At 45.1% G+C, this 71,452-nt stretch overlaps 1 long non-coding RNA gene, 1 other non-coding gene and 1 pseudogene across 3 annotated transcripts; 2 read left to right on the top strand and 1 right to left on the bottom strand.

The window, feature by feature from the left end:
• The first annotated feature begins 6,642 nt into the window (after window positions 1-6,642).
• On the top strand, window positions 6,643-7,738 carry LOC128571971 (dnaJ homolog subfamily B member 6-like; annotated as a pseudogene).
• A 25,299-nt stretch (window positions 7,739-33,037) lies between these two features.
• Window positions 33,038-33,145, top strand: LOC128572166 (U6 spliceosomal RNA). Its single transcript, XR_008376078.1, has one exon. It is a non-coding gene; the product is annotated as a U6 spliceosomal RNA (small nuclear RNA).
• A 4,816-nt stretch (window positions 33,146-37,961) lies between these two features.
• LOC128571979 (uncharacterized) lies at window positions 37,962-50,533 on the bottom strand. 2 transcript variants are annotated; one of them, XR_008376008.1, is made up of 4 exons: window positions 50,465-50,526; window positions 50,021-50,172; window positions 38,601-39,334; window positions 37,962-38,346 (listed from the first exon to the last, which is right to left on the bottom strand). It is a non-coding gene; the product is annotated as an uncharacterized LOC128571979 (long non-coding RNA). The 2 variants fall into 2 exon arrangements; XR_008376009.1 differs by lacking the exon at window positions 50,021-50,172 and having other exon boundaries at window positions 50,465-50,533.
• Window positions 50,534-71,452: the final 20,919 nt, after the last annotated feature.

Here is a 71,452-nt window from a genome sequence, read left to right as displayed (position 1 = left end):
GGGGTCTCCTTCCCCATTACATTCTCCACTGGCAAAGCATGACCTTGATTCTTGGAAGACCTTTTGCCTTTCCCAGAATCCCCTATTTAATCACCCGCAACCCTGAGAAGGAGCTGTTGAAGCAGGATGTTGACCTCTGGCAGACAGAAAGCAGGCAGAAGGCAAAGAAAAATCAACCATGTGGTGCAAATAACGTCAGAGCTTTGAGGTCACCGGATCTAACCCTACAGTCCCCCACTGGACCTGAGTGTGATTCAGCACTCCCGTCACTCCAGAAAATGCAACATAAAAATCTTGCACAGTGGTTATGGCACCAGCCACATACACCAAGGGTGGCGGGTTCAAACCCAACTAAACAACTGCAACAAAAAAAATAGCGCGGCGTTGTGACACGCACCTGTAGTCCAGTACTTGGGAGTCTGAGGCAAGAGAATTGCTTAAGCCAATTCTCACCTAAGCCCAAGAACTGGAGGTTGCTGTGAGCTGTGACACCCCGGCAGTCTACTGAGGGTGCCATAGTGAGACTCTGTCTCAAAAAAAGAAAAATCTACCTGGTCTTCCGCTTGACGTGTATCCCTCTAGACATTTTTCTATACATACAAAAAATTTACATTCCATGTTTGAGGATGATACGTTCAAGATTTTCCCCAATTCACATTCTTCGCTTGATACCATGGAAATCTTCCACATCAGAAATACAAACCTACTCTCTTCTTATTTTCTTTTTTTTTTTTTAGAGCCAGAGTCTCACCTTATCACCCTCAGTAGAGTGCTGTGGCATCACAGCTCACAGCAACCTCCAGTTCTTGGGCTTGGGTGATTCTCTTGCCTCAGCCTCCCAAGAAGCTGATACTCTCTTCTTATTAACAGCCACATAGTTTAGTGTGGCATCAATGCCTCTGGTCTTTTAACTATCAGCTCCAATATTTTGGTCTCAAAAACTACATTTCCTGATCCCTTTTTGTATGTATTTAAAAAAAAAAAAACCTTCATTTTGGTCAGATAGGATCGTAGAAGTGGACTGATTTGATCTGATTCTGTACAAGCTGTTAATTAGTACAAAATCGCCCTCTAGAAATGTTTTGCTTTCCTTCTCAATCTGGAACACAAAGACTCCCTGGTACCCAGATGCACCTGCGATCCAGCACAGCTTATTCTGGAAAACAATTGAGCCAGCAAACAATAGTTATATTTTGTTGAGATCATTTGCTTTAAGAAGGTACATCCTGGGGGCAGCGCCTGTGGATGAGTGGGTAGGGCACAGGCCCCATATACCAAGGGTGGTGGGTTCGAACCCAGCCCCGGCCAAACTGCAACAAAAAATAACACCTGTAGTCCCAGCTACTCAGGAAGCTGAGGCAAGAGAATCGCCTAAGCCCAGGAGTTGGAGGTTGCTGTTAGCTGTGACACCACAGCACTCTACCAAGAGTGATAAAAGTAAGACTCTGTCTCAAAAAAAAAAAAAAAGAAGACACATCCTATATATTAGGAAAGACTTTTATAAAAAATGACTCAGCAAACAATTATTGAGCCCCTTCATTTTGCCACCTCGGTAAATTACTGGGATAGAAAAACAGATTAAGACACCATCCCTGTCCTTGCTTGTTCACAGACTAGAGGAAAAGGCACAGGCTGGTGGCCATAGGACGGGCACAGAAGGGCTGGGAGCAGCACAAGGACAGTGAGAGATGTGGAGCAGACCTGTCATGAAGAAACTTAGTGTGTGCGGGAAAGGAAAGAGAGAGAGAAGGTCCAGACCCTCACGGACTCGGAATGTCGTGTACAGGCTTTGTACCTTTCCCATGAACTATGGGAAACTCTTAAAAACTGGAGAAGCCCTTGCAGATTTTCATTTTAGAAAACTCACTCTGGCTACAGGGTGGAGAATGGTTTGAAAGGAGGCTGTGTAGAGATGAGCAAATGGGCTGAGATGTCGCAGAGTTCTGCATGTGGAGACCCAGCAAGAGTCCTTTCAGCCAACTCGGAGAGCTTTCAAAGAAGTACAGGTGGATTGAGGTGGTATCAGTCTACAGTGTTGTCGTCTACATTAGGTAGACACCTGTGCCCTGTTTGACTGGGAAATGGGAGATGAAGGAGATGTAAGTTTCTTGTTTGATTTTTTTTTTTTTGGCCGGGGCTGGGTTTGAACCCGCCACCTTCGGCATATGGGACCGGCGCTCTACCCCTTTGAGCCACAGGCACCGCCCTTCTTGTTTGATTTTTGAGACAGAGTCTCAAGCTGTCACTCTTGGTAGAGTGACATCACAGCTCACAGCAACCTCCAACTCTTGGGCTGAAGCAATTCTCTTGCCTCAGCCTCCCAAGTAGCTGGGACTACAGGCACCTGCCACAACGCCCGGCTATTTTTTGTTGTTGTTGTAGTTGTCATTGTTGCTGGGTTCAAACCACCAGCCTGGTGTATGTGGCTGGCGCCCTACCCACTGAGCTAGGGATGCCACAGAGATAATAGTTTCTTTCTTTCTTTTCTTTTTTTTGAGACAGAGCCTCAAGCTGTCACCCTGGGTAGAGTGCTGTGCATCACAGCTCACAGCAACCTCCAACTCCTGGGCTCAGCCTCCCAAGGAGGCTGGGACTACAGGCACCCGCCACAACACGGGCTATTTTTTGGCTGCAGCCGTCATTGTTGTTCGGCGGCCAGGGCTGGGTTCGAACCCACCAGTTCAGGTGTATGTAGCTGGCACCTTAGTCGCTTGAGCCATAGGCGCCCAGCCAGAGATAATAGTTTCTTAAAGGTCACTGGGGAATAAGCTGATTTTACTAAAGTCGTGGATGGTGAGGCCAGTTAGGGAGGGGTGGCAGTAGATCCCTTAGCCGAAAAGAAAGTCTTGTAAGAATATAGCAGGAAGTACATCTTAGGACCCCGCCTGGGGGGGAGGACGGTCCCTTTGGGAGACACAAGCCTGACTTGGCAATTCGGGCCCTGTAGGGTGGGACCCTATCTCTCCATCTAGCAGATGGCCCTTTCTGCTTCCCTGTGCTCAGTCTGTGAACACTTCAGCGAGACAAAGGGCCTGAAATGCCCACAGTCATTTTAGAAACAAAAGTTACGGTAAAATGACAGCTGAAGTTTTCTAACATAACAGCCCATGACTATGATTTAAGGGATTTGGGTGAAAGATGTGTTTAAGCCCCATAGAGTTCACCACTGCATGTATTTTAAAGGAACCTGTGGATGCCCACTTTTCCAAGGACTCAACTCCAAAACACAGCGTCCTCAATTCATTTCAAGCAGACAATGGGCTTCTCAAAAAACTCAACACCTGAAGTTTTTCCTCCGCCCACAACCTAGTCAGAAACTTGTTGTCTGAGCCCAGGAATGAGCTCACACTCCAGGGGTGTAATTCAGTACCCACCAACCAAGAAGGATCACAGGACACCCTCCAGCGTGGGCCAAGCACTCTAGCACACCCCAGAGACTAACAGAGGCCAGCATTGTCGTTCCCCTCCCCCAGAAGGATCAATATAAGCCCGTTGCTGTAAACAGATCCTCCTCTGCTCCGATGAAGCCACACAGGGACATCTAAAGAAGCGTTAACAAGGCCACTTTGTGTGGCTGCTGGCACGGCGCCATCGTGCTTCTCCCGCCCAGGAGGGTAGGGAACAGTGCCGGCTGCATATTTGTGCATAAGCCTCCCTACACATTTGGGAAACCTCCACGAGCTATTTGAGTAGCTCCTTTGAGGCTGCAGGTTCACCCCAGGCAGAGGCGAGAGCCCCATGTAATGACTGAGGTGTTATCTCTCCTCTCTTCAGGGCCGGGGATGTTTTAACTCTGGCAGACCAGGGTCTGGTCTCCATGGAACAGGGGGGAGCAATGAGGGATGCAGCAGGCGGGCTACGGGGCGGCATCGTGTGTTCTTTCCACCCTGCAAACCTTGAACCTCACACAAAGACCCTCCTTCAGGCAGCCAGACTATGCCAAGGCGGTTCTGTTTTCACACCTCTGTTTCCAGATAAGAGGTAATGCCTGGGAATCACATAACCGAGTTGCGAAATGGACCCAATCAGCTAAAATTGACCATTTTAGGTGCTGAAGTGGGCGCAAGCCTGGTCGATACTCAATGGGGCTTCTGTTTCCTGCATTTCCAGAGCAGCATTTTCATCGGCCTCTGGCTGGCTGAGAGAATCCTGGGACTTGTGCTCAGTCAAGTGCACCGACTTTCACTAAAGTGCTGAGGTTAGTGACACCAGGAAGCCTGTCTCTGACCCTCTCAGTGGCACCTGCAGCTGCTCTGTTGGCCAAGGGGACCTGTCAGGAGCTCGACTTCCCAGACCTTGGGTGCTTTTGGGATGAAGGCTAAAGGGGGCATGTCCTCTGGTCTTCTAAAGATGTGCGGGACACCCACAGCTCAGAAAAACATGTGTTATGATGCTGTGCACTCCCCATCTATACTTAAGCTTCTTCTTGAAATGGGGGCGAGAGGAGTCCCATATCCAGATGTGTAAGCAGAAGCTGTATGGAGGTACACACTTTGAAGAGACCAATGTCTCAAGCTGAGCTCACCCAAACTACTGCTGCTTTAGTCTAGTCCTGGTTACAGCCCTGCTCAAGCTTCATGTCCTCCGGGCACCAGGCTGCCTCCCCAGCTCTACCTGGCTCCTCTCCTGGCCAGCAGGCTCAGGAGGTCTCTAACCACCAGGCCCCAAGCTGGCTAATAACAGTTCATGACTGAAATTGTCATAGTGTCAGCAGCAGCATCACAAGCACTCTCACTGAACTTGGATGGTTATCACCAAATTCACAGACCCTGGGCTCAGAAAGGGGCCCACACAGCCCCTACAATATCTTGCATTTATAAAGAACATCTGTTGAATGAATGAATGGGAAACTGGATGATGAAAGTCTTTCCTGTCACCAGGCATGATGGCTCACGCCTGATATCCCAGCACTGTAGGAGGCTGAGGCGGGAGGATTGCTTTAGCTCGGGAGTTTGAGGCTTGTCTGAGCGAGAGTAAGACCCCCGACTTATGGAAAAAAAACGGAAAAATCCAGTCGGGCACAGCAGCAAGCACCTATAATCCCAGCGGCTTCAGAGGCTAAGGCAGCAGGATGCCCACAGCCCAAGTCTGAGTTTGCAGTGAGCTACGTACGATGCCATTGCACTCTGCTCAGGTCATAGGGTAGACCTCTGTCTCAACAAAAAAAAAAAAAAAAAAAGAAAGAAAGAAAGTCCTTCCTGTCATTAAAGTGTAATGAGGTTAAAGGCTGACTACAGGGCTACCCTGAAGATGGCGTCTCTGAGCTGGGAGGGAGTGTGGGGCAGGGACAGGGAGGTGGGTTTCAAGCTCCCAGCAAGCATGGCAATACTTGTGCATTAACAGCTGGGTACCAACCAATGTCCAATGGAGAGGGGAAGCCTCCTGGAGACTCAGACGTCTTCCTAAGGAGGACTGCATCCAATGCCCGCCGTTCAGGGGCGAGGAGTCTTGCCTCCATTTCTCCCAGGCTCCGTAGTCTTGCCCAGGTTCTCTTGCCTCAGCCTCCCAAGTAGCTGGTAGAAGGCAGCTTTCCCAGGCTCGCCCAACTCTCTCACATCCTGCTCCCTCTTGTTTGTCACAACTTGACTCTCCTCTCCATTATTCCAACAGACATTTAGAACGCAGACTGAACACTATCATTATCTCTTTTTATGGTAGATAAATAAGAGAAAGATTTATTTCCAAATACCATGCACATGGGGGAACCACAAGAATGATTTCCCCCCATCATTATTATTATTCCACACTTCACGTACTGAAAATTCCTATCTATCAAACACGCTGCACTTATTAAGTAATGCATCTTTGCTATCAGAGAGGTATCACTACATTCGGTTGACACATTTGAGCTCAAAGCAAGGGACCTGAGTTTCTTTAACTTGTGCATCTCATTTCAGGTCAAGCATTGATCTTGTTTTGTCATTTGTTTTTCTTTTTCTTTTTTCTTTCTTTTTTTTTTTTTGTAGAGACAGAGTCTCACTTTATGGCCCTCGGTAGAGTGCCGTGGCGTCACACAGCTCACAGCAACCTCCAACTCCTGGGCTTAAGCGATTCTCTTGCCTCAGCCTCCCGAGCAGCTGGGACTACAGGCGCCCGCCACAACGGCCGGCTATTTTTGGTTGCAGTTTGGCCGGGGCCGGGTCCGAACCTGCCACCCTCGGTATATGGGGCCAGCGCCCTACCGACTAAGCCACAGGCGCCGCCCTGTTTTGCTTTTTCTTATTTTATTTTATTTTTATTTTTAATTTCAGTGTGCTTGTTCATTCTTCTTTGTTTGAAGTACTCCTTTTTTGTTGATTTTCTTCTTTCTCCTGCGGTGCTGGCTGGGTTTTTTTGATGTTATTAGTAGAGACGGGGTCTTACTCTGGCTCACTGCTGCTCATACTGGTCTTGAACCTCTGAGCTCAGACAATCCACCTGCCTCGGCCTCCCACAGCTCTGGGACTACAGGCGTGAGCCACCATGCCTGGCCTTGTTTTGTCATTTGTAGTATTAAAATGGCTTAGAGAGAAAGGAAAGCATTAGGACCATCCACCACCACCAGTATAGCTGAGCAGGAGCCGCCAGGACCCCCGGGCCACCGCCCCCGCCCTCCTTCCTGCTGTCTGAGTCCTCGAGCCTGTTCCAACAATCATTTAAAACATGGTGGATTGCTATGAAGTTCTAGCCATGCAGAGACATGCCTCAGCCGAGGATATTAAAAAGGTGTGTCGGGCGGCGCCTGTGGCTCAAAGGAGTAGGGCGCTGGCCCCATATACGGGAGGTGGCGGGTTCAAACCCGGCCCCAGCCAAAAACTGCAAAAAGAAAAAAAGAAAAGTACCCAATGTACTCAGCCCTACTATGAGACTAATTTAGGGTTTTCACATGAAAGCTATAACCCAGTTACAACCTAAGAATAGGGGGAAGGGGGAAAGGGATTGGTGGGATTACATCAGCGGTGCATCTTACAAGGGTATATGTGAAACTTGGTAAATGGTCTGTGAAGCTAGTGAATGATGCCCCATGATCATATCAATGTACACAGCTATGATTTAATAAAAAAAAAAAGAAAGAAAAAAAAAGTGTGCCGAAAACTGGTCTAAAGTGGCACCCAGATAAAAGCCCTGAGAATAAGGAAGCAGCAAAGAGAAAATTCAAACAAGTAGCTGAGGTGTATGAGGTGTTGTCAGACCCTAAAAGGCAGGACATCTGTGACAGATACAGTACAGAAGAAAGTGGTGGAGGAGGTGGGAGTCATTCTGACAATCCATTTGAGTTTGGCTTCACATTCCATAAGCCCAAGGATGTCTTCAGGGAATTGTTTGGTGGAAGGGACCCATTTTTGTTCGACTTCTTTGCAGACCCATTTGAGGACTTTACTGGGAATCAGAGGGGTCTCCGAGGAAGCAGAAACTGAGAAACAGGGTCATTTTTCTCTGCCTTCCATGGATTTCCACCTTTCGGAAGTGGATTTTCTTCTTTTAATACAGGATTTTCTGTGGGATTTCCTGCAAGATTTTCTTCATTCGGGTCACTAGATCACGGGGGACTCACTTCATTCTCTTCCACATCATTTGGTAGTAGTGGGATGGGCAACTTCAAGTCTATATCGACTTCTACAAAATTATTCAATGGCAGAAAGATCACTACCAAGAGAATCGTGGAGAAGGTCAACAAAGAGCAGAAGTTGAGGAGGTCAGCCAGCTCAAGTCCCTGACAATGAATGGTCAGGAGCAGCTGCACTTGAATAACAAGTGACTCAATGCACCTGTTTAACAGAGATGTTAACTATAAAAAACATTGTTGGAGGATTAACAGGAACTTTTTTTGAAGATTTCAAACGAACTGTACCTAATCTGAGTATTTATAAACCATTCATTGGAGCCATATTTGTCATAGACTTTTGAGTTTATTGTTGGGACCACAGTATAGGACCATTTATTTGTCTTTAAAATTGTTATAAATTTCTGGGCGGCGCCTGTGGCTCAGTCAGTAGGGCACCGGCCCCATATACCGAGGGTGGCGGGTTCAAACTCGGCCCCGGCCAAACTGTAACCAAAAAGTAGCCGGGCGTTGTGGCGGGCGCCTGTAGTCCCAGCTACTCGGGAGGCTGAGGCAGGAGAATCGCTTGAGCCCGGGAGTTGGAGGTTGCTGTGAGCTGGGTGGGGCCACGGCACTCTACCGAGAGCCATAAAGTGAGACTCTGTCTCTACAAAAAAAAAAAAAAAATTGTTATAAATTTCTGTATGCACTTTGCTTTTTTATTAAACGTACTCCAGGTGAGCCCTGACTCCTCAGTAGTGATAGAACAAGACCACAAGACTGTACACTAACACCAGCATGGACCTGATTTTCCATTGTGTCTGAAACATGAGCCAAGTAGCGTCATCCTGCTGTGAAGTTAACACTGCAGGATGAATCTTCTACAGAAATAATTTCAGTTTTTTCCAGTATTTAGTAGTGAAAGATATTAACACATTAATGGCAACACATTTCTGGTTTACTATAAATTAAGGATGTTTTCTAGCTGTGCATGAATGCTGGCATCTTAGAAAGTTTTGATCGTCATTTAAATATGTTTCTTTCTTTCTTTCTTTTTTTTTTTGAGACAAAGCCTCAAGCTGTTGCCCTGGGTAGAGTGCTGTGGCATCACAGCTCACAGCAACCTCCAACTCCTGGGCTCAAGCGATTCTCATGACTCTGCCTCCCAAGTAGCTGGGACTATAGGCGCCCGCCACAAAGCCTGCCTATTTTTTTGGTTGCAGCCATCATTGTTGTTTGGCGGACCCAGGCTGGATTTGAACCCGCCAGCTCAGGTGTATGTGGTTGGTGCCCTAGCCACTTCAGCCACAGGCGCTGAGCCTAAATATGTAATGTTAAGCTTAGTTTTAAAAAGAAAAGCTGATATACTGGGTCTTTGTCATTTGCTTTAAAAAAAAAAAATGTGAATGTCTAAGGGTGGAGGAATAATAAAATGGCTTAGAGAACTGCCCTCACCCACAGTATTACCTGGAGATCCCAAGTTAGAACTAAAGACAATGTATTGAGCTCCTCCTAAATGAGGGGGGTTTAGGGAGCTTGCAGAATGGGAAGAGAATCCTTTTCTGTAGTTTTCTGTGATAAGGAAAGCCAGTGGGCTCAGAGACATGGAAAACCCAGCTCTCCAGCCTTCAGGCGAATCAAACCAAGTTTTTTTATTTGTTTGTTTGTTTGTTTGTTTGTTTTTGCAGTTTTTGGCCAGGGCCGGGTTTGAACCCACTACCTCCGGTATATGGGGCCAGAGCTCTACTCCTTTGAGCCACAGGCGCTGCCCCAAACCAAGTTTTTTGTTTTTTTTTTTTTTCTTTTTTGTAGAGACAGAGTCTCACTGCACCGCCCTAGGGTAGAGTGCTGTGGCGTCACACGGCTCACAGCAACCTCTAACTCTTGGGCTTACGCGATTCTCCTGCCTCAGCCTCCTGAGTAGCTGGGACTACAGGCGCCCGCCACAAGGCCCGGCTATTTTTCTGTTGCAGTTTGGCCGGGGCTGGGTTTGAACCCACCACCCTCGGCATATGGGGCCGGCGCCCTACTCACTGAGCCACAGGCGCCGCCCCCCAAAACAAGTTTTTTTATACATCAAGTGACCGTCCCCCAACTCAACAAGAACCAAGCTAAAGAAGGTCCTACAAAGATGTGTTCACTCTAATTCGTGTGCCCTAAACGGCCCCCCTTTGCCCACTTCATGTAAAAAGAATGTGTGCCTCAGGTGGGGGCGGTTACCATAGAAACATTTAAGGCCCTCTGTTATCTGGCCCTAACCTACCTTCCAGAGGAGCTTATCTCCCCCACCCACTGCACTACTTATTTTGCATTGGATGGTTTGGGGAAATCAGGGCCTAAAGCTGGGGGTGGATGGTGGTGGGGAGGGAAGGTCCAGAATTTCCAGGGAGCGGCAGCTGTAGCTTGAAAAACAGAGTATGAGGCTCGGCGCCTGTGGCTCAAGCGGCTAAGGCACCAGCCACATACACCTGAGCCGGCGGGTTCAAATCCAGCCCGGGCCCGCCAAACAACAATGATGGCTGCAACCAAAAAAATAGCCCCCAGGCATTGTGGCAGATGCCTGTAGTCCCAGCTACTTGGGAGGCGGAGGCAGGAAAATCGCTTGAACCCAGGAGTTGGAGGTTGCTGTGGGCTGTGATGCTCTACCCAGGGCGACAGCTTGAGGTTCCGTCTCAAAAAAAAAAAAAAAAAGAAAAACAGAGTATGATCATTTTGTATGTGGGAAATGAAAATAAGTGCCTATTGAGGTCCATATAAATTACAGAAAGAAAAGCTTGGTAACATCTTGGCTAATGGAAATCCACAGAAGATAGCCCAGGGCCAGCCCAGCTGGGGAGTAGATCAGAAGTGTGTAGCGTGAGGGCAGGAGGGCCTCACGTTTATCATTTATCAAAGTGGGCATGGGGTGAGGGGGCTGGTTGCAGCACAGACCTATCTGAGGCTCACTCTGGCCTCCACCCTTTCCACCAGCCCACAGGTTAGCCTTGGGGCCACCTCCATCAGCTCCCCCAAGACCTCTGACCTGAGGCCCTTGGCATCCCTTTGTTACCTGGGGCGTCCTCTCTCTTGCCAGTGCTAAGGGCACCCTGTCACATTAGCATTCAGGATTCGACTCCTTAACTCAAATGTCATTTATTCAGGATCCTAACATGGCAAAAATTCCCCAGAATAAGCACCGAACTTTTTAAAGGTTCTCATAGCACCCTTTCCCCTTTGTAGCACTCATTTCAATAATTACACTTTTGTGAACACATTTGTTTCAAGTTACTCTTCCATCAGAAGGCAGGGAATTTTGTTTGTTTTGATCACTGGTATAGTAGAGATAGAAGTTACTGTTTCCTAAGGGCTTGCTCTGTGTACTATGAGCTTTGCATACTTTATTCACATCAGCCCTAGGAATCAGATGTTATTTTTAGTCTTAGAAAGGATATCCCAGGCCACCCAGCGATGTGTGAAACCGAGGACACGACGCCAGCCTGTCCGATCTAGAGCTTTGTACTTTTCCCAATACGATGATTGGGCCATGTGATACTGTATTTATTAGGTGAACAAGTGAATGAATCACCAAATAACAAAGAATTTAACAATGTACCATCTACATCCCAGTGGAGACTGTGTTGCTTCCAGACTGTTTTTTTGTTGTTTGTTTATTTCTTTTTTTGAGACAGAGTCTCAAGCTGTCACCCTGGGTGGAGTGCCTTGGCGTCATAGCTCACAGCAACCTTAAACTCTTGGGTTTAAGCGATTCACTTGCCTTGTTAAGACTAAATTCCGCCCCTGAGAGATCACCAGACACATGCAAAAAAACAAAAGAGTGACTTTATTCAAGCATGCTTGGGCTGTACCTCGGGCAGGACTCTGCTCAGAGGGGACGAACCCCAGGCAAAATGATGGCAGGTTTTTTTTTTTTTTTTTTTGTAGAGACAGAGTCTCACTGTACCGCCCTCGGGTAGAGTGCTGTGGCGTCACACGGCTCACAGCAACCTCTAACTCTTGGGCTTACGCGATTCTCTTGCCTCAGCCTCCCGAGCAGCTGGGACTACAGGCGCCCGCCACAACGCCCGGCTATTTTTTGGTTGCAGTTTGGCCGGGGCTGGGTTTGAACCCGCCACCCTCGGCATATGGGGCTGGCACCCTACTCACTGAGCCACAGGCGATGGCAGGTTTTATACTCTTTTGCGTGATGTATTTCAGGTTGCAAAAAAATGCGGGGGAAACTTCCTGGGGGAAACCGGGACCAAGCTGGGGGGTTGGTGGGCGCAGGGACTGAGGTGACTTAGGAGGGTTAGGATTGGCTGATTCTACCGGGGACTGGCTCTACCTGGAGGCTGTGAGACCCGGGAGGGCGGGCCTTCCCCGTTGTGGTTAGGGTACAAGGGCCAACTTTCACCTGGGGGGCCAGCAGCTGTGACTCTCTCTGCCCCCTTTGCCTCACTCTGCCAACCAGCCTTTCTCCTTCTCTCCCTTCCCTTCTTCTGTATCCCCTCTGTCTCCCACTGCCCTCAACATCTCTGGGTGGGAGTTAGTCAACATTGTAGTGTAAATAACCCACTTGTAGCAAAATCCTCTTTTTCCAGCAATTAAAGAGTTACTACAAAGTTTGTTAAAAACTGTTGTTTTGCCTGTGAAAAACTGTGGTTGCTATGTTACAACTATCTTGGGATAAGGTGATGGCATTTGGCAGAAGCCTCAAGGTCAATTACTTATTTAGAACTAGAGGGAAAAAAATGGCGCTTTTCTTTTAAAACTGTAACTTGCAGCAGCTTTTCTCTCCCCCTCCCCTCTGCCCCACCACAGAGTTAGAGTTCAGCGCTGGGCCCTTCAGCCTCAGCCTCCCAAGTACCTGGGACTAACTACAGGCACCCACCAGAAGGCCCAGCTATTTTTTGGTTGTAGTTGTCATTGTTGTTTGGCAGCCCCAGGCTGGATTCAAACCCACCAGCTCCGGTGTATGTGGCTGGCGCCCTAGCCGGATGAGCTACAGACACTGAGCCAAGACTAAGTTTTTCTCTTCTCTTATTTTATTAACTTTTTTCCAGATCCCTGTTCTCATTCCTTTTCCCTCAATGGCCTCCACGCCCAAGAATACAAATGCACCTTTGTAAAATACATCACACTGCTTCGCTTACTTTTTTTTTTGGAGACAGAGTCTCACCTTGTCACCCTCGATAGAGTACGGGGGGCGTCACAGCTCACAGCAACCTCAAACTCTTGGGGTTAAGCAATTCTCTTGCCTCAGCCTCCCGAGTAGCTGGGACTACAGGCACCCCCACAACATCCTGCTATTTTTAGAGAGGGGATCTCACTCTTGCTCATGCTGGTCTCAAACCCGGGAGTTTAGGCAATCCACTGGGCTCAGCCTCCCAGAGTGCTGGGATTACAGGCATGAGCCACCATGCCAGCCAGCTTTGCTTACATATTTTTAATCTACCTTAATGAGATGGCAACTAGAGGCCTTGTTTCATTTCTCACTATTTAAACCAATGCTGTGCTTTTTGAATAAATGTTGGTACATCTATATCACATTCTTGGCTTATAAATTCTGGACAGAATTCATAGTTTATACTCAACAGTATTGACTTGTGTCTTCCTCCAATGTTTGACACCTCAGTTGCCTCTGTTCCCCCTGCCACACACACACACACACACACACACACACACACACACACACACACACACACACACCATACCCCAGGGTCCTCTCAGTCCCCCTCAGAGCAGCTGCAGCTGCGAACGTGAGGTTGGGGGAGCAGGCTGCCCTCTTCCCTCCAACATCTTTGACTGCAACAGGCAGAATAAGAACTGGACCATGCTCCCTTTGACCTTATGCTCTCAGCATCTGAGTCTCCAAGTATACTTTTGGAAACAATTTTCCACAACATGGTTTGGTTTTCCCTTTTGTGTGTGTATTAAATATGCCCCTCCAACCTACTGAGAGCCACTACAACTTAGTGGTTATGCAGACAGATTCTGTAGACATAGGACCTGGGTTCAAATCCCAGCTTCACCACGTATTTACCAGCAGTATTCAATTTCTCAGGGTCTCAGTTTTCCCATCTGTAAAATGGGAGTGGCAATTATAATAGCACCCCGCTCGCAAGGTCGTTGCATTTAGAACAAATGTAGTATTTAATAATTATTGGCTCTCACTGTTTAAAATATAAATAGCAGCTGAGTCTGCAAAACCGTCATATGTGATTTCGGATACTGTTCAAATAGAAAAGTTAAGATATTAAAAAGAAAATAAAGAGAAACAGAAGGTGTGTCTGGCTACACCAAAGTAATTCTCTTTGTAATCTCTAATGACAAGGCCGTTACAGGCCTATTTTGGTCTGCTAAGACCAAACACTTAAGTATAAACAACAGAACCCCAAAGAAATCTGCTCCCTTCCATCTGGCTGGCTCTGAGAGTTTTACAACTAACAGTTCTGGCTCCAGGAGGACCCTGCTCCCTCTGGTTTGTAAGGTGGTCGTGGCTGCTGCCACTGGTTTTTTCACATTGTCACGTCCTGACCTGACACTGGAGCCCAGGAGAGTTTAAGCTGGATTCGAGAGAGACAGGACCAGCCCTCAGGAGCTTGTGGGCTGACACTGGCTGTAGAGATCTCCTCCTCTTTCATGTTGTGTGACTCGTGAGTGACTCAGTCCTGACAGCCTTGATTTGCGCTGTGTTTAGGAGGCAGCTCTGGTGCGGCTCAAGCTTGAAATTTATGGCTTGTTTGTCTTGGACCATGCAATATTTTTTCTCGCCTTGAAGATGAAAGGGTTACTATTCCCCACACTTCTCTGGGCCCTGCATTTTGTAACATGCAGGCTTCTGCAGTGTCCCTTTTATTTATCAGGAGAATTAACTTCTAAAGGATATGCTCATCTCCCTAACCAACCATCGTTGAGCGACTTGAAATATAAGACCCTAAAAGGACAATGTGATGGCTTTCTGAAAAGCTTCGTGTTCACTCTGCCGTGATTCTTCCCACACCTACAACTACCGTTTGTACTATAAACTCCACAGAGAGACCTTTAAGTAGACAAAGAAGAGTCGGTCTTGCCCCAAAGCTATAAATCCCTTGAGAGAAGGGTTCACCTCTTGTATTTATTTCATTTGTCTGCAGAGCCTAACACAGCGCCTTGTACATAGTAGATACTCAAATATTTGTTGGTTGATAAGATTCCGAGACTTAGATGGGAGGGAACAGACAACATTTGTCTAAGGAAAAATGAATGGTTTTTTGGTACAAAACCCTTAATTCTCCTTATCAGGAACAGTCAAAATTCTAATTTACACTGAAATACTTCAATTCAAAAATTGCAGTATCTGTAAAATATTTTGTGCCTACTGAGGTGAATTTATTTATTTATTTGTTCATTGACAAACACTAAATGCCCACACGTGTAAGATTCTGAGTGCCAACGCGTGTCAGATACTATTCTGGATATTAGCAAAACAAAGATGAAGACAGTCCCCACCCTCAAGTTCACAAACTTAAAGGGGATGCTGGCAGCCAAGCGGGCATTGAAATATCCTAAGGTAAGCTCTTTAATGAAGGTGTCAGAGGAGCCACAGCAGGGAGTGGAGTGACAGTTTTGAGGCTCAGGACGGATCTCCAGGAGACAAAGCATCATGCGGAAAGAGAACCACTTAGAGTCATCCTGGGAGCCAGGACCAAGTGCTGAGTCCACTGTGGCCCCACTCTGAGCAGCAGGAAACCTCAGGGAAGCCACCAAAACTTCCGATCTCCATGTATTCATTTAAAGTAGTGACGATTGGCCAGACATGGTGGCTCACTCCTGTATTCCCAGCTGTCTGGAAAGCCGAGACAGGAGGATTGCTTGAGCTCAGGAGTTCAAGACCAGCCTGAACAAAAGCAAGACCCATCTCTAAAAATAGCCAGGCATCGTGGTGGGTGCCTGTAATCCCAGCTACTTGGGAGACTGAGGCAAGGAATTGCTAGAGCCCAAGAGTTTGAGGTTGCTGTGAGCTATGAGGCCACGGCACTCTACTGAGGGTAACAAAGTGAGACTCTGTCTCAAAAAAAGAAAAAAAAAGAATACACTTATTTTGTGCATGTGGGGGTGTTCAGACACCATGAGGGTTACACAAGTGTCTGTACCATTGTAAAATTAATGAATTCCCTAACTTCTTGCATTCTGTTAAGTTAAAACAAAGCATTGAAGAGAAAAACCTAGACATTGTTCCCGTTCAAAGGTGCTTTATTTTGTACAGGCCAGATTCTAGGGAGGAGATTTGGATGTGTCTAACATTAATAAATTGACAGCACCACTGTCTAATATATTGAATCTACACAATCCATGAAGACAGAAGTCGTACGAACTGGTCTAATGCTAACCAGATTGAGAGGGATTTCATTCGATCCCTCTTGATTACAGCATCATTACTTGGAAGCCGCAGTCACCCACAGCAAGGAAACAAGGCAGCAAAGCAGAAAATGGGAAACATCAAGCCGAAGAGACATGCGTCCTTTTTCTGGATTGAAATGGAAAGAGGCCACCAAGTTAGGCTTTTCCTGGCGCTGCTCACCTCCCAGCCACTCCCAAAGATTCTTTGTTTCTGTCCCTTCAGTGTCATGACTGAAGAATGAGTTCCTTAAAAGCTGGTTGCTCTACAGCCAGAAAGAGAGAAAATTAAATACAGGCATGAGCGCCCCTGAATTGTGAATTGTTTGTGCTCGCTGCCTGCTTCAGTTAGTTTAAAAAATAGGGAAGGATGACGGGAAATGGGCTTAAATTAAATCAAATAGGTTTGCTAATGTGCCTCTGTTTTCTCCATTTCCTAATCCTTTTATAGATTCCATTGAGAGGGGATTTGCTTTCAGACTGATTACAGTGGCTGAAAATCAGCATAATAACAAGATATTTGTTGAAAGGGAATTTCTTATCTTGGCTCTGTTTGGATTCCTTTCTAGTAGTGAGTAGATGGATGACCCAGCTGGAACCGGTTCCATCTGAGACCTGTGGGTCTTCCCAAGCTTCTCAGAGGTAAAGAGGACCTTTAAGATAACGTCTCTATTTTTAAATGAGGAAACTGGGATCCAAAAAAAAAGGCAGATGATTTTCCCAGTGACTTAGTGGCAAAGTTAAAAATGGGACTCTTGACCAAAGAACATTTCAGATATGGAACACTCTCTTTTGGCCTCAGAATGGATGTTCTGGAATGTTCCAGGCCAGGATTTTTCTTGTTATTTTTTTTGGTCCTCCGAAAAACTTCCAGAAATTCTGACATCAATAACTATTATATTATCAACAACCATCCCTTGCTGATTGTCATAAATGACCGCTGTAGGAACCTGAAAGCCAGATAAAGTCCCCATTTTCATAAAGGCTCAGTCTTCATAATATATATAATCTGGGATTAGGGAAAATTTTTCTAATAATACTAACAGAAATAATAAGTTTTATTGATACAAATGCTAAGTGTTTTGCTTGCTCATCTTTTCTCATTCTCACATTAGACCCCATACCCATTTTACAGATGAGGAAACTGAAACCCACTCAAAGTTCACAGAGCTTTACCTTCTTCCAGAGGCCAGGTGCTTAAACACTAAATCAAGTGTTTAAGAAATGTCCAAGGCAAAATAGTAATGGGTTCTTTCCTCAAGCAGGGTCCTGGCCGGGTGCAGTGGTGCATGCCTGTAATCCTAACACTCTGGGAGGTCGAGGAAGGTGGATTGCTTGAGCTTATGCTTTCAGACCAGCCTGAGCCAGAGTGAGACCCGTTCTCTACTAAAAATAGAAACATCTGAGGCAGGACGATTGCTTGAGCCCAAGAGTTGGAGGTTGCTGTGAGCTATGATGATACCACGGCACTCTACCCATGGCGACAGCTTGAGACTCTGTCTCAAAAAAAAAAAAAAAAAAGGAGGGTCCTAAGATATATATTATATATGATATTATAAGAATTGTGTAGTCCCATCTTAAGCCTCAGAAAACAAAGGAGTTTCTCTCAGCAAGAACACCACTGGGAAACAGAGACCCTCTTCACAATACCCTTTCAAGTTCATGGAATATTTTAATGTGTTAACATTCCTTTTGTATGCACAGATCCACCGAAGAGATTTTTAAAATTTTTCCCATTCTGTCGCTCAGCGCCTGTGGCTTAAGCGGCTAAGGCATCAGCCACATAACACCTGAGCTGGTGGGTTCGAATCCAGCCCAGGCCCACCAAACAACAATGATGGCTGCAACCCAAAAAATAGCTGGGCGTTATGGCGGGCACCTGTAGTCCCAGCTATTTGGGAGGCGGAGGCAGGAGAATCGCTTAAGCCCAAGAGTTTGAGGTTGCTGTGAGCTGTGATGCCACGACACTCTACCCAGGGCGACAGCTTGAGGCTCTGTCTCAAAAAATAATAATAATAATAAAATAAATAAATAAATAAATAAAAATTTTCCCATTCCAGTCAGGTGGTGGCTCATGCCTGTAATCCTAGCATGATAAGAGGCTGAGGCAGGAGGATCCCTTGAGCTCAAAAATTCAAGACCAACCTGAGCAAAAGCAAGACGGAGCTCTACTAAAAACAAATAAAAAATAATAATAATATGAAAATTAGCCAGGTGTTGTAGAGACAACCAGTAGTCCCAGCTATTTGGGAGGCTGACACAGAAGGATCACTTGAACCCAAGAGTTTGACGTTGCTGTGAGCAATAGACTGAGACTCTGCCTCAAAAAAAAAAAAGGAAAAACAAAGAGGAAAAAAATTCCTTGTATTCGTAATTTCTTAAACACATATAACATTTTTGAGTACCAAGCATGCTTCGATCACTGAATCCTCACAACAACCCAAAGAGAGAGGGACTATTATTATTCCACTTTGCAAATGAAGAAACTGAGACACAGGGAAGTTAGGCAACTTGCCTAAAGTCACATAGCTAGGAAGTGAAGTTGCCAGATTCAGACCCAAGCAATGAGGCTCCGGTGAGCGGACTTTCCCTGAAACTGTCTGGATTGCCTCTTACACACCACACTACTGCCTGGGCGTTAGGCAATAAATCAAGGCCTGTTCAGATTACAGTGGCTTTATTTTGTACAGGTGTGAGGCTGCTTGTTAGAAGTGGCACAAGGGCTGTTTCCAGATTGTTCCCATTCCTGTTGCCTCCTCCAGAGCTCCTTTTTGAGTCTGGGTGTCCAGTAGGTTCTTAATTAATAAAAAGAAAAATAAATGAGCTAAAATGTACATGAAGGTCAATGTTGAAAGAGGTGCCCTTCACTGTTTCCTTTTGCTTGTTTCTTCTGGGAGTAAACAGACATTTGGATCTTAAAAAGCAGCTGGGATTGTGGACCAAGGACAGGCAGGGTGCAGAGAAAAACAGCATTATGGAGGCCATTTTGCATGGAAAATATTGGGGGGTTCTTTGTTTTTGTTTAATTTTTTTGGAGAAAAATTGCAAAATAGTTTAATTTATAGTCAAACAAGACAACTTTTGCCTAGTGTCCCTGTAATGCTCCCAATTTCCTAATGATGTCTGATTTCTTCTAAGGTTTAGAATTGTTTAATCTTTATAAGAGAGGATTTTCTTTCTTTTTTTTTTATGTCTCAATACACAAATTTTAATAAGTAAATATATCTTGTAACATTATGGTGGGGAGAATACAAAGGGATGGACGCCTGCCATGTCTTTTTTTTTTGAGACAGAGTCTCAAGCTGTTGCCCAGGGTAGCATACCATGGCATCATACCTCACAGCAACCTCAAATCTTGGGCTCCAGTGATCTTCTTGCCTTGGTTTTTCTATTTTTTAGTGAAGGCAGGGTCTGGCTTTTGCTCAGGCTGGTTTCGAACTCATGAGCTCAAGCTATCCACCCACCTGGGCCTCACAGAATGCTAGAATTACTTACAGGAATAAGCCACAGCGCCCGGAGAGAGAGGATTTTCTTATAAATACAGTATTTTCAATTATCATGATTATTTTTACACTTCAAAAAGCTTCAAAATGTAAACCAGCTATACTAAAAATCACTTGGGGGAACAGCTTTGTAATTATCAGAATACCCATTAAATGTTCAAACAATTCTTTTTTTTTTTTTTTTTTTGAGACAGAGTCTCACCATGTCCCCCTCAGTAGAGTACTGTAGCGTCACAGCTCACAGCAACCTCACACTCCTGGGCTTAAACAATTCTCTTGCCTCAGCCTCCCAAGTAGCTGGAACTGTAGGCGCCCAACACATGCCTGGCTACTTTTGGTGAGCTGGCCCTCAAATCGCCAGCCTCAGTGTATGTGGCCAGTACCATAACCACTATGCTATGGGCACAAAGCCAGCAATTCTTGAATACAACATTTTCTTCATATTGTAGTTCAAATGGGAAACACAATGAGAGTTAAGAACAACTGGGTTTCTGGGCTCGGCGCCCGTAGCTCAGTGGTAGGGCACTGGCCACATACACCGGGGCTGGTGGTTCAAACCAGGACAGGCCTGCTAAACAACAATGACAACAACAATAAAAAACTAGCCGGGCATTGTGGCAGGCGCCTGTAGTCCCAGCTCCTTGGGAGGCTGAAGCAAGAGAATCACTTAAGCTCAAGAGTTTGAAGTTGCTATGAGCTGTGATGCCACAGCACTCTATGAGGGCAACATAGTAAGACTCTGTCTCAAAAAAAAAGGTGACGGGTTCAAACCCGGCCCCGGCCAAACTGCAACCAAAAATTAGCCGGGCTTTGTGGCGGGCACCTATAGTCCCAGCTACTCGGGAGGCTGAGGCAAGAGAATCGCTTAAGCCCAGGAGTTGGAGGTTGCTGTGAGCTGTGTGAGGCCACGGCACTCTACCGAGGGCCATAAAGTGAGACTGTCTCTACAAAAAAAAAAAAAAAGAACAACTCAGTTGCTTTATGACTAACCCACAGACTCCACAGTATGTCAGGGATAATAATTCTTACCCACTCTCCACTTTATTCCCAGGATGCTGGAAATGACTGAGTCATCGGATGGTATAATATCATATCCAAGAGGTTAAACAGTGACTTGTATGTGTGGAATCTTATGAAAAAAGAGCCTGGAGGATTTACCAGGGCAAGGCCTCACCTTTTTATTGGCTTTTCATGAGGAAGATGTGGAATAGGGAGAGACAAAAAAGGGTTTGGGCATTGAGTTGATGCCTGAATGCTTTTTTTTTTTTAAATCATAGCTGTATACATTAATGCAATCATGGGGTACCCTGAATGCTTTTAATCTGGACAACCAATGGTTAACTGAATAAGGAGGGGTGATGGAAGAAGCTCAGGTAATGGGGTGCTAGCCGTTATACCACGGGTGCACCCTGATTACACTGATGGTATATTAACAGGTTAATAAACATGAGGAGATATGATAAACGTTATGTTTGCTTTATCACAATAAAATATTGAAAAAATATAAGGACGAATCATATTTTCTGTGCTACATTTTATTAGAATTGTGTGGCGATAGGGCCCCCACAATTCTAATTATTATGTTCAAGTCTATGATAGTGGTAGACTACTTGTGAAAATGGCTGAGATAATTCCTCCCATCCCTGTCCATATACCCCTTTGTGACATCTATTTCTCTATCCTTGAATCTGGCCTGGCCTTGGGACTTACTTTGATCCACAGAATACATTACAAATTATATTGTCTGGCCGTGCCCTAGCTCAGTGGGTAGGGTGCCAGCCACATACACCGAGGCTGGTGGGTTCAAACCCAGCCTGGGCCGGCTAAAAACAACAATGACAAATGCAACAACAACAACAAAAATAGCCAGGCATTGTGGTGGTCACCTGTAGTCCCAGCTACTTGAGAGGCTGAGACAAGAGAACTGCTTACACCCAAGAGTTTGAGGCTGCTGTGAGCTGTGATGCCCCGGCAGTCTACCCAGGGTGACAGCTTGAGACTGTGTCTCAAAAAAAAAAAAAAAAAAAAATTCATTGTCAGACTCCAGAGCCTGGGCCTCAAGATGCCTTACAGATTCCACTCTTGCCCTTTTGTAATGTTGCCCCTCTACAGGAGCCCAAGATAGCCGCTTTAAGGATGAGAGGCCATGCAAACAGAAGGGTTCAGCCGACAGCCGCTACCTATCCCAGGCACATGAGTGAGGTCATAAGCTCCACCAGTCCCAGTCTACCTGCCACCTGCCTGCCAGTTACATGCATGACCCTAGGTGAGACCAACAGAACTGTCCAAACTGAGACCATCAAGGGATCCTCCTGCCTCAGCCTCCTGAGTAGCCAAGATTATCAGCATATGCCACCAAGCCCACCTAAAGGGTTAAAGTCGCTTCATTTCAGGAAGGTTTGTTATGCAGCAATAAACAACTGAAGTAGAAACTGAAGGGTGTTCCTGTAAATAACTTAAAACAAATGGCAGCTTGGGGACCAGGTGAAGGCCATACCCTGGAAAGATGATGCAAGTAAATTGTTAGTGGAAGCTGAAAATGCAGTGAGGAAACTGCTACCAATTGGCAAAATGTTGCCTGCAGGAACTTAGAAAACTTATCTAACCAGCTGGATCTGAATAAGGAGCTTTCTATTTTGAAAAGAGAGAGATAAACTAAAGAAGGGAATACTCAGTTTGCAAGTCGAATTTAGAGGGACTACAGAAGGCCTGGTATGTGTTTGAAAACCACAACCATTTTTCATAGCCAAGTCTCCCTAGTTGGTAAAATATTCTAGAGAAAGAAACGGCTTCAGGAAAAGATAAAACCAAAGGTGTGGCTTTGGAAACCATCTGTCAATACCGCAGAAAGCCCACGAGAGCCTCGCAGCTGGATGAAAGAGCTCTACACATCTTACAGGCATTTTCCTATAGCTGCAGTCACATGAGTCACCCTCCAGAGGTGAGGAGTCACTGCCCCAAATCAGAAGAGTTCTATCTCCTGGAGTGGAGTATAATTTGATCTGCTGGAAAGCCATACAGTTTTTAAGGAGTTATACTATATTGGACTAAAAGACACAGACTTAGTTCATCATGAAAAGAGGTTTTCCGGGACAGAGAAGCAGGCTGAGAAAGCTAGTCAGCTGAAAACCTGGCCAATTCCTGGACAAAAGGATGTAGCAGTAACATCTCAAACCATGGCGCCAAGAGCCCGGAGGACAGAAGCTAGAGTCACAGAGAACAGTGGTCTATCAACCACTTCCAGGGGCAAAACTGGGCCCTAATCAAGAAAAATTCCCTGGCTCGGCACCTGTACTCAGTGGTTAGGGCGCTGGCTACATACACCAGTGCTGGCAAGTTCGAACCCAGCCAGGACCTCCTAAAACACCAATGACAACTACAACAACAACAAAAAAATTGCCAGACATTGTGGTGAGTGCCTGTAGTCCCAGCTACTTGGGAGGTGGAGGCGAGAGAATCGCCTGAGCCCAAGAGCTTGAGGTTGCTGTGAGCTGTGATGCCACTCACAGCACTCTACTGAGGGCAACATAGTGAAACTCTATCTCAAACAAAGAAAAAAAAGAAAAGAAAAATTCCCTGCCCTTAAAGTAAGGGCCCTGAAAACACATGCTCAGATGGGTTTCAGAATTGTCATGGACCAGGGACTGCTGAGAGTCTCCAGCCCTTCCCCTTTCTGCATGGGAACATCTAAGGGGCCGTGGGGTCCCTCTCTCACATGGTAAGAGGGGTACTTCACCTATAAAGTAAAAATGTAAGTTCTCTGTACCATCTGCCCCTAACCTACTGTGGTTCTTTTTATGAAGAACTTCATCTAGATCGAGATCTAATTTTAAGGAACACATCCTGGACTTCAAGTCTGAGGCCCTAATGAGATGCACTTTGCGGGGAGAAGCCTTTCTTCTGAGGGAAGGATGTGATTCGTTATGGCCGGAGGTGGACTTGCACAGATGATCTGCAAAGATGGACACAATCATTTCTCCCATGTGCATAGCCATTTGCAGGATGACCCTGCGGTGTTTCCCATCAAGAGGTAGAGCCTACTGACCCACACTTGTGGCCGAGGAGGTCTTCTAAGGGTTGAGACAGAAGCAACACTACTGTCTGACAGCTGAGTCTGGGCTTCAAGAGGCTGAGCTTCGGCTCCTGTCTTCCTGGAACGCAGCCACCTTGTGAAAAGCACAAGCCAGCCTCTTGGAGGATCAGAGACCACATGACAAAGGAAGCTATGTGGACAGACCACGCCAGTTACTAGACGTGTGAGTAAAGCCATCCGAGACCCCTTTTCCTAGCTGGTATGTGCTTGATTGGTTGGTCATCCTACCAATTGACCCAGGCAAGACCAGCAGAACTGTTCAGCTGAGCCCAACCCAATATGCTGACCCACAGGGTTATGGATAAATAAAAATGGCTGTTGTTTTTGGCCACTCCATTTGGGGTTGATTTATTACACAGCAGTAGATAACTGATATAAGGGGCTAACATTTATCACAACAGTAAAAGACTTTTTCTCACCTTCCTTTAAAATAGTTTCCTGGGCTCACACCTAGCACTCTGGGAGGCCTAAGCAGCAGGATCATTTGAGGCCAGGAGTTCAAGATAAGTCTTGGCAACATAGTGAGACACCCATCTCTGCATAAAATAAAAATGAAATATAAAAAGTTACCTAGGTGTGGCGGCACGCCATTGTAGTACTATCCTGTTTCCCCGAAAATAAGACATCCTCCGAAAATAAGACCTACTCACAGGAAAGATAAGACGTCCCCTGAAAATAAGACCTAGCACATCTTTGGGAGCACACCTTAATATAGGACACTGTCTTATTTTGGGGGAAACAGGGTAGTAACTCAGGAGGCTGAGGCAGGAGTTAGAGGGTGTCGGGACCTTTGATGACACCACTACTCTCCAGCCTGAGCAGCACAGCAAGACCCCATCTCTCAAAATAAATAAATAAGTTACAATGCAGTTTCTGGCTTACTCTGAAGGGGTAAAGTGAGGTGTGGCGTAGGCCTGGGTGGCAGGGCACCTGCTGTGTGTTGGAATGTGGTTTGAGTTTTTTGACTCTCTCTATGTGCACATGTAGCTCTCTCCCTTAACTCCTTCTGTGACGCTGGACAATTAATGAGTAAGGACAGCGGGAAGGGCGACAGCAGCAACTTCAGCCCTGATTAGTGTCCCAAGAATTTGACTTGGACCATCGAGTTTTATTTATGAATTTAATGTATTTATTTATTTTTTGAGACAGAGCCTCAAGCTGTCACCCTGGGTAGAGTGCTGTGGCATCACAGCTCACAGCAACCTCCAACTCCTGGGCTCAAGCGATTCTCCTGCCTCCACCTCCCAAGTAGCTGGGACTACAGGTGCCCGCACAACGCCCGGCTGTTTTTTGGTTGCAGCCGTCGTTGTTGTTAGGGAGGCCCGGGCAGGATTCAAACCCACCAGCTCAGGTGTATGTGGCTGGCGCCTTAGCCCCTTGAGCCAAGGCTGGCGGCTTCCAACCCAGCCAGGTTACAGGCTGTAACCTGTGTGCTACGGGTGCTGAGCCCTGGCAAGCTTTATTTTTTAAAAATGCAATACAGAGCGGGCGGCACCTGTGGCTCAAAGGAGTGGGGTGCCAGCCCCCTATGCCAGAGGTGGCGGGTTCAAACCCAGCCTCGGCCAAAATGAAAACTGCAAAAAAAATGCAAGACAAAGTATAATTGATGTTTCTGGCTGTGCTGTGGGTCAAGTTCTCTGACTTACAGCCCCTAAGGAGAACAGCAAGAAAGAAGCTAATAAGAGGAAAGAAGGTTAATGGTACAATGGAGAGAAATAGAGAAAAATTAAAATTGGGAAATATACAAAAAGGAGATGGTGTTAGAAAAATTGAAGATAAAAGGATTCACTTAAAGAAAAAAGTGAAAGACGGGGCGGCGCCTGTGGCTCAGTCAGTAAGGCACGGACCCCATATACTGAGGGTGGCGGGTTCAAACCTGGCCCCGGCCTAACTGCAACCAAAAAATAGCCGGGCGTTGTGGCGGGCACCTGTAGTCCCAGCTACTCGGGAGGCTGAGGCAAGAGAATCGCTTAAGCCCAGGAGTTGGAGGTTGCTGTGAGCTGTGTGAGACCACGGCACTCTACCGAGGGCCATAAAGTGAGACTCTGTCTCTACAAAAAAAAAAAAAAGAAAAAAGTGAAAGAAAAAAATGAGAGAAAATATAGAATACTAGAAAGTGAGAGAAGGAAGCAAAACGAAAGATTAAGCTTTGGAAATGAGACAATGAAACATTTATTTCTTCCTTTTTGAGACAGTGTCTCACTCTGTTACCCTTGGTAGAGTGCCATGGCATCATCACTCACAGCAACCTCAAACTCTTGGGTTCAAGTGATCCTCTTGCCTCAGCCTCCCGAGTAGCTGAGACTACAGGCGCCCACCCCAACGCCCGGCTATTTTTAGAGATGGTGTCTCACTCTTACTCCGGCTGGTCTGAAACTCCTGAGCTCACACAATCCACCAGCCTTGGCCTCCCAGAGTGCTGGGATTACAGGCGTGAGCCACCGTGCCCAGCCTATGAAACACATAGTTCTAAAACCTCTGAGCTCCACACTCCCACTGCCCACTACGAGGCACAAGGCTTATGGAAACACTGTCCAGGTCTCTATGGAATCAGCACCCCGCACCCCCAACATTCACACAGGGTGGCAGGCAGTGTCAGGGAAGTTGGAGTCTGTGCAGGTAGCTTTTCTGTCCTCTAACTCCCTGGCTGTCCCCTTCCTCTCTGAAAGACCTAGCACCTCCCTAGTCTCCTTAGCAAAGGGCAGACGCTGGACTCTGCTGAGCCCTCTGATGTTGTCATCTCCCAAACATTTTCATAAGATAGCAAGTTAGGGACCCGCGTTCAAAGGGAGGATTTAGTCTATTTACAGATTCCTATCAGTGGGTGGCCAACTTAGTTTCAATCTTGATAGAGGACAGGAAAACAAGAAGGCCAGCTTGCTTAATCAAAGGTTTTCAAATATCCATTTGGAAAATACACGGAGTTTTGAGGAAAATCCCAAACATGCTTTCTGCGGGGTCTGTGCTCCCTTCTAAGTCCCACGATTAACACCATTTATGCTCTAGATTTTACTTTTCTGAGGCTGTAGAAGGAACGAGAGAGGATTCTACAATAGCTACAAAAGAACTTTAAGCAAATGCTTTTTAGTCATTTAAGGACTTATTTTTGTCTTTTTACCTTAAAACAAACAAAAGCCACTGCGTTTTCTCAAAATGAATGGAAAAAAAAAAGAGTAACATCCTGGAAGAGTGTATACTAAGCATGCTGAACGCAGCATCTTCACCTTCCAACTTTTAACTCTTTAATTGAAGTATAGTTTTAAGATAATGAAGTTACAATTTCTTTTTAAATTTTCCAAATGTCCAGAAAGCACAGCAACCAAAATATGAAACACCCACAAAAAACAAGCATCAATTTTGGCGTCTTTATTTTCTCTGCCACGCCACCATTCTCCTCCCACCTTCATCCCTCAGCCCGGCCTCATTACAAATAAGACAGAGTGAGGGGTCTGGGTGTTGCCTTTGTGATGAGAACACACAGGGAAACCACCAGCATTGGGTGCCACCCAGGGTCATAACACAGGTGCTCGTGGGATGTCCAGGTCCCCACTGGCCTTCAGCAAACACCATCAGATTCATCACCATACCCAGGTGAGCAAAGCAGGTAGAACCATTATGATCCTCTTTACCTCTTTTTTTTTTGGAAAAACAAAAGCAGAGCAGTGGGAAGATAGGTCAAAGGTCACACACACCGTGGGAAACTCAAACTAGTGGCAGTGGTACAAACTGCTGTGGCTCTGGCATGCCAGGGCACCTGGGACGGACATAGCGGTTGCCAGATGTCCTGTGCCGTTACAACAGGGCCTATACCTTGGTCCTCACGGCCTGCCCCATATCCTCAGTGATAAGGACATACAACTTTGGAGTGGCCCTTAAACTCAAAAGTACAAAAGATAGGAGGGCAGACACTGGTATTTTTCTGCAAGGCTTTTACATTTTCCCATGCTATATGGTACAAATGTTTTGTGTAATTTTCCAATAGCCATGAGTGAAGATGTTATATAATTAATTATAACTGTAGCATGAAGAAATTAAAGGCCATAACAGGCTTATCAAATATTTGGACTCAGCTAAAGAGACACAGAAACATAAGCACTCAAGATGTGGCCAGCCAATTTCTATAGAGTCTTTCCCTTCAGGGTCTACCCTCCTTTGCTTGGTGCATAAGGCCTTTTGTAATCTGTCCCCAATCTACCTTGTACCTTTCTCATGGTTCCAGCCACTGCCTGTTTGCATATATCATTTGCTCCAGCCCGCTGGCTGGTGTGAGCCCACTGCCAAGGCTCCTGTGTAGCCCTCTCAACTCATTTCTGTCAGCCTCCCACATTTCCTGCTTATCCAATCCCAATTCCTGTAAAATCTAGTGGACACACTGCTCCTTGGAGAAGACCTTCATCACCCCAGTCTTCTGAACCCCAAACTTGTCCCAGTCTGGTCAGTCTCTTGGTTTATGAATCCATTCAAACAGCCTCCCTTGCCAGTCTATAACCTGTGTATGTCCCGAGTCTCTCTGAGACTCCGTCCTCTTACAATATGAACATTGTGATACCTACCTCAGTGGTATTTCAGATGATGAAGTAAGGCAATCCACGCAGTGGCTCACCGTGTCTGGAATAGTGGTGGCCCCCCAAAGGCATTTTATCCCTCCCTGTGCCAGACACAGCGCTAGGCAGTGGAGAGGGCAGCAAGGGAAAGAGTTCCCAGCACACGCCTGGCATGGCACAGTGGTGACATGATAAAATGCCTTTGGGGGGCCACCACTATTCCAGACACGGTGGATGTGCATCCCTGTGACTTACGCACACTACAGCCCACTTTATAAGCGTAAAGGAGAGAGTGCTGTAAAGATCTAAGAATCTGGGCAGTAGGAAGTCCAGTGAGTCTCAGCGAGAATGCAGATGTGAGCAGAGGCCATACCCAGAGCAAGACAGATGTGGTTTCTGTCTTCAGGGAGTGAGTAGAACAGATAAGACACAAATGCACTTGTTTTACAATACGACTCACTTGGCATTTGACACATGTTATCTTGAGTTGTTGGTTATCTATTTACATGTACGTCTTGTCCCCCTATCAAGATGGTAAATTTATTGAAGGAGGAGGGCCTGTATCCAATTCTCTTCTGTCCCCTGCATGACCAGAGTGATGCACAAAGCAGATATCCAATATTTATTGCTAATTACCTAAAGGATTGATTTTTCCTCTGCAGTAAAGACTTCATTGTGCAGATCCTGTTCATCGATGGGGTTCGATGGCTTTCACGGTGCAATCAGATCAAGATGTGGAAAATGAACACACAGACGCTCACTGCTCTGTGGATAGCAGGGCCCCCTCGTCTCTCCTGGATATAACTTCATCATTATTTGGGGTTATATAAAACAAGCTCAGACACCATCATACCACCAACCCCTAGCTAAAGTTATCCATTGGTTCTCTGAATTGCATTTTCCAAGGAACTAATGGTAATGACACCTTATCCCATTTAACCCTGACAAGATGCTATAAGACAAGAACTATTTCCATCCCCATTTTATAGACAGGAAACCAAGGCACCGAGAGCTTAGGCTACTTGCCCAAAACCAAGGTAAGTGGGGAGCTGAGATTTGAACCCAGGGAGTTTGACACAAAGTAGGGAACACGTAGCTTCTACTCCAGACCATCTGACTCAGGGACAAGAAGACAGCTTGGCCTCTTCTAACAAGAATGCAGTGGTACAAAAGAACAGTAACAGGGGTCAGTCCCCTCTGCAAGCCTCCAAGGGAAGATCTTTATGGCAGAGACTTCTTTTCTCACAGCCACAGTGAGGATAGCCCAGGTTTACAGGGGGCCGTTTTTTCATTGGGCTCATGGCAACTGGGCTATTCGTGCTTCTCTGGGGAACACTGGCTCAGCCTGTCATCAAAGGTCCCTCACCCACGGCCCCCACCCAAGGGCCTCACTCAGGGCTCCCCACTAAGGGCCCCCCATTCTCTGGAGCAAAGACACTGACCCATTTCTTCCCTCCTTGTTGTTCTATCTCTTCTTGGTGATTTTTTTTTTTTAATTTATGATTTTCAGCCCCGCCGGTTGTTAGCCTGCTGTGTTTGGAAATGGTAGATGATTAAACCTCCTGGCCAGGTGTAAATGCAACCTTTGTCACCTGGCGGCTGGGAGAATTACCTTATTGGGCTGCAACCTCCCAGTGGCTCCATACTTTAGGCTTTAAGCAGATTCTCTCTCCCAGGCCAAGGCCAGCAAGCTTCAGGCCTCTCACCGAGTTGCTTTGCCCAGTCCTGAAGCCAGAGGTCCCAGACGTACCACACGGACACAACAACACTGAACAGACTATAAAATTCAAGAAGGATATCAAACTTCTCTCTCTTTTTTCATTTATTTTTATTTATTTATTTTGAGATAGAGTCTTACTTTATCGACTGCGGTGTCACAACTCACAGTCTCAAACTCTTGGGCTTAAGCGATTCTCTTGCCTCAGTCTCCTGTGTAGCTGGGACTACAGGCACCTGCCACAACACCCGGCTATTTTTTGGTAGTAACTGTCATTGTCATTTAGCAGGCCCGGGCCGGGCTCGAATCCACCAGCCTTGGTGTATGTGGTCAGCACTCTATTCACTGAGCTACAGGAGCTGAGCCTCTTTTTTTATTTTTAAAGAATGTTTACTAGGGGCGGCGCCTGTGGCTTAGTCAGTAAGGCGCCGGCCCCATATACCGAGGGTGGCGGGTTCAAACCCGGCCCCGGCTGAACTGCAACCAAAAAATATCTGGGCGTTGTGGCGGGCGCCTGTAGTCCCAGCTACTCGGGAGGCTGAGGCAAGAGAATCGCTTAAGCCCAGGAGTTGGAGGTTGCTGTGAGCTGTGTGAGGCCACGGCACTCTACCGAGGGCCATAAAGTGAGACTCTGTCTCTACAAAAAAAAAAAAAAGAATGTTTACTAGGATAAATAATAAAAATACGTAATCATGGGCTAGGCTTTCACACCTAAACTGAAAGTACATTTGCATTTCTGTTGCTGGTAAGTATTTCCACTAGTCCCTTAACTTGCCTCAGTAGCCACCTTCTGCCCTGAGTCCCCTCGTCCACCTGCCCACTTGTCTATACAGCTCCTGGGTTTGGCCCCAGGGAGCTAAAGCCAGGCAGACAGGCAAAAGTCATCCTCAAGGAAGCAGCTGGAAGAGGCTGCTCATAGAAAGGGGTTTAGAAGCCCCTTCCTTAAGGAAGCCCCCACGGTTAACACCAAGACTACAGGCTGAGAGGTGGAGGCCAACCAGAGCTGCTTGTGCGGTGACAGCACTGAGCCAGGGGACAGGAAGTTCTGGATCTGCGTTAAGGGCACCGGCAGCTCAGTGTGCTGGAGAATCAGCCAGAAGCCTGCTATTGACTTTGTAAGGCCGAGTTCTCACCAACAGACCTGTGCTTCAGGAAGGCTGTTACTGAACAAATAGCAGACAGCAAGTGTGCCTTCCCTGCCAGGCCCCAGCCCCCGAGCCTGGCCAGCGCTCAAGGTGAGCTGAAGGCAGCCAAACCTGTTCTCAGGTTGTCAAAAGTCTCCTTTCAGGCACTGGGTGGCTCTCATTGAATGTTGGTATAGTAGGGATGGAAGTAAAGGTCTACTTTAGTTTTCTGGTAGGCAGTAAATAAATGTTTGTGAAAGACCACATGACTAAATCAATAAATCCATTAACATGTGTTTAGTGAACATCACTCCCCACCCCCCAGGAGTCCAGCTCTGAGTTAACACCCTGTGAGAGACTCAAAGACTTCACCCCCCAACCCCTACAATCTGAGAGACCCGAAGACCTCCCCCAACCCTCCCCACTCCACCCCCCACCCCGCAGGAGCAGCAAACTGGGAGGACAAAGCTAAATCCCCCGGGTCATTTGAAAACAGCCTGGTGCTGAACTATCTCTGCACTTAGAAATTCGCTTTAGCTTTGTCCTATTTTGCTCTTTCCAATGTATGTGACAGATCACACTGCTCTGTGAATTCTGCAAAGGCGTTTGGTTGTGTTTTAACCCACCAGACGATGGTGATGGTCTCAGCAATGGCAGCCACTTTCAATATGCAAGCAAAGAAAGGGACCTCAGCGCCTACCGGTGTAACTCCTTCCATGGGTGGTAGGATGCAGAGGAAGTGAAGAGGAGAAAAGATGATCTCTGCCCGTGGGGAGTGTGCAGGGTCAGGAACAGGCCACCCATGGCTAGAGGAGGTTCCATAAACTGCATCAAAGGCTTTCTTTTAGGGTGGAAACAAGTACCCCCAAGTCAGAAGGAAACATTCCCCGAAGGGTCTTGAAGTTGCTCACGTTTCCCTAGCCCAGGAGGGGCATCATTAAAGAGGCATGTTGGGAAGACTGGCCCACGCAGGGCCATTGCTGAACTGATTGCAGAGGAAAGCGATCAGCCTCCAGGAGGGAAAGTGATGAACAGTGGAAAAGAAAGGGTGGGTGTTAGAGATATTTTTTCCCTCTTAATTGTTTTATTAAATCATAACTGTGTGCATTAATGCATTTATGGGGTACAATGTGCTGATTATATGTATAATTTGGAATGCTTACATCAAACTAGTTAACATAGCCTTCACCTCACTTAATTATTGTGAGACATTTATACACTACTCTTAATAGATTTGACATGTACCCTTACAATATGCACAAAGAAACAAAAATCAGGCCAGGTGTGGTGGCTCATGTCTGTAATCCTAGCACCCTGGGAGGCTGAGGTGGGAGGATTCCTTGAGCTCAGGAGTTTAAGACCATCCTGAGCAAGAGCAAGACTCCATCCCTACTAAAAACAGAAAAGTTAGCCAGGTGTTGTGGTAGGTGCCTGTAGTTCCAGCTACTTGGGAGGCTAAAACAAGAGGATCTCTTGAGCCCAAGAGATTGAGGTTGGTGTGGGCTACGATCACGCCATAGCACTCTACGCAGGGCAACAGAGTAAGACTCTGTCTCAAAAAAAAAAGCAAAACTCAGAATGGATGACAGGTAAGATGTAGGGGACAGTGGCAAAGGGACAAAGGGAAGGTGCAGTGATTGTCCTGAGAGATGGGATGGCCAGGTGTCCTGTGAGTGGCCAGCACTGCCCAGGGCTCTCTGCTTGTGGCTTCAGTATCTTCTTTTCTCCTGCTTCTCGACTAAACCTCATTTTACCGCAGATGTTTTTTCCAACCCAATGACGGCTTACACCACTGGGAGGCTTAGCTTGGAAAGTTTCAATGATTCTCCAAAAGACCACCCTAGATTTTTATGCAGGGGAAATCTGAATAGAAAAATGGACAAGGGTATCCTAAAGAAGAAAAGGGGAAGAAGAAACAACCTTCCTGCTCAGGAAGGAAGGTGGGGGTTTTGATGACAAGCAAGGAGGAATGAGACTTTTCCTAGCCTGGGACAGGAATGGCTTTCTGTGCGTAAAGCCCTCACACTAGATGGGAGGAATACGAGGAGCAGACACCAGCCTGGAAGTGGCCGGCTGAACCAACAGTGCCTTTAACACTAACATTTGTGTAGTGATTAAGGCATATGCTGTGCCCTACGCTGAGCGAGGGTGGGGGGCACCTGTCAAGAGGAACAAAATAGCACTGGCTTCAGCAGCACATCTACTAAAATTGGACCAATTCAGAGAAGATTAGCATGGCCCCTGCGCAAGGATGACACGAAATTCTCATGAGACAAAAACTAATACACACCCTTGGAGAGAACTAATACACACCCAACCCACAGAAGAGAAACACCCACAGGTAAAGCTCAGTTTAACTCAGTTCGGGGGAGAGGGGGAGGGAGAAGTGGGGGAAGGGAGATTAGAGTGTTCTCACCTAGTTGACACAGTGTAATGGAGAATGGCACACCTAGGTGAGGGCCACAACTACACAGCGACCTTACCTAACAAATGCAAACATTGTAACCTAATCATTTGTACCCTCATATTAATCTGAAATTTTAAAAAAGTTGTCAGGGTGTAGAAACATAAACGACTTTTCCATGTTGATATCTACAACCTTCCTGGGTGGGCTTATTGTAACTTTTTTTTTAATTGCTATAACCTATAGGGTTTTTTATATTTAAGAGTACCTCATGGGCAAACAGAATTTTACTTCTCCGTTTCTGATTTGAATGCCTTTTATTCTTACCTAATTGCTTGGGCTCAATCTTTTAGTTCTATGTTAAATAACGTGGTCAGATTAGGTTTCCTTGTTTTGTTCCTGATCGTAGAGGAAATTCTGTAATTGTTATTGAATATAATGGTCTCTCAGGGCTTATTGACATGACCTTATTATGCTGAGATCCATACTTTAGAATGTATATCATTTCAAATTTTTAATCATGAAAATGTGTTTAATTTTGTCAACTGCTTTTAATAAAACTTTTGAGATGATCATATGAAGAACAAAAAAGAAGGAGAACCAAATGTTACCCACAGTCCACACAAGGAAACATAAACACAAATAATCATGATGATTCTTCCTGGAGGGGGTGGAGAATCCCACAGATGAGGAGACACTGGAACAGGATGATGGAGGAGGAAAACACTGGGACACGTACATGCACGTGAACACACCAAACAAAGATGCGGGCAGAACCCCGCCGAGTCGAGGTTCGATGGAAACACATTACAGGCAGGTACAAAAGCAGTGGGGTAAGATGGTGTCCATGGCATGCTCAGAAACTCAGGGAAGTTTCTGAGGCTAGCACTTAGGGTGTGAGGGGGAAGGCCAGGAGGAGGCTGGCCATCCTGTGACACCATTAACTGACCAGGGGCCCATAGGTGAAGCTGCCGGGATGGGTCAGGGAGATGGTGGCAAAACCAACAATTGTGTTTTAGATGTCTTTTCTCACCACCAGTCTCTTTATCATCCCCCACAGCAGCCTCAAAGACCCCCGAAAGCCTTGTCACTTGACCTACCACATATTCCAAGAGCAAAATGGACAATTGAGCTGAAACAGGATTATTTTTGAGTGAGCATTTTCAGATCTCAGCATTTTAATCTGCAGTCACTCATCACTTTGGGAAGTGGTCAGCATTCAGTACTATTCTAAAATGTGACACTCCTAATCTTCACTTTAAAATTATTAAGAGGCTAGGTGTGGTGGTTCATGCCTGGAATCCCAGCACTTAGGGAGGCCAAGGCAGGACAGTATCACTTGAGGCCAGGAGTTAGAGACTAGCCTGAACAACAAAGACCAGCCTGTCTTTCAGAGACAGAGCAGGTTAGCCAGGTGTGATGGTGTGCACCTGCATAGTCCTAGCTATGATGACGCCACCGCACTCCAGCATAGGTGACAGAATTATCTCTAAAATAAAGGTTAAAAATAAAATAAAACTGTTAAGAGACTCTGCTATGGGACAACATGACATTTTAATGTAGGCTAGAAATCTGACACGTGATGGCAGGTAGTCAACAAACCGCCCTGTGATAGGCCACGACAAGTAAAACACAGTCCCTGCCCTCAAGTGCTTCCCAGTCCACTGAGGAAGACAGGTGTGTAAACAAATTGTTACAGCGACGCTGCTGCATATGGGAGAAAAGGCCAGACATCTAATAAGAGCTCTTTATTGCTAAAGTGCAAAGGGCAAAGGTGCATGGGACCAAGCCAATGCAGGGACCCAGTGCCAAGCTGCAGAGTCTGGTCTTTATCTGGAAGGCAACGTGGAGCCACTGAAGAGTTTTAAGCTGAGGAGTGACATTATAGGGGCTGTATTCTGGAAAGATTGCTTTGGCAGCTATGCAGGCAAAGGCTTAGTAAAAGAAGATTTGGGAAATGGCAGACCACCTGGGAAGACATTTCAAATGTCCAGGAAAGAGATGTGAACTTTATGAACCGAGGGAGTACCAGGAGAGGACAGAAAGAGGTATTTGGAAGGTGGACTCAGTTGACACTTTAGGGGACGATCTGACCTGGCAGGTGCAGGAGAGGGGATGTTGAGATGCTCCCCGGGTTCCTGGTTTGGGTGGCTGGGGTGTATGTGAAATATTAGTGGAGAGGAAATCCAAGACAAACAGCGATTTGGGGGGTGGGTATCGAGCAGAAAGAAGAATGAATTACAATTTAGACGTAATGAATTTGAAGAGCAGAGAGTCATAACCATGGAAGACCAGGGAGGCAGGTGGATATTCCAGCCCACAGGAAACAAAACTGGGAGCAGGAGACTAACTTACTGCACACCCTTGGGCAGGCATCTCAGCCTTCCTCTGCCTCCGTGTCCTCATCTGAAAAGTCGAGGAGCAGATTTGAGTATTCCTCTAGGGAGCACCGTCTTGTGAGGTATGACAATGGCCCTAGTGGGTGCTGGTGAATGCTTATACCTGCCCCGTGAAAACCTTCAACCGTATCTTTCACAAAAAAAGTCTGCAAATGCTTACTCCCAGGTCCCCAAATGGGACTGAGATAACTTGTCAATGAGGAGGCCAAAGTGGCTCCCACTCCCTGACTCCTGACGTCACTGACTCTCAGATGCCATCTTTAATGAGCCAAACCATGAGTCCCTGAAAGACAAGTGGTGGTGTCCTTTCTCTCAGTGGCCTTCACTGGGTACCATTAGCAAGAGGCATGGGGCTCTTAGAACAACGTCTATGGAGCGAGAGCCTCTGGGCAGCCACCTCTGGACCTCATCCCCTCCCAGACCCTTACCGACTTATTGCATAATAGGAGTTTTACAATATCATTATGGTTCAACTAATAGTGCTGAACAATTGACTAACCATATAAAACAATTTTAACGAATCTTGACCCACATTTTGCACCAAATATAAAAATTGACTTGAAAAGGGGCAGCACCTCTGGCTGAGTGGGTAGGGTACCGGCCCCACATACCAAGGGTGGCAGGTTCAAACCCGGCCCCGGCCAAATTGCAACAAAAAAAATAGCAGGGTGTTGTGATGGGTGCCTGTAGTCCCAGCTACTTGGGAGGCAAGAGAATCGCCTAGGCCCAGAATTTGGAGGTTACTGTGAGCTGTGACGCCACAGCTCTCTACCAAGGGTGACAAAGTGAGACTCTGTCTCTAAAAAAAAAAAAAAAAATTGACTTAAAAAGGATCACAAACCTAACCTTCAAACCTAAAACTACAAAACTTCTAAAAGGAAACGTAGGAGAAAATCTTTGTGATCTTCAGTTTGGCAAAAACTTAGGTGGAACACAAAAGCACAAACCATTTCTAAAAGTTTATAAATTTAAAACATCTGGCCTTTCAAAGCTGCAGTTGAAAATATAAAAAGTTGGGCAGCGCCTGTGGCTCAAGGAGTAGGGCGCCGGTCCCATATGCAAGAGGTGGCGGGTTCAAACCTAGCCCTGGCCAAAAACCAAAAAAAAAAAAAAAAAGAATATAAAAAGACAAGACAGAATAAGATAGAACATTTGCAAAATTTTTAGCTGATAAAGGACTGTTATCCAAAATATATAAAGAACTTTTACAACTCAACAAAAAGGAAAGAAACAACCCAATTAAAAATAGAGGAATATTTGAATAGATACTTCATCAAAGAAAAATGCACAGTGGCAAATGAGCACATAAAAAGATGTTAGAGAGCGGGCACAATGGCTCACGCCTGTAATCCCAGCACGTGGGAGGCCAAGGCGGGTGGATTACCTGAGCTCATGAGTTCAAGACCAGCCTGAGCAAGAGTGAGACCCCCTTGTCTCTAAAAATAGCCGGACGTTGTGGCGGGCACCTGTAGTCCCAGCTACTTGGGAGGCTGAGGCAAGAGAATTGCTTGAGCCCAAGAGTTTAAGGTTACTGTGAGCTAAGACTCCACAGCACTCTACCCTACCAAAGGTGACCAAGTGAGACTCTGTCTCAATAAATAAATAAATACACAATAAACAAATTAACAGACAAATAAATAAAGATGTTAGACATCAGTAGTCGTTAGTGAAATGCAAATAAAAATCTCAGTGAGACCACAGAGAGATACCACTACATACCTATTTGGATGACTAAATAAAAACACACAAAAAAGGGACCACTCGAGCAAATCCATACAGCCATTAAATCACCAAATAGGTGGGTGGCGCCTGTGGCTCAAGAAATAGGGCGCCTGTCCCATATGCCGGAGGTGGCGGGTTCAAACCCAACCCCGGCCAAAAACCACAAAAAAAGAAAAAAATCACCAAATAGGGCAATTTGTTAAATACATTTTAGGACAATCATATAATGAAATACCGTATACAGCCTTTAAAATAATGCCCTTTGTATGTATTTGCTGATACATAATAAAATATTACTAAAGTGAAGAAAACAGTCTATTAAAATAATATGCCTAAGGGCGGCGCCTGTGGCTCGAGGAGTAGGGCGCTGGTCCCATATGCCGTAGGTGGTGGGTTCAAACCCAGCCCCGGCCAAAAACCACACACACAAAAAAAAAAAAAAAAGAAAAGAAAAGAAACAGCATCTTTAAAAAAAAAATAAAATAAAATAAAATAAAATAATATGCCTAGAATAGCACTTTTTCATTGATGCATGTGTATGCAAGTGTGTAAATAAAATGTGGGTAGCATGATTATATCTGAGAGAGAGAATCATGTAGGATTTCTTTTCTTTTTATTTATTTTCAGTTTCTAATTTTTCTACCATGAACAAAAAATTACTTGCACATTACAAAAAAAAATTGGTGTTTTGGAGCCAGTCACCTTGGGGTGCCCCAGAGCTGATGTCACTTAACACCAATCAGCTGGAGGAAGACAGAAGCTAAGAGTCTGGGGAGTCCATGCCTAGCTTCAGGGTAGAGGGAGGTGGGCAGGTCACTCCCCTCTGATAAAATCATTCAGGTGAATTTTTTTTTGACCAAAGATTCGAAATAGAGCAGCTCCTCGCGTTCTGATCGCCACCTCCTTGTTCCTCCCCAGTCCAGTCCTTCTGGAAAGCCCACAGCTCCAGGGCCCAGGAGCAGCCTGCAAGACAGATTTGCCCCTAGGATTAATGACTTCAAAAAGCATTTGCCAGGAATTCTTCAAAGCTGGAAACAGAAGCCCTGGAGCATTAAATATAAATAAATACTTAGTGGATTGGTTTCTTCCTTGCTTTTCAAAGGGCAATTTACTTCCTGGATTATCATTACAGTAGTCTGTTCTCCGGAAACCAGGATTGTTCAAGTGCCACAGATCAGGGTTGGGGCAAAAAAAAAAAAAAAAACCCTGAAGATCACCTTGTATAGCTCCGCCTTGTGCTGTGTTTCCTCATCTGTGTCTGGGGCAGCAGCAGCAGCAAAAGTGTTTTTTGTTGTGCGTGTCCCTACTAGAGGGATACATTTTCCACCGAAGACCTGTATTTTTCTCCCTTTGAGGTGTACTAATTTCATGTGGGGAAAAAGGCCCAGTTTCATTATGTTAAAAAGAAAGCAGGGGTCCTTGTTAAGGCGGGGATTTAATAAGCTTGTAGAATATGCCAGAAACCATGTCAGAGCTAGGGAGAACACGAAGATAATTTAAAACCTGGTGCTCAGTGTCAAAAAATTTGCAAACCATGATGTGGACAAAGACGTAAACAACAATATAAGACAGGGGAAATTGCTGTCTCTGTAGGTTTTTAACAGAGGCCAAGGGATGGGTCCCTGGCCCGTGACCTGAATGCACTGGGGGCAAAGTGTGCACGTGTGTGCGTGAGATCCGCCCGCCAGTGGGAGCCCACGTGTTCCTCAATTCTCAAAGGGTGGGACTCCCACAGGTAAGAGACGGCAGGAATAAAGAAAGGGAGACCTAGTCTAGTACTTTCCATTCCCCCAGCAGCATCCTGGAGGTGAAGTGAAGAATCCTGGGTGCGTTAGGGGTGGGGGTGAACCTGTTCAATTCAGTTTCAAGACGGGGTCTTCCGTGTCTGATAGAGTTTCCACCACCTTCCACGGGCATTCTCCAGAGCTGGCAACATCTGGTCCGAACTTCCCTGCAAAGTGCTGATGTTAGCATTGAAAGACTTTGGGGAATTTTTTAACGGTGTTCCAGACTCCTCCAGAAATATCATTGCTGTGGGAAAGGTCTCATTGCCTGTCCTGTATCTGCTATTTTTCATGGAATTTTGACCTATATGAAAAACATATTCCCAGAATCACAGGAAGTTTTCCTCAGTTTTAAGATGGTTTTCCTTACCCCACAAAGTATTGCTGAAAACTTTCAGTTGACTTTAGGAAGTGATAGGGAATTACCCTAACCATCTTCCCCCCCACCCCCCACAACTATCACCTTGCTCGTGGAGCCCCTAACCATCTGAGAGGGCCATCTTCCCAAAACCTCATATGCTGATGACAGGTTCATTTTATGATCTAATTGGCTCGGATAGGAGACAAATCACAGCCCCAGGAATATTAACTTAGGGACTCTAAGTACTAAGGAGAATTTTTGACCCTCAAAGTATTAGAAAAACCAGTTTTCCCATCTCATTCACTCTAGTTTTCCTTCTCCTTTGAGCAAGCAGATGCCCTTTTCTTGAAGATTTTCCACATGCTATTTCATCTACCTGGAATGCCCTTCTCTTTCAGCTGACCTGTAATCTATTCTTCCTTCAAAATCTCACTTAGAGCTTTTACTCTCATGGAACACTTCAATCCCTTCATTGCCTACATCGCTTGAAGGCTCACTCTCTCCAAAGTCACTGTAGGGACTGATTCAAACAGGTCATTCGTTCAAGACACATTTATCCAGCCCAGTATATGCCATGCACTGAAGCAAGGAATTTTAATTAAATTCTACATCAGTGCTGCAAAGTAGGCTTATTACCGTTTAACAGAAGAAAAAAACTGAAACACAGAGGGCAGAAAAATTATCTAAGTAGAAACTCTGAAGCCAGGATTCAAACCCACCCAAGTCTAGTTGTAAAAGTAGTGGACACTCGGGCAGCAATGATTAGATGTTAGGCACTGGTTAAATGCTCCAACTACACTCCTTTAATCTTTATGAGAACACTGTGAGAGAAGTACCATGAGTAACACTGAGGAAGAGCGGTGAAAAGGCTTAAGTCACACAGCTAACACTGTAGAGCCACAATTAAATCCAGCTCGTCTTCAGATTTTATGCTCTTAACCACTGCTGCCCTTGAAGGTACAAGTTTAAAGTTTACTGTTCTTCCTCTGACCTACAATACTAATTTATACTCCATTGTTGCTTTGTGAGTTAAGAACGTCCTTTTGTGATAGCACAGTTTGCTTTGTCTCCACAACAAAATCACAAGTTCATTCATTGGTTCATTCATTTAACAAGCAATAATAAAGGTCCATAGCTGTCTGGACTCTCTGGGGTGGGCTCGTGTGCTGTGTCCGCTGTTTGTGAAGGTTTAAACCACTCCTTCGTGTCTAGAGCATCCCACAGAATAGCAGGTTTGAAGCCCGGCAGAGTCTTAGAAAATGCAGCTGTCTAGGCTGCTGATTGTAAGAAAATGGTCCGGAGAACTAGAACGGTGAACATGCTGGCTATTCCAGATCAATGGGAGCCTACTCCAGTTCCCCATGGAGAGCTGCTCTCTTTTTCTTGCTAGATTTCTCATCCTAAACCAAAATTTTTATTTTTTCCTCCCTAGGAAAAAAGACAGAGATTCCATATTTGAACTGTATTAATTCAAACTTCTATTCCAGACCTGGCATTCTCAGAGTTAGACACCTGTACTTACGCAGTTTCATTTTCTCTGACTCCTACGTGTGGAGCATGAGTTCATTTTATTCATTTGTTCTTTCGGTTATTTATTCATTCGACAAATACTGTATCCAGGTCCTTGCCCTGGTGAAACTCACATCCTAGTTAAGACAGACAATAACCTCATAAATATTATAGTAACTATGTCAGGGTGTGATAGGTGTTGAGAAGATCAATTAAACAGAGGAGGTGGAGTTGCTGTTTTATGCAGGGTAGTCAGGGTCCCCGTGAGGCGGCCATATCTGAGCAGAAATGCAGACAATGTACGGAGAAAGATGTGCAGATCTTGGGAATAACACTCGGGCCCAGAAACAAGTGCAAAGGCCCTGAGGCAGAGGGTGCTTGGCCTGCCAAGGACATCTAGGAAGAATGTGTTTAGTGGGCACAGCATGGGCCAGGGGACAGTGATAAGAGATGAGATCAGAGCAGGGGAGACCCTGTGGGTCTGGCAGGCCACAGAAAGGCTTTGGTTTTTACTTAGAGTGAGATGAGAACCTTTAGAGAGATACGAGCAGAGTGTCACTTGCCCTGATCGGGCTGGTCCATGTTCTTCCAGGCTCAGAGGGCTAGGGGATCGCCCTCTTCTTCCCCATCCAGATAAAGTCACTGTATTTTCCTTCCTTTTTCTGAGCTCCTGGTGGAGTCTGATCAGTGGTCATTTCTCTCCTAAAATTCCCTACACAATTATGAGTTCCTTGTGGGCAGAGACAGATCTTGCCATCTCTGGCCATTCCGTAGATGATCCCTCCCATGTAGTACCAAGTTGCTGTCAGCTGCTGCCTGTGACAGGACTGTAACGATACTACTGGCAAGTTCCTCTGTTATTGTCCTGAGAGCCACGTCCCTACAGCTTCCACTCTCCGTCCTAGTTTTGGCCTCAGGAGTAACACGGGGCACATCCACGGTCCTCTTCCACGTGGCAGCTCTTGGGATGTTCTTTCTGGCATGTTATCTTCCCCTTTCCCCAGCAAGCAGAGCCGGTCCCCAGGCGAGACCTGTCTCCCAGGCCCCAGGACACAGCTTCATCTGGTTCTCAGCCAGGCTGCTCACCATCCTCATGCCCAAAGTCGGGCTTACCAACCTCTTCCTCTACTGTGCTTCCTCCCATATTATTTACTTTGGTCAAAGCCTTCGTTTAGTCAGCCCTGAGGGGCATCCTCAGCAACCCCACTCGCCTTTCCTTCCCCATAAAGCCTCTTACCATCCTTTTCACTCCACTCCCTGCTGCCCTCGCTGAGGCCCACCCCAACTCTCCTCTCAGTAAGAACCTGGTTTTGTTACCTGGTACATTCCTCTAATTGATTCTTGCCCCTGATCCTTGGGTGATGTGTCTAGAAAGCAAATACCTGTTCCTGTTACTACCCTGGTCAAGCTCTTTAATGGCTCTCCATTGCCCCAGAATAAAGTCCAGACTCTTCAGTTTGGCCAAAAAAAGAAAGTATTCCAGGATCCGACAGCTATGCTGACTCAGAATCATGATTCAGCATCTCAGCAGAGTAGAAACACAGAATGAAACTTGAAAAGGAAATGAGTAGGGGAAAAGACTCACAAACGCCCCACGTTAAGGTTGAAAATAAAAGCTTAAGTAGAACAGAATAAGAATAATTTGGCCTAATGTCTGAAAAACAAGCAACCCAACTACCCCAGGGGCTTCTGACAACTTAAACTCACTATGTCACAATCACGTGACATCATCATCACACAGACAGCCTGGTCCTGCTCTGCAGGAGACACATTTGAAGTAGATCGTTAGCATACCTGAGTTTCTCAGAGGAGGGTGCCAAGACAGTGAGGGTCTGAAAACCCAGCCAGGCAGAGAACGTTTACTTCCTGCAAATTCTGTTCAATGCAGCCAAGACGTGTCCTTGCCCTCAAGTACCACACTCCGCGTCACAGAAGAGCTTCAGGTTAGTCCCCTGCCCAGGACTCCAGATTCCCCACACTCTGCTGTCGCTTTTCCCATTTCCCACAACCCTTCTCTCTTTCTAACTCATTTACTAAGATCATTGTTTGTTATCTGTGCTCCCCTGCTAGTCTATCACCTCCACAAAGCAACCATCTTTGCTGCTGGATGGATTCCAAGCGTCTGCAACAGCATCCTGCGCGTAACAGGCACTTGATATGTACATGATAAGTACAGTTAATGCATACATGAGGGAGACGATGTAAGTGATAGTCTAAAGGAGACGGGCACGGAATTTCGGAATTTTGCCCACCAATTGGACTCGTTTTCTCTTCCAACAAAATTGAAAAATGGATTTTCTGGCTCACCACCTATAGCTCAGTGGCTAGGGCTCCAGCCACATACACTAGGGCTGGTGGCCTCAAACCCAGCCCAGCCTTGCCAAACAACAATGGCAACTACAACAACAAAAAAAATAGCCGGGCATTGTGGCAGGCACCTGTAGTCCCAGCTACTTGGGAGGCTGAGGCAAGAGAATGGCTTAAGCCCAAGAGTTTGAGGTTGCTGTGAGCTAGGATGCCACGGCACTCTACTGAGGGCAACACAGTGAGAAAAGAAAGAAATAGAGAGAGAGGGAGGGAGGGAGGGAGGAAGGGAGGGAGGGAGGAAGGAAGGGAAAAGAAAAGAAAGATGGGTCTTCTATATTTTCACAAAGGTGCTGATCAAGGTGTTGGAGGGTGTAGGGCCTCAGGTATACTGACATAGGTGTTCCATGAAGTATGTACAAGGATCTTCACGATGACAGTGTTGAGCATAGCCAAAGATTATTTGCACTTGTCAATAGGGGCCCACCACTGGACATGGTGGCTCACACCTTAATCTTGGCACTCTGGAAGGCTGAGGCAGGAGGATCCCTTGAGCTCAGGAGTTCAATACTAGCCTGAGCAAGAGTGGAAACCCTGTCTCTACTAAAAATAGAAAAATTACCTGGGCGCTATGGTCGGCACCTGTAATCCCAGCTACTAGGGAGGCTGAAGCAGGAGGATTGCTTGAGCCCAGGAGTTTTAGATTGCGGTGACCTAGGCAGACACCAGGGCACTTAGCTTGGGCTACAGTGTGCAAAAAAAAGTGGGGGAAGGGAGGTAAGGTCTAAAATGCCCACATAATAGACTATTGTGTAGAGTCATTTTTTTAAACAATGAGGCAGATCTCTAGATACTGATTTAAAATGATCTCTAAGAAATATCACTATATAGAAAAATGGAAAGTGCATTTATGATGCTTCCATTTGTGTTTTTATAAATATCCTCAAGGAATTTGTATCTTATCCTTTTCCCCCGCTTTTACTTTTTATTTTTTTTTCTTCACTGTGGTCTTGGTGTTTGCATTAAGATTTTTTTTTTTTTTTTGAGACAGAGCCTCAAGCTAGAGTGCTGTGCCATCAGAGCTCACAGCAACCTCCAACTCCTGGGCTCAAGCAACTCTCCTGCCTCAGCCTCCCAAGAGGCTGGGACTACAGGTGCCTGCCACAACGCCCAGCTATTTTTTGGTTGTAGCCATCACTGTTGTTTGGCGGGCCTGGTCTGAATTCAAACCCAGCAGCTCAGGTGTATGTGGCTGGCACCTTAGCCGTTTGAACCACAGGCACCGAGCCTCACTAAGATTTACATAGTGGGGTGGCGCCTGTGGCTCAAGGAATAGGGCGCCGATCCCATATGCCAGAGGTGGCGGGTTCAAACCCAGCCCTGGCAAAAAAAAAAAAGATTTACATAGTGGACCTGTTTAGGAATAATTGAACAAACAATTATTGAACAACAAATAGTTGAACACCCACTATGTGCCAAGCAGGTGCTAGAACCCACGATGCTATTTCCTTTAGCCCTGTGACACAGGGGTTACTATTCCTATTTCACAGTTGAAGAAACTGAGACTTAACAACTTGCTCAGGGTCATACAACTTCTGGATTCTACTTGACCCAGGGGTAACATGCCCTTTCCCTTCCAGCCCAGCACCTCTGTCACAGGCAGGGTTGCCCACGCTTTTCTCCACGTCTCCTGCCTGTACACAGACCAAACTGTGGCACAGCACAGAGGTGGCAAGTCCTTTGAGGAATTCTGGCTTTCTGGCTTTGGGGAGCCTGGACAGTTCATGCCCACTCCCCTGCTGAGGTGTGGAATAACCAGGCATTGTCACTGAAGTGTCAGAGAGCCAGAGTTGGCAGGTCTGTCTCTCGCCTGCCCAGGAAACAGACCTTGCAGGCACGCACTGTCTGCCTGCCCAGGTGGGAGAGCTGGGACCCCCCTGCTCCAGTGGCCTCTCCCGCAGCAGCTGGATTTCTGCCTCCAGTTCAGGGCCGCAAGGAGGAGAGCTCATCTCATCAGGACGGCCTCAGCACTGAGGCAAATCTGTTATGTCTAAGACAGAAGGCCAGAATTTGGTTAATTTTATCATTCTGGGAGTTTCAACTATTTTAATGAAAACGGGGACCTTGGGGCTGGTAGCATCGCAGATAAGGGCGTGTGGAAAGCAGCAACAGATGGGTGACCTTGTTCTGCTTATTAACTCCTTTCCTTCCCCTCTGCCGTTCCACACCCCCTCCCTTGATTTCATTTTCTAGTCCAAGGTTTTAACAGCAGGAGGGGAGGGAATAATTAGCACAGCCAAACCTTGAGAAAATGCTGCTTCAGGGCAATCCATGTGTGCTCAGTGGACACACGGCCTTCAGGCAGAGCCTGGCTGGACGCTCACCAGAGCAGGCCCACAGCCATGTAGGGACGGAGGCTGCCAGCCTCACACACAGGGACGGAGGCAAGGCCATCTGCAGGCCCAGCCTGCTTGTCTGGGCTGAGCCACCCCAGAAGGTGTTGATCCAGGTGGCTCAGGAAGGAAGAGAGCTGCTAATTCTCACCAGGGCTAATTCAATCCCATTCAACAAACATTTACTGGTGCCTACTCTGGTCAAACCCTGTACTGGGGACTTTGAAGAGTAGTAAGACCTATCCCCACTGAAGAACCAGCTTGGGATTATTTTGGTGACAGAGTCCAACAAGGAACCTACCCAGGGACCAGAAGGGAGTCACTGGCATAGGCTAAGAGCAAGTAACAGGTCCAAAGTCCCAAACTGCAGGGGCCGTTTGGCCTTCAGAAGCCCAAGATTTGGTCAGAAGCAGGAGAAGGAGAGTCCTGGCAGTCCAAGGTAGCTCTAGTAAAGATTCTCTTCCATTGTTCCCTAAAGCCATTTGATTTTCTCACACTTCTTTTTTTTGAGACAGATTCTCACTTTGTCACCCTAGGTAGAGTGCCGTGGCCTTGCAGCTTACAGCAACCTCCACCTCCTGGGTTTAAGAGAGTCTCTTGCCTCAGCCTCCCAAGTAGCTGGGACTACAGGTGCCCGCCACAACACCTGGCTATTTTTTGGTTCTTGTTGTTATTATTGTTTGGCAGGCCCAGGTCGGATTCGAACCTGCCAGCTCAGGTGTATGTGGCTGGGGCCCTAGCCACTGAGCTATATAGGTGCTGAGCTTCATACTTTCTTTCTTAACTTTTGGTCTGGAAATATATTTTCCAGAAATTAATGTCATGTGACAAGGGGTATGTTAAGATCCTTGAAAACCCACTGCCTCTCACCAGTTCTTTCTCAGACTCACACCCTGAGAAGTTGATACACCACACATGTCCCCTAATTCTATTCATCTAGTTGGAAGCCTGCCACGGATGTGTAAACTTTTGAAGGTTCTATACCTGACATATTTAAAACATGAGACAACTTCACTGGCTTATAGATAAGGAGATTATGATGTACAGTAAGTGCAATTTTTCAAAGAAAATCATATCCCTATGTAAATCATTTTCCAGGTCATCACTGGGGAAAATCCCCAGAAGTTTCCAAATATGAGAATTTTTTTCTTTCTTTTTTTTTTTTTTTCTAGAGATAGAGTCTCACTTTGTCACCCTAGGTAGAGTGCTGTGGTATCACAGCTCACAGCAACCTCCTAAACTCTTGGGCTTAGGCAATTCTCTTGCATCAGCCTCCCGAGTAGCTGGGACTAGAGGCGCCCACCACAACACCCGGCTATTTTTTTTTGCAGTTTGGCCATGGCTGGGTTTGAACCCACCACCCTATGTGTATGGGGGGCCAGCGCCCTACTCAGTGAGCCACAGGTGCCACCGAGAGTTTTATTTATTTGGTATTATCAGTTTACAATCTGTTCCACGCAGGTGCCTACACGAAACTTTGCTTTAACTAAAATACATATCTAGACTTCTCTGTCCTCTTAGAGTGAGCTGAACATTTTCTTGATAATTTAAGATACTATTAATTTAATAATGATTGTACTTGAACATTGCTCAACATAAGCCTTCAAATGCTATTAAAATGTAGAGCTATTTTTCTTTACCCTGATACTGGATTAGTAAGTGCTTTCAAAAAATGTTATGCTTCTTTTTTTAATGACTTTTTCCTATCTCTTTTCTTCAAGTTAGGCTATATTATTTAAAATTTTATTTTAGAATTCTGATTTCACCTATTTTGCTGCTGACATTGATAATAATGATGATAATATTAGTAAGCTCTTTTTTCTTTTCTTTTTTTTTTTGAGACAAAGTCTCAAGCTGTCGCCCTAGGTAGGGTGCTGTGGTGTCACAGCTCACAGCACCCCCCAACTCTTAGGCTTAAGTGATTCTCTTGCCTCAGCCTCCCAGGTAGCTGGGAATACAGGCACCCACCACAACACCCGGCTGTTTTTTCGTTGTAGTTGTTGTTGTTTGGCAGGCCTGGGCTGGTTTCGAACCCTCCAGTTCCGATGTATATGGCTGGTGCCCTAGCCGCTGAGCTACAGGCGCCAAGCCAATAATCTATTTATTAAGCAGTTAACATATACTTGGCACTGTGCTAAGTACTTCACAAATATTTCTTCATTTAGTCCTTATAGTATCCCTATATAGGAGTATTTATCCATATTTACTGAATGAGAACATGGAGACTCTGGAAAGATAAATTAACTTGCCATTGTTCACACAGCTAGAGGCAGGAAGAGAAGTTCTGCTGTGCAAATTCAGAGCTCTCATGCCATTAACCGTTCTGCTGTACCAAATGCTGTTGCAGCCAGGTCTCCCAGACAATCAAAATCAGCCACAAATTTCTAAACTAAGACCTGGCATGCTGTAGCCGAGGACCTGTGGAGCTCTCCAACTAGTCAAGTCTCTGAGCTTTAATTGGTGTCCTTTCCTCGCTGACTTCTTTGTTCTGCTGAGGTCAAGCTGGCTCGCTCAGGCTCTTTTTTCACCTTGAATGGTATTGTGCCTTTGTACAGCACCTATCCTAGAATTTGTTCAAAAACATACACCTTAAAGCCCCTTATTTATCCGTAGAGCATCCCTGTGATACACTCTTGTGAGTAGACATTATTGTAACAGTCGTACGACTCTAAAAATGAGGCTAGACCTCCCGCCAAGTGAGAATCCATGAGAATTGGGGAGGCTCACGTTGATCCCAACACTTCTTCGATTCATTTCCCAAACTGTAAGGACCGCCTGGCCCTCAGAAGCCCAGGATCTGCTCAGATACCTTTGGGCAAATATTTGATCTCCTTTTGTTTTTCACTTTTTTCCCCATTCCTTCCACATTGCTTATTGACAATGTGGAGGCCCGACGCCAGGTGCCAACATCGGCTTCCTCCCCTTCCATGCTTCCATTCTTGTAGAGTCAGGAGGGGACACGGGCTGGGTGAAGGGGATGATTTCACCCGTATCCCTATGTCTTCTTAGCAAATGGCAACTCCATTCTTTCAGCTGTTGAGGCCAAAGCCTTTGGAGTCATCTCCAGCTCCTCTCTCGTTCTCTCATAGGCCACATCTGATCCACCTATCAGAAAAGTCTGTCAACCGTACCCCTCAAAAATACCCAGAATCTGGCCCTGTCTCATTGCCTCCATGGGCACCATCCAGTCCACACCATTGTCGCCCTCCTACAATATGGCAATGGCCTTCCCCTACCCCTACGACCCCCTCATTCTATTCTCCAACAACAGCCAGAGTAGCTCTTTTAAAAGTTAAATCAGACTGAGTCACCCCTCTGCTGAAAACCTTCCCATGTCCCCCACTCATGCAAAACAAAAGCTGAAGTCCTTTCATAGGGCTGCACCTCCCACCCACTCCATGACCCCTTCCTCTCCAGCCACTCTGGTCTCCTCTGGGGGCCCTGCTAGTGACACTTGTGTATGTATTTATCTTTCCAGAGTTCAGTTTTTATGTTTTTTCTTTTTTAATCTTAAGCTTTTTCCCTGAAAATGAGAACAGTGATATAAGTACAGGGCTGCCTCACAAGCCTTGGCAGTGCCTGGCTTTCCCCCAGCACCAGCCCAGGGGTCTGGGACTTGGCCCTTCCCTGACACCTGCTCGGCCCCCATCTGGGCCCAGGCCTCCGCCCTTCACATAGCAGGTGTGCCCGCCGCCAGGGCCTCCCCAGCCCCGCAGGCCACAGCAAACATTGGTGGCGACAGTAAGGACACGTTTTCTTTTTCTATTTGCTGTGGGTGGCAGAATGCCCAGGACCGGCCCAGTGCTGGCATTTTGGGGAGAAATTCCAGACTGAAGAGACACCTCGAGAAAAGGGGAGGCATGAAATCTTCGTGGGTTTCCATAGTCACCTGTGGAAGCAGGCTGAAAACAGGCAGGTGGGCAGCAGCATCTGAGGACAAGCTCAGGCCAGAACAAAGCCAGATGAGAAAACGTCTGCGCTAACCAGAGCACTGGCATCAGCACTGGGCTCCTTCACAGGTCACCCTGCTGCTGCTGCTGCAGTCACCCTGTGAGGGGCCGACAGCCGGGTGCCAGGCGGCCTTCTGCCCCAAATGCCAAGCTCCTGCCCCTGCCTCCCCACCATGACGTGGCTAAGTTAGGGAGGGGCCGACCAGGTCTTCCCCAGTTATGTACCCCAGCCCCAACACACAGTGTCACCCCATGCGCGCCTGCCCCGCGGGGCCCTCATTTCCTGCCTCCCTGCTCCAGCCCCCTTTCCTTTGATTAGGGACCCAGGAGACCCACCCGTCTGTTTTCTCAAATCCCATTCCTCTGGCTGCATAAACGGCCACTTCCCTTTTCGCTTTCCTGTCCTTTTGGTGGGACAAAGGAGCCCAGCTCCCAAAAACACTGTCTCCTAGAGTCAGGAAAATTCCAGGAATGGGCAGGGACTCCACCTAAAAAGGAGAAAGGAGAACACTAGGTGAAGGCAGAGGGGAGCAAGGGCCAGATCAAAGAGAGCCTGGACAGGGTCAGGCGTGAGGAGGGCCAGCAGGGAGATAAATGAGGCTCCTGAGGGGTCAGCAGGGGGACAGGCGTGCCTGCTCCCAGATGCTGTGACGGCGCAGGCGCAGGGGGGACGCTCCTAGCAGGGGTACAATAGATGGAAAAGATAAGAGGAGGTGTAAATTAATGAAGGAAAGGACCGGCCAGAGATAAGTGCATCCCCTGGTAATTAAAAACCTATACCTTTCCATCTCCAAGGGTGGTGGTGTCCCAGTCCCGCCTGGTCCCGGTGGGGTGGAATGTAGGGCCCAGGATGGGGCAGAAATGGGGCCAGTTAATTATTAGCTCCCAGGAAGGAGGTTTAGGAGCTGACTCATCTTTGTCCCTTAGGCAGGAGGAGTGCCTGAGCCAAGTCACCCTGATGAGGTAAGTGACCTGTCCAGCTCAGGAAGAGCCAGTGGTGACTTCAGGCCTCTAACAGGGATCGTCACTTCTTAGGCTGGCCAAAGTTTGGATTTTTGTTGGTGGTGATGTGAGTTGTGGTGGTTGTTTTTAACTTTGGTTGTAAAATTCTAAGCTCTTAGATTCGTACTGTTCTTGAACTTGACCTTACTGGTCCCACATCCAAAACGGGTGCTTGGTAGTATTTTTTAGGAAGATTCATCTGCCTTCATTCAGACTAATTAAATAGCCCAGTGGCAAAATCAGCATATTTTAGGGCCAGGCTGCCTGGGGACACGTCCTGCCTTGTCCCCCGCTGCCTAAGTGACTTAATGGCAAGATGCTTGACCCCTCTTCAGGTGATTGTGTGAATCTGGCTCATAATAAGGGCTCAACAAGAGCCATGCCCTGGAATAAGCATAGACTTCTTTTCAGAAGTCCCATTTCCTGTCTAGAAACTTCAGAGAGCTCCCCTCCCTCAGCACAGATGCCTGTGGATTCTCCCAAGACAGCCATTTCAGAGTGTGGTACAAAGAAGCCAGTGTCTCTGATGTTGGTTGTGGGGGCTGGGAGGTGATGCCTGGCTCACCTGCACCTGCATGTCTATAAATCCTTGCCTTATTCTCCCTCATCCTCGCATCCAGTCTAGCACAGATCCCACCCAGAATGCCTCCAAAGTAAACTTGGATTCCATCCATTTCTCTTCATCTCCCCCATCCCATCAAGACCACCATCTCCCACCTGAACAGCTACAAGACCCCCCTGACTGTCCCTCCACCCCAATATTGACTTTTACCTTCACCCTCACCCCAGTGTGTTTTACAGGCAGCAAGTACGGTAATACGACTGCAGAAACTATGTCATTCTTCTGCTTAAACCCCACCACCAGTGCCAGTGGCTTCCCACTGCACTTCAGATAAAATCTCAAGTTCTTAGCAGGCTCAGAAGACCTGTGTGACTGGGCCCCTGCCCACCTCCACAATCTCATCCGGAGCCACACTCCTCCTTGTCCACTGCACTCCAGACTCACTGGCTTCCCTTCAGTTTTTCAAATACCTTTTCTTTCTCTTCAAAGGGTCAACTCCTTTTCAAGTCTGAGTGTCAATGGCATTTCTTCAGAGAGGCCTATCCTGGCCACCCTAACTAAATACCTCCCCAATCCACCCCCCTTTTACTCTTTCACAGCATTAATTCATTTTCTTTCTAGTGTTTATTTCTGTAATTAGATATTTATTTGTTTTTTCATTTGATTTTTGAGTTTTTGCTTTCCAGTCTTTACCATCATGCTTCATCAATGTGAAGGCAGAAGCTTTGTGCCAACTGTGGAATAGGCATAATTGGATTTCCAGGATTTGAGATACTAGAGGGAAGAAAGGGAAAGGAGAGAGACGGAGGGAGAAAGCCACAGACTTTTAAAAATTGGATTCCAGGCTCAGTGCCTGTGGCTCAAGCTGCTAAGGTGCCAGCCACATACACCTGAGCTGGCGGGTTTGAATCCAGCTCAGGCCCGCCAAAACAACAATGACAGCTGCAACCAAAAAATAGCCGAGCGCTGGGGCGGGCGCCTATAGTCCCAGCTACTTGGGAGGCAGAGGCAGGAGAATCGCTTGAGCCCAGGAGCTGGAGGTTGCTGTGAGGTGTGATACCCTGGTACTCTACCAAGGGTGACAGCTTGAGGCTCTGTCTCAAAAAAAAAAAAAAAAAAAAATTGTATTCTAAGGTAGCAGAGTAAAGACAGTTCCATTTGCTTCTCTTCTCAAAATATTGACAAATAGATAAAACAATGAAAATAAGAATTTAACACAAAGTTAGAAATTCAGTAAAACTAAAAGACCTGAAACTCTCCTCCCTCAAAGTATGTAGTACAGGAAGAGCAGAAGCAGAGGAGAAATAATGTGATTCAGCACACAGGGGAAAATGGATCCGAGTATTCGCAGGATATGCTATGTGGGATGGGAAGCAATTCATTTATTTCACAAAATCCCCCAAATGCTCAAGTCTTAAAGGCAACAACTGATGCAGAAGATGGGTGCAAGAGAGTGGTGATGAAAACAGAGACGTTGTTTGAAAGTTTGTGGAAGTGCCATTTCCCACCTCCACACTGCAGTCAGGCAAATACTCCTCACCAGCCTTTCCTCCACTCCAGTCTTCTGTATAACAAAACTAGAGATTTGTTCTCTGGAGAAACTAAACAAAAGTTCTGGTTCGAAATTCCAGAAATAGACAAAAAAGAAAATGGATTAGAGGAAATTATCAAAGAAATAATACAAGAAAATTTTAAAGACATGAGTCTCTGGATTGAAAAATCTGGTGCTTGGGCAGCACCTGTGGCTCAAAGGAGTAGGGCGCCGGCCCCATATACCGGAGGTGGCGGGTTCAAACCTGGCCCCAGGCCAAAAACTGCAAAAAGAAAAGTCTGGTGCCAAGCCCAAAAAATGAAGAAAGACCCCACATCAAGACTAATCATCAAGTTTCACAAGCAAATGAATAAAATATTCTAAAAACTTTTAGAGAGAAACTATAGGTAATACTTATATCATAATGTGTGAAAATGGATTCAAAGGTGTTGTTTTTTCTTTTTTTTTGAGACAGAATCTGACTATGTTGCCCTCCGTAGAGTGCTGTGGCGTCACAGCTCACAGCAACCTCAAACTCCTTGGGCTTAAGTGATTCTCTTGCCTCAGCCTCCCAGGTACCTGGGACTAAAGGCGCCCACCACAACGCCCAGCTGTTTTTTGACTGTAATTGTCATTGCTGTTTGGACCGCCCAGGATGGGCTCGAACCCGCCACCTCTGGTGTATGTGGCTGGCGCCCTTGCCACTTGAGCTACAGATGCCGAGCCAAGATTCAAAGTTTTTAATAATATTATTGGACGCTAGAGAATAATGAATAGCCTCGAAATTCTGAGTACAAATTATTTTATACCTGGAATTTTATATATAGCCAACCATTAATCAAGGGTGAGCATAAAATAAACACATATTCTAGGTATGCAAAGATTTTTTAAAATTTTACTTTCTATGTACCCTTTCTCAGGAAACTACTGGAGTAAATGGTCACAAAAATGAAGGAGTAAATTAAAAAGGAGTGAAACGTGGATCCCACAAGCAGGGAATCGGCAGAGAAAGGGAGGAAAGGAAGTCTCAGGATGTCAGTGATGAGTAGTTCCACAAAACCAGCTGTAAAACCACAGGCCACTGCAGGTTGAAACAGAAGGTCAAAGGATCCAATAGAAAACATTATTGAAAGGCACTTTCGCTTAGAAGTAATAGAACTATTGGTGGGCAAAGGAAAACTTGCACTTTTTTTTTTTTTTTTTTTCTGTAGAGACAGAGTCTCATTTTATGGCCCTCGGTAGAGTGCCGTGGCATCACACAGCTCACAGCAACCTCCGACTCCTGGACTTAAGCGATTCTCTTGCCTCAGCCTCCTGAGCAGCTGGGACTACAGGCGCCCGCCACAACGCCCGGCTATTTTTTTGGTTGCAATTCAGCCGGGGCTGGGTTTGAACCCGCCACCCTCGGTATATGGGGCCGGCGCCTTCCGACTGAGCCACAGGCGCCAACCTGGACTTTTTTTTTTTTTTAATTAAGCAGATAAAACAAGCCAACCAGAAATTAACTCTAAGGAAAAAAATTGAACAGAAAAGAAAACATGATCAGAATCCACAACGTGGTTTAGCAGTGAATAGGATTTACCAACCCATAACAACAAAAATCTGGAAATGCATATAATGAGGATAGGGATATAATTATGAGAATAAAGAAAGAGAAAGAAGAGTTTAAATGAGCTATCTAAAATTGATGAATTAGGAATATCCATATTATTTAGAAATATGAACAGAGGAGACAGACTTCCAGATCTGTCACAATCGAATAACAATTTTGAACTTACTCTATAACCTTAAATAACTATAAAAATAAACAAAATGTATGCTGTAACTCTTTTTAGGCGTCATACAGACAATAGCGCAGGACATAGTCCTTGAGAGAAGGGAAATACACAAGGCGAGATCCACATTCATTCCAGTTTTCTGCCTAAGAATACTTCTCAAACCAAGGCAAAGGGAAGTGGAGCCAAATAGAAACTAACCATTTTTCTGGGTGAAGGAAACAGATTAGAGTTACAGGGCTGCCAAGGCAGTAGCAGGAATTAGCTTGGAAAGATAACAGAGACAAGGTAACTAGAGAGAGACGTTCCATCCATCTGCAGAGGGGTCTCCCGGCATCTTCAGTGGAAACACACAGAGAGTGAGATTCTGTAAGGTATGGCAGGGAACAGCTCCGAAGACGTGTGAAGCAAGCAGATTCTGGAAACTGGACGGTGCTGGAAGAATTGGAATTCAAGCCAATCACAGTGGAGAGATTTCAGTGAAATCCCAAGTGTTCAGTTGATACTCCAGAAAGCCACTAGAAAAATAGCTCCTCTAGCCTTAGAGTAAAGGTTTGGGTAGATCTATCCTAAGAAAAACTTAAACTAAGCCTTAACATGATCAGATTTGTTTCATCAGAAAAATAACTGCCTTCCAGCAAAATTCTACCCACAAAAAAAAAAGAAAAAAAAATTCAAACATCAAATCCAAACTAACAAAAGAGTCCACAAGGTCCAGTAAATCAGCAAAAATTATTAGACATGTGAAGAGGTAGGGAAGTACGGCTCATAACTGGGGGAAATTATAGAAACAGACGGGTAGGACTGGCAGGCAAGAACTTTTAAAATAGCTACTATAAATATATTTATAAATTATAAACAAGAAGATTGGCATAGCAAGTGAACAGATAGATGTAATCATAGCATTAAAAATGAACCCTATAAAAAATAACCCATCAAATTCTAAACCTTAAAATAAATTAATATCAATTCTGAAATAAAAATTTCACTGAGTGGGCTTAAAAGCAAACTACAGAATAAAGATTTAGTGACTGGATGATAAGTTAGTAGAAACTATTGATACAAAACTGAGAAAAAAAGGACTTAAAAATGTAAGCAGAGCTTTAATGACGTGTGGGATAATATAAAGTTATCTTACATACAGCTAATTGGACCCTCAGCTATAGAAGACAGATTGAAAGAGAAAAAAAATTTGAATATGGCATGGCCAAAAATTTTCTAAATTTGATGAAAAATGTCAGCCTATGTATCCAAGAATCTCTAAAGACCCCAAGTAGGATAAAATCATGGAGAACCACACCAAAACATCATAATCAACTAGCTAAAAAGTAAAGATAAACAGAAACTCTTAAAAGCAGCTGAGGTGGGAAGAGAAAATGATCCATGATAACCAGGGCACAGCACTTTTTAAACTCTTATTTCATTGAAAGATAAAAGAGATAGATAAGAGAAAGAGGGGTAACCCAAGTAAGAAGCCCCAGGAACAACATTTTTTCGCAAGAAATGAGGTGGCTCACACCCCTAATGCCAACACTCTGGGAGGCTGGGGCGGGTGGATTGTTTGAGCTCAGGAGTTTGAGACCAGCCTGAGCAAAAGCAAGATACCATTTCTACTAAAAATAGAAAAAACTAGTCGGGTATTGTGGAGACTGCCTGTAGTCCTGGCGACTGGAGAGGCTGAGGCAAGAAGGATCACCTGAGCCCAGGAGTTTGAGATCACTGTGAGCTATGATGCCACAGCACTCTACCCAGGGTGAGAGTGTGAGACTCTGTCTCAAAAAAGAAGAAAGAAAGAAAGAAAGAAAGAAAGAGAGAGAGAGAGAGAGAGAGAGAGAGAGAGAGAGAGAGAGAGAGAGAGAGAGAGAGAGAGAGAGAGAGAGAGAGAAAGAAAGAAAGAAAGAAAGAAAGAAAGAAAGAAAGAAAGAAAGAAAGAAAGAAAGAAAGAAAGAGCCAGAAGACAATGGAATGGCATAAAGTACTAAAGATAAAACCTACAAACCCGAATTTTAGACCCAGTGAAAATATTCTTTAAAAATGTACACAAAGATTAAAAAAAAAAAGAAAAATGTACATAAAGATATTTTCAGACAAAGTCTGAGAAAATTTATGACCAGCAGACTTATGCTACAAGAAAGAAAAAAAGTTCTTCAAATTGAAAGGAAATAGGGTGGCGCCTGTGGCTCAAAGGAGTAGGGCGCCGGCCCCATATGCCGGGAGTGGCAAGTTCAAACCCAGCCCTGGCCAAAAAATGCAAAAAAAAAAAAAAAAAAAGATTGAAAGGAAATGGTACCATTTGGAAATCGATCTAGACAAGGTAATAAAGAGCTCTGGAAATAGTAAACATATATGATTTTTATGTGGATAACTATAAAACACTTTTTTCCCCTTATTTAAACATTTCTTTAGAAGACAATTGGCAAGGGTGGGCACAGTGGCTCATGCCTGTAATCCTAGCACTCTGGGAGGCTGAAGTGGGTGGATTGCCCTAAGCTCACAGGTTCAAGATCAGCCTTACCAAGAGCAAGACCCCATCTCTAAAAATAGCCAGGCATTGTGGCAGGTGTGTGTAGTCCCAGCTACTTGGGAGGCTGAGGCAAAAGGATCACTTGAGCCCAAGAGTTTGAGGTTGCTGTGAGCTATGATGCCACAGCATTTTACCAAGGGTAACCAATTGAGACTCTTGTCTACATAAATAAATAAATAGACAATTGGCTATTTAATACAAAAATAATAACAATGTATTGTAAATTTATAACATATATCATTATGTACAGTAAATGTATAGAAAATAGGAAAGGTTGGGAGGAGAATAAATAGAACCCTACTACAGTGAAAGATTCTCATACATAAAACAGAACAATATTCAAGGTAGACTGTAATAAGTTAAGGAGGCATAACAGCTGCTAAAAAATGGGCGGCGCCTGTGGCTCCGTTGGTAAGGCGCCAGCCCCATATACCGAGGGTGGCAGGTTCAAACCCGGCCCCGGCTGAACTGCAACCAAAAAATAGCTGGGTGTTGTGGCAGGCGCCTGTAGTCCCAGCTACTTGGGAGGCTGAGGCAAGAGAAAAGCTTAAGCCCAGGAGTTGGAGGTTGCTGTGAGCTGTGTGATGCCATGGCACTTTACTGAGGGCCATAAAGTGAGATTCTGTCTCTACAAAAACAAACAAACAAACAAAAAAAACAGCTGCTAAAAAATAAAACAAATGTTTATGGCTAAAACTCCTATGACAGAGACAAAATGGAGGGGAGGGGGTGTTTGTTTCAGAGACAGAGTCTCACTTTGTCACCTTCAGTAGAGTGCGCTGGCATCATAGCTCACAGCAACCTCAAACTCTTGAGCTCCAGTGATCCTCTTGCCTCAGCCTCCCGAGTAACTGGAACTACAGGTTCCCGCCACTATGCCCAGCTGTTTTTAGAGACAAGGTCTTGCTCTTGCTTGGACTGGTCTTGAACTTGTGAGTTCAGGCAATCCGCATCCACCTTGGCCTCCCAGAGTGCTAGGATTACAAACGTGAGCCACTGCACCCAGCCCAACAAAATGGAGTTTTGTTTTGTTTCGTTTTGTAGAGACAGAGTCTCACTTTATCATCCTTGGTAGAGTGCCATGGCATCACACAGCTCACAGCAACCTCCAACTCCTGGGCTCAGGCGATTCTCATGCCTCAGTCTCCCTAGTAGCTGGAACTACACTACAGGCGCCCGCCACAATGCCCAGCATTTTGTTGTTATTGCAGTTTGGTGGGGACCGGGTTTGAACCCGCCACCTTTGGTATATGGGGCCAGCGCCCTACCCACTGAGCCACAGGCTCATTTAAAAATGGAGTTTTAAAACAAACTAGATTATTCCAGAAGAAGTCAAGAAAGGAGGGAAAAAATAAAGAATAAATGGAAAAATTGAAAACAAGTAGCAAGATGTTAGCCTTAAATCTAACCAAACTAATAATTACATTAAATGTAAATAGACTGAACACTCCAAATAAAAGGCAGAGTTTGACAAACAGGATAAAAAAGATTCACACTGAAAATGTCTCCTTCTCACCTTAGTTTCTCAATATTCCTACCCCAAACAGCCCATTATCAGTATCAGTTTTTTGTTTTTTCTTTCTAAAATAATCTAAGCACATAAAATGATTCACGGACATCCTGCAATTGCTTTATTTTACTCTAAAGACCACATATTACACCTGCTGCTCAAAATCTCGCTTTCTTTTTTAATGAAACAGCATGTCTCAGAAATTTTTCCATATGAATAAACACAGATTTGTCTATTTTTCTTAGCCAGCTGCATGTGTAGTTATACTATGATCGGTTTAACTAGACTTTTATTGCTGGATATTTAGATTATTTTGAAAGGTCACTGTTTTATACAGTCCTACAAAATATAGGTTTGCACAAGAGTAGATATCTTTACAATTGGTGCTCATTGTCAGTCTGGTGTGATAGCAAACAATTCTGAGGCCGCAGCGAGAGATTAATGGTGCTAATCAGTGTACATGGGCTGCACGTGCAATAAAGTTTCTCTCAGACATTCAGTCCAGTTTAATGCCCACCAGTGGTGGATATATTTTACTCCTGTGGACCTGCCTTTGCTCTGTCTTTGATTTTGCTCATGAACTGTATCTCAGAGTGTTGTATAGGAGCCTGGTAAAATAATATTCCCAATGAACAGTAACTAACGAGCCATTCATTGTGTATGGGATCACTTTCTAAAACGCTCATCAGTAAGAATGTACTTAATGATATCAGTGTAATCATTAAAACATAGTAACATGGAAATCTACTCACAGATAAAACACGAGGTCAAGAAAGCTGAAAAATCATGACTGATTCTGCTGTCTTAATGTTAAATTTTCCAGTGGGGGATCTACCTATAATCATCCCTTTGAGGATACAGGGAGTCAGCAAGGGACTTCTGGACCCCAAAAGGAGGACAAAAACAGTGGAAAACTGGCAAGTGGTTGCATGTGTTTGAGCAACCTAATCCCTCCGGCAGCCATAAGTACAAGCAAAAGTGAACTGTTTCGGTGTTTTTGGACATGGCACTCAGTTGAACTGTCTTGGGGAGAACTTGAGCAGGAGTTCCTGAGCAGAGAACTTTGGGCATTGTCTAGGGCCCCAGAGCGCTGAGCCAGACAGAGCTAATAGTGTTTGGCTGTGGGCCACAGGGAACCATTGTGAGAGAACTGCCCCAGCAAGCTCTGCCCTCAGGGTCACAGAGCAAGGATCGGGCGGGAGCTAGTAACCTACTGACTGAGCAGCCTAAAGGCGGGGACTGAGCTGCCTTATAGCCTTAACCCTCACGGGCAGAGTGAGACCAGTTTTGGCACACTGGAGCCTCAGGCTGTTGCCCTGGGTTGAGTGCTATGGCGTCACAGCTCATAGCAACCTCAAACCCCTGGGCTTGGCGCCGCCCGGACCTCCATAAGAGCTGTGCCGCAACCCCCGACCTGTGACCCGTGCCCGCCGGGCCTCTGCATGCCCTGATTAAGAACTGAGGGAGCCGCGCAACCCTGTGTCCTCCTTCCTGTACCCTCCCTACCTCCACACCAGCCCACTCATCTGGCCAGGGACTCTGGTAGCTGCATACCCTCCGGAGCCCACCCTGCCTCTGCGCAGAGCCCTTCTCCTGGCCAGAGACTACTGGAGCCTTGGGCTCTCTGTGCCAAAGTCACTGGGCGCCAGGCACTCCCAGAACTGTGCGCACCACCTCCCACCCTGTTGCTGGATATAGGTGTGTCACACTCCAGAGCTGCTTCCACAGCCAGAACTCCCTGGCTGGGGCAGCCCCAGAGGAACTACACAGGGTCACTCCCTACAAAGATACACCAATGATAGAGTGATCCCGCTGGGGTCTAATCTTGGAGAGAGACTTCCCCAACTCTGAGGATGGCCAGAGGCAACAGGGAAAAACAATCATGAGGCAAAATCAACAGAAAAACTCTTGCAATATAAATAATCAGAGTAGATCAACTCCCCCAAGGATCAATAGGGCAGATACAGCAAAAGATCCCATGCACAAACAAATAGCGGAGATGTCAGAAATCAAATTCAGAATATGGATGGCAAATAAGATCGAATTAGAACTCCAAGCAGTAACCCAAAAGATATCTCAAGAATGCAACAAATTCAAAGACCAAATGACAAAAGATTTTGACACATTGAGACAAGAAGTTGCAGCCCTCAAAGATCTGAGAAATACAGTAGAATCCCTAAGTAAAAGAATGGAGCAAGCAGAAGAAAGGATTTCTGACATTGAAGACAAAGCTTTCGAACACTCCCAAACTCTCAAAGACGAAGAGAAATGAAGGGCAAAAACAGATCACTCTCTCAAAGAGCTCTGGGATAATTTAAAGAAAACCAATATTCGTCTTACAGGGATCCCTGAAACTAACAAACTGGCTTCACAAGGCACAGAGTCTCTTCTCCATGAGATTATGAAGGAGAACTTTCTAGACATGCCAAGAGAGTCTGAAATTCAAATAGCAGACAGTTTCAGAACTCCAGCACGACTCAACCCAAATAACATCCCCCAGACACTTCATAATCAATTTCACTAAAGTTAATATGAAGGAGAAAATTCTGAAAGCAGCCAGACGAAAGAAAACCATTACCTACAAGGGGAAGAATATTAGAATAACTGCAGATCTTTCTGCTGAAACCTTCAAGCTAGAAGAGGATGGTCATCAACTTTTAATCTCCTAAAACAAAATAACTTTCAACCCAGGATCCTATACCAAGCTAAACTGAGTTTCATTTATGATGGAGAAATTGAATACTTCAATGACATTCACATGTTGAAGAAATTTTCCATAACTAAACCAGCTCTCCAGGATATTCTCAGACCTATCCTCCATAAAGACCAGTGTACTCCTCCACCACAAAAGTAAACCCACCCAGAAAATTTTGATCAAATTCCAACTTCCACAGTCGCAAAAGAATTAAAAATGTCCACTGGACTCTCAAAAGGCTTATCAATATTCTCCATTAATGTGAATGGTTTAAAATGTCCTCTAAAGAGGCACAGTTGGCTGACTGGATACAAAAACTCAAGCCAGATATCTGCTGTATACAAGAATTGCATCTTACATTAAAAGACAAATATACACTGAAGGTGAAGGGATGGTCATCTATACTCCAGGCAAATGGAAAGCAGAAAAAAGCAGGCATTGCAATCCTATTCACAGATGCAATAGGCTTTAAACCAACTGAAATAAGGAAGAATAGGAATGGACACTTCATATTTGTTAAAGGTAATACTCAATATGATGAGATTTCAATTATTAATATTTATGCACCCAACCAGAACGCACCTCAATTTATAAGAGAAACTCTAACAGACATGAGCAACTTGATTTCCTCCAGTTCCATAGTAGCTGGAGACTTTAACACCCCTTTAGCAGTGCTGGATAGATCCTCCAAAAAGAAGCTAAGCAAAGAAATTTTAGATTTAAACTTAACCATTCAACATCTGGACTTAACAGACATCTACAGAACATTTCATCCCAACAAAACTGAATACACATTCTTCTCATTAGCCCACAGAACATACTCCAAAATCGACCACATCCTAGGCCACAAATCTAACCTCAGCAAATTTAAAAAAATAGAAATTATTCCTTGCATCTTCTCAGACCATCATGGAATAAAAGTTGAACTCAATAACAATAGGAACCTGCATACCCATACAAAAACATGGAAGCTGAACAACCTTATGCTGAAGGATAGATGGGTTATAGACGAGATTAAGAAGGAAATCACCAAATTTTTGGAACAAAACAACAATCGAGACACGAATTATCAGAACCTCTGGGATACTGCAAAGGCAGTCCTAAGATGGAAATTTATAGCACTACAAGCCTTCCTCAAGAAAATGGAAAGAGAGGAAGTCAATAACTTAATGGGACATCTCAAGCAACTGGAGAAGGAAGAACGTTCCAACCCCAAACCCAGCAGAAGAAAAGAAATAACCAAAATCAGAGCAGAACTAAATGAAATTGAAAACAAAAGAATTATACAACAGATCAATAAATCCAAAAGTTGGTTTTTTGAAAAGATCAATAAAATAGATAAACCTTTGGCCAACCTAACCAGGAAAAAAAGAGTAAAATCTCTAATTTCATCAATCAGAAATGGTAACAATGAAATAACAACAGACCCCTCAGAAATTCAAAAAATCCTTAACGAATACTACAAGAAACTCTACTCTCAGAAATATGGAAATCAACCAATAGTTGGTTGGAAGTACGCCACCTACCAAGACTTAGCCAGAATGAAGTGAAAATGTTGAACAGGCCTATATCAAGTTCTAAAATAGCATCAACTATACAAAATCTCCATACAAAGAAAAGCCCAGGACTAGATGGCTTCACATCAGAAATCTACCAAACCTTTAAAGAAGAACTAGTACCTATATTACTAAACCTCTTCCAAAATATAGAAAAACAAGGAATATTACCCAACACATTCTACGAAGGAAACATCACCTTGATCCCCAAACCAGGGAAAGACCCAACAAGAAAAGAAAATTATAGACCAATATCACTAATGAATATTGATGCTAAAATACTCAATAAGATCCTAACAAACAGAATCTAACAACACATCAAAAAAATTATACACCACGACCAAGTGGGATTTATCCCAGGGTCTCAAGGCTGGTTCAATATACGTAAATCTATAAATGTAATTCAGAACATAAACAAACTAAAAAATAAGGACCATATGATTCTCTCAATTGATGCAGAAAAGGCTTTTGATAATATCCAGCATCCCTTCATGATCAGAACACTTAAGAAAATTGATATCGAAGGGACATTTCTTAAACTAATAAGGCCATCTACAGCAAACCCACAGCCAATATCGTATTGAATGGAGTTAAATTGAAATCATGTCCACTTAGATCAGGAACCAGGCAAGGTTGCCCATTGTCTCCATTGCTCTTTAACATTGTAATGGAAGTTTTAGCCATTGCAATTAGGGAAGAAAAGGCGATCATCAGAAGAGATCAAACTTTCACTCTTCTCAGATGATATGATCATGTATCTGGAAAACACTAAGGATTCTACTACAAAACTTTTAGAAGTGATCAAGGAATACAGCAATGTCTCAGGCTACAAAATCAACACCCATAAATCTGTAGCCTTTGTATATAACAAAAATAACCAAGCCGAAAAAACAGTCAAGGACTCTATTCCTTTCACAGTAGTGACAAAGAAGATGAAATAATTGGGAGTATACCTAACAAAGGATGTGAAAGATCTCTACAAAGAGAACTATGAAACTTTAAGAAAAGAAATAGCTGAAGATGTTAACAAATGTAAAAACATACCATGCTCATGGCTGGGAAGAATCAACATTGTTAAAATGTCTATACTACTCAAAGCAATATATAATTTTAATGCAATTCCTATTAAAGCTCCATGGTCATATTTTAAAGATCTTGAAAACCCAGCCCCGGCTGAACTGCAACCAAAAAATAGCCGGGCGTTGTGGCGGGCGCCTGTAGTCCCAGCTGCTCGGGAGGCTGAGGCAGGAGAATCGCTAAAGCCCAAGAGCTAGAGGTTGCTGTGAGTCCTGTGACATCATGGCACTCTACTGAAGGCGGTAAAGTGAGACTCTGTCTCTACAAAAAAAAATAATAATAATAAAATAAAATAAAATAAAAATAAAGATCTTGAAAAAATAATACTTCGTTTTATATGGAATCAGAAAAAACCTCGAATAGCCAAAACATTACTCAGCAATAAAAACACAGCAGGAGGAATCACGCTACCAGACCTGAGACTGTACTATAAATTGATAGTGATCAAAACAGCATGGTATTGGTACAAAAACAGAGAAGTAGATGTCTGGAACAGAATAGAGAACCAAGAGATGAATCCAGCTACTTACCGTTATTTGATCTTTGACAAGCCAATTAAAAACATTCAGTGGGGAAAAGATTCCCTATTTAACAAATCGTGCTGGGTGAACTGGCTGGCAACCTATAGAAGATTGAAACTGGACCCACACCTTTCACCATTAACTAAGATAGATTCTCAGTGGATAAAAGATTTAAACTTAAGACATGAAACTATAAAAATACTTAAAGAAAGTGCAGGCAAAACTCTTGAAGGAATTGGCCTGGGTGAATATTTTATGAGGAGGACTCCCCAGGCAATTGAAGCAGTATCAAAAATACACTACCGGGACCTGATCAAACTAAAAATCTTCTGCACAGCCAAGAACATAGTAAGTAAAGCAAGCAGACAGCCCTCATAATGGGAGAAAATATGTGCAGGTTATACCTCCGATGAAGGTCTAATAACCAGAATCCACAGAGAACTCAAACGTATTAGCAAGAAAAGAACAAGTGATCCCATCTCAGGGTGGGCAAGGGACTTGAAGAGAAACTTCTGTAAAGAAGACAGACGCACGATCTACAAACTCATGAAAAAAAGCTCATCATCCTTAATCATTAGAGAACTGCAAATCAAAACTACTTTGAGATATCACCCAACCCTAGTAAGAGTAGCCCACATAATAAAATGCCAAAACCAGAGATGTTGGCGTGGATGTGGAGAAAAGGGCACACTTCTACACTGCTGGTGGGACTGCACACTAATACGTTCCTTCTGGAAGGATGTTTAGAGAATACCAGAGACCTAAAAATAGACCTGCCATTTGATCCTATAATTCCTTTACTAGGTTTATACCCAGAAGACCAAAAATCACAATATAAGAAAGACATCTGTACCAGAATGTTTATTGCAGCCCAATTCATAATTGCTAAGTCATGGAAGAAGCCCAAGTACCATTGACCCACTAATGGACTAGCTAATTGTGATACATGTATACCATGGAATATTATGCAGCCTTAAAGAAAGATGGAGACTTTACCTCTTTCATGTTTACATGGATGGAGCTGGAACATATTCTTCTTAGCAAAGTATCTCAGGAATGGAAGAAAAAGTATCCAATGTTCTTAGCCCTACTATGAAGCTAAATTATAGCTTTCACATGAAGGCTATAACCCAATTATAGCACAAGACTATGGGGAAAGGGCCAAGGAAGGGGAAGGGAGGGGGGAGGTTAGGGTGGAGGGAGGGTAAGGGGTGGGGCCACACCTGTAATGCATCTTAAAATGGGTACAGGTGAAACTTACTAAATGCAGAATACAAATGTCTACATACAATAACTAAGAAAATGCCATGAAAGCTACGTTGAACAGTTTGATGAGAATATTTCAGATTGTATATGAAACCAGCACATTGTACCCCTTGATTGCACTAATGTACACAGCTATGATTTAACAATAAAAAAAAACATTTCCAGTGGCAGACCTTGCCACTCTTAGATGGAAGACAAGCTGGTTGAGCAAAGAAATGTGACACCCACAAAGACAGATTGGCCCGTCTCTTATCCCAAGAACATTTCCATTGATTTTTCCGTTATTGAGTGTTTGCTTAAAGGCCTTTCATCCCAAAGGGTTTTATAAATATCACATTCACTTCATTCATACTTTTAAAGATCTGGGCCTCTCTGGAGAGAAAATATTTTTTATTTTAAGAATCACTGTTTTAAAATATAAGTGTAGTATGTTTTTTATAGCATCATGGGAAACAAGACATTTACCCAAAAGATGAAAATAGAGTCACTTCCAACAGTACATCTTAAAGAGTTTATGGTTCTGTCCTCAGAAAAGCCTCAAAGAGCAGATACTGATCAGAAAAGTGTGACCTCTCTGTCATGGAGCCTTCCACCTGCAGCCCCTGAGCCTTTTCTGGTCCTCCAGGGTCCTCCCATCTCTGAGAGCATGTGGCTTCAGAAGGTACTTCCCAGACAGTATGTCAGAAGGTCCAGATCCCAGAGAGTCAAGATTTTGAGCCAGAAAGGAGAACTGTCTCAAGAAATAGTGTGACATCTCTTTCGGCCAGAACAAGATGCAAAAGCAAGAAATAAGACGAACAGTGCTGGAGTCAGATTAGGGAGACCCTGAAACACCAGCTACGCGAGAAGAAAGTAAAGTTACTCCACACATGCGCATGAAAACGCCTGATAGAGAGCTGCGAGGGAAGTAATATTGATAGTTATTGCATAAGCAGGTATGCTCAAGCCTGGATGAGAATATTAGAATTAGAACTTGAGGGGCAGCGCCTGTGGCTCAGTCGGTAAGGCGCCGGCCCCATATACCGAGGGTGACGGGTTCAAACCCGGCCCCGGCTGAACTGCAACCAAAAAATAGCTGGGTGTTGTGGCGGGCACCTGTAGAACCAGCTACTCGGGAGGCTGAGGCAAGAGAATCGCTTAAGCCCAGGAGTTGGAGGTTGCTATGAGCTGTGTGAGGCCACGGCACTCTACCGAGGGCCATAAAGTGAGACTCTGTCTCTACAAAAAAAAAAAAAAAGAATTAGAACTTGAGAGTGGCTGGTGTCCAGGTCTGTGCTTAAGTTATCTAGTGAGCTTGGCTACTTACAGGGCTCAAAAGATTTACAAACACATTAGGAAGGCCCAGCAGAGCCAAAAGCCAGGCGTGCTCCCCGGTCCCAGGCCTGGTCTCCTTCACAGCGAGTCTGCAAGACGGAGCCATTGGCCTCTAGCCCCATCATGAATCAATGAGAGTAAGAATGCTCATGAGCTGAGTCCAAACAAGCTCCCACTGGGGCCTACAGGCCAGCTCCTTAGTGATAGGCTCTTGGCTTACATGTAAAAGTAAAAATGTTTGCAACAATGAAAAGACAGGGATCTCGGCAGGGGAGGAGGCTCACAAAGAAAGCAGAGGGAAAATTCTGATGGGAAGATGGGTCCAGGTCTCAAGCTAGCTGGCTGAGCAGTAACTCAAACCTTTATTTATTTGTTTAAGACAGTCACGAACAACCACATACATTTGATTCTTGGTTTTGTGATGCACTCTACACAACACAATCTGAGAAAATAACATTGTTGGTAGGTTTCAAAAATACGGACTAATCTCCATCAACAAATATTTTGTGAGTTCCAGGTTGATTCAGAGTGAGTGCTGAGGGTGGACAGAGCTGGGAGAGCTGACACGGAGGTGGGGGGGAGGGGCGGGGCACAGTGACGGAGGCCAAGAAGAGAGGCCTCTGCCCCGGCAGCATGGCTTCCAGGCTCCTCTCATTCTGGGGTTCCTAAACCCATATGTCTCCTCGGAACTCTTTTTCTTCACCTCCAGAGGATTTAGCACCACAGACTGCTGTCTAAAGTGTTGGCAGATTAGAAGAGAAGGTACCAGGAGCGCAGAAAACATACTATGTCAGAATAACGACAAGACTTCAGACAAGAAAACATACTATGTCAGAATAACGACAAGACTTCAGACAGTTTGGAATTTTTCATTTGTGTTTATACTTGATGTGTTTTCCTATTGCCCACCATTTAGCATAAATTTTGGCTTGATAATGTCTTCATATAGCAGAGACGTTTGTAATAAAGAATGTTAGTTTTCAGAGGCCAGTTATCAGTACAGTCAATGACAGATCTCCATTGACAATTGCTCAGTGTTCTTAAAATGTGTAAGTTGCCTTTTGGAACTTAGACTACCTTTTATGATAGAAATAATGTTACAAATAGAGATGAGGCCCCTGTGCTAGCTCAAAAAGCTTGTTTAATAAAGTTCCGAGTCTGAGCACAGTAGCTCACACCTGTAATCCTAGCACTGTCGGAGGCCGAGGCAGGAGGATCCCTTAAACTCAAGAGTTGGAGACCAGCCTGAACAAAAGTGAGACCCCCATCTCTACTAAAAATAGAAAAATTAGCCAAGCATTGTGACAGGTGCCTGTAGTCCCAGCTACTTGGGAGGCTGAGGCAGGAAGATTGCTTGAGCCTAGGTGTTTTGAGGTAACTGTGAGTCTGACCCCAGGGCACTCTAGCCTGGATAACAGTGAAAAACTGTCTCAAAAAAATAAAATAAATTTCCTAAACATTGTGTGTACACTTGCAATGAAAAATATATAATATTGGAAATGACTTTTTGGCAAATTATGTTTTAATTGTGGATTACACATATGCTTAAAGTAACTTTACAGAAGTTCTATGGGAAATTAACTTTTACAGTGTTTTCGGGGCAAAGGGCATTTTAATTCCATCTTAGAAATTGTAACTTGGGAGAAAGTCACAAACAAAAGACATTCACACCCCATTGGGCCTCACATTATGCCCATTGAGGGAATTTTGGCTTTTTCTAGAGGAATCCAGTGGAAGCATAAGCTAATGGTTCTCATGTGCAGGATGTTTCCATATAAGGATCTTTAATTTGAACAAAAGCCTATTTAATTTTTTAGATGGTAAAGGAAATTTTAAGTCAAATTTATATCTTTCCACTGTTTCCTCCTAAGGCTTGATGCTTATATTGTTGTCACACCAGCCAGCTGGCCCTTTCACCAGAACGCAGCAGAGCAAGCTGACCCCACTACTGGCCCAGCTATAAGACAGTGGGCCAGCAACTTCATTCCTCTAGTCCTTAATTTACTCAAATTAGAAATGAGGATGTACCTGGCTTGGTGGTGCACACCTATGGTGCCAGCTACTCTGGAGTCTGAGACAGGGGGATCACTTGTGCCAGGAGTCGGAGGCTGCAGCGAGCTAAGATCAGGCCTATGAATGACCACTGCGTGCCAGCCTAGGCAACAAAGAAAAACCCTATCTCAAAAAAAAAAAAAAAAAAATTAAAAAAGAGCCATCTGATATGTCATTCTCATGGAGTCATGGTGAGCATATGAAATAATACTGTCTTCTTTCTATGTAATTTTTTAGTTTTTAAATACATTCATGCATTTTGTTCTCCTTTCAATTCAGGCAAAAAACTAATCTTTTAGACTTTACTACCCTCTATCTAGGAGGCCAAAACAGAGGGAAATAAGTACGTGTCTCAGGTACTTGGCTACTCCCATGACCACCTACCACACCACTACCCATAAAGCACACCTTGTTTCCATAAAGCCAGCAGGTACCAGGAAAAACACTGTATTTCTGATTTCTTCCTCATTAATTCCTTAAGGTTCAGAATGAAACCCAAAGTTTTGATTGTGGAGAGAATTAAGCAGAATGTTATTCTCACTCAACACACTTTTTCAAACAAGTTCTCTACATAGCAAGCAACGTGCACAGGCTCTGAGTCAGTTACACCCATCCAAGTATTAGATGTGTTTTATGGACCCCGAGAAAGTCAGAGCCCCTCTCCCCACCGGGTGTCAACATGTAGGGCTACCCTGGTGCCCACGACGTGTTGGTTTCTTGCCTGCCTTTCTCTGCGGTCACGCTCAACTCACACCCATATGGAGACACACACCAGCTGCACAAAGCGGCCGTGACTCCAGCCATGAGACCAACCTCGACTCTGTAGTCACTTAGTCACAACTGATTGTTACCCCTGCCTACTCCTTAAGCCCAGAGTCTGCCCTTCCCACAGCAAGCCCACGTCCTCCCTGTGAGTAATGGGTTTGACAGCCCCAGCTCAAACACAGGTCTGCGGGCCACGCAGGGGAGAGAACAACGGAGCCCAGCCCAGGGCCAGAGTTATCGCTGGGGCTTGTTTTCCTTTCTGCCGAGCGTGTGAGCTGGTTCCCGTGTACGGTACCAGGCAGTGTAAAAGGTGGCTGCCGGGCCCCTCTGTTTGTGAGGGCTGTTGACACAAGGTGGGGTCTGGTGATGTAGGCTGTTTCCCGCCCTATTTTTCTGATAGCCATAAATGAGAGAAACACTGCAGGCCCCTTCGCTCTGAATTTTCGAGTTCCATCTTCCTGGGGAGGGAGGGTTGTAGCATCCTGGGAAGAGCTGTGCTTTCCTCTCCAGTAGAAGGACATAGAGAGAGAGAGCAGGTCAAAGAAAAGTAGTTCCCGTGAAATAGCATGAACATTCAACGGGTGCCACAGAGCAAAGACTCCAGGAACTTGAGCCTTGCTGCAGACCAGGAGGCCTGTGACTCTTCAGCCAGACCTTGTCTCACCTTGGGGCCTGCCCGACTGAGGAAGGGCCTGTCACCCAACCTAAACGTTAGCTTCAAGGCCAGAGCATGCCTTGAAATACCTTGTTTTCCACAGTCCTTCACACGACCTGTGGATGTCTGAGAGATCCCAAGGGAAGTGACTTGGTTTGTGCCACCTTTGGTCCCTCTGGGAGCATTAAATAGAGAATTCCACTTCAATTAAAAATGCCGTACAGCCATGCCACCTGACTCAGGGCCTCTGGCATATATTTTGGCAGCTAACCTTATTCCTGGCCTCTTTCCTGCCTCAATTTTCCATTCTCTTGTGGCACACTTGTGCACTGGGAAGCTACTTGAAATTCATGAAAGAGTTGAACCATAAATCAAAAGCAAAATACTTGTAGAGGCTGGGCACAGTGGCTCCTTCCTGTGATTGTAGCACTCTGGGAGACCAAGGCTGGTGGATTGCTTGAACTCAGGAGTTTGAGAACAGACTGAGTAAGAGCGAGACCCTGTTTCTACTAAAATAGAAAAACTAGCCCGGCGTTGTCGTGGGCACCTGTTGTCCCAGCTAGTTGGGAGGCTGAGGCAGGAGGATCACTTGAGCCCAGGAGTTTGAGGCTGCAGCGAGCTGTGACACCACCCCACTCTAGCCTGAGTGAGACTGTCTTAAAAAAAAAAAATACTTCCAGAAAGGAGCTTTATATGCCTTTCCAGGGTGGGATTTCAAACAATTCTAGGGGAAGTTTCTTCAAGTTTTTGGAAGACTTTATGATGAAAGGAGTTTGGAAGTAGAACCAGGTTTTAGGGACTTTGGGAAATTAGGAGGGGTAAAATTTTCCTTCAGGTAAAAATACAAGTCATAACTGCAGATCTTTTCTGAGCTGGCTTGGGCTTTGGCTCAGGCTTAAATCCCAGCTTCTTCACTTACTAGCTTATCAGCTGGGCAGGTGGCTCAACCGCTCTGAGCCATCC

Source organism: Nycticebus coucang, chromosome 19 (assembly GCF_027406575.1).
Source record: "Nycticebus coucang isolate mNycCou1 chromosome 19, mNycCou1.pri, whole genome shotgun sequence".
NCBI classification, from domain to species: domain Eukaryota; kingdom Metazoa; phylum Chordata; class Mammalia; order Primates; family Lorisidae; genus Nycticebus; species Nycticebus coucang.
This window is presented reverse-complemented; position numbering and strand designations above follow the sequence as displayed.